We start from the raw sequence: 72,089 nt of genomic DNA on the forward strand, positions 1-72,089 counted from the left end.
GGTGTTTCATTAAGGTGGCCTAAACCTTGTCTTGAAATGTCTAGTTAAAGAACTGCTGCTGAAAAAAGACTAAAGACATCATGCACAAATCACATCAATTGACAATCAAGAACTAGACAAAACTCAGATGTTTGTGGCCACAGAGCAGAAAATATAAAACGTATAATATGGAAAGTAAAATAGTGAAACAGAAATGAACAGAAACACTGACACTGACACAACAAAAGAGAAGAGAGAACTTTTGGCAGCATGTTGTGGAGCAGCAGTGAGCTCAGCTTTTAATGCAAGTACAGATGAACTCAGTTTGTTGTTCTGATAATCTTGTCATTGTGAGCTCAAGTCACATATGATTCATGTGAATTAAATTAAAATACAAGCTGCACCATGACATAACATAACTTTGAAGCATCAAATAAGATCCCAGACAGGTCTTTTATTACATAGGAATAGATGATTTCAATAATTTACATTTAAAATCATTTTCAAGAGGCTTAAGTTATTCATCAGTTAGATTTTGCTACTGCTTGTCTGCACCTCTTGTATTTTTCATAGACGGATTCCTCTGCTTAACTGTTTATGTCACATTTTTAACAAGGAAGACATGGTGAGAATGATATGAGACTGCAGCCACGGGTTAATCATTAGCTTTGTTATGATTGCAGTGTATTTAAAAAGCACATGGAATACTGTGCTGAACTTTAGACTCAAAAAGATACAAGTGCAATAAGTGCAGCCCCTGTCAAGATGCATAAATGTAACATGTTTGCAAGTTGACTATCACTTGTCCCACAACGTTTTCACAGTGCGCCATTTAACAAAACTTGTAATTTAAGTAACATTGGAGAGAACAGTTTCCATTGTAACCTAGATGAGATTTGTTTAAACCACTTGCCTACAGCCATGCTAGCAGCTCTGTGAGACTGTACTTGATATTTCAACAAGAAGATGGCTCCATATAAAAAGTTTGGGATTCACCAAACTGACCAAATTTCATCCTCAGATAGACGTGCATGTCTGTACCTAATTTTATGGCAATCCATCCAGTAGTTGTTGAGACATTTAACTAAAAATCACATATGTCAACCTTACGGTGGCACTAGAGGAGAAGTAATTGGATCATGGTAGTCATTAGGAAACACATTCTAGGCTTGGTTCAAGCAACAACAACGTCAAGAGTCTCGTTTTGATTGAACAAGCAAAGCAATTTATTTACAAACATACACAGGTAGTAAGTGTCGCCCATGAGTCTTTCCTCACAGAGTATTTAGTGTGCATCTTACAGCGAAATCTTTGGGCTTGCAAACAAAAAGAAGCTCAGTAATCCCCCCCACCCACCTTAAAATCAGCACAATCCAAACTTTCATCACTAAAAATTTGGTTTCCTCTTGTGATCATTTCAGCTCAAATATCATCAATACTTGGAGCAGCATTAAATACTATTTTTCAAGAAGGCCTACTGTCTGATTAGGTGCCCTCTCAATACTCTGTGGTATTGCGTGAGACAATTTCAAGGTGATAAAAAAAAAAAAAAATCTAATTGAGATAACATGCCAAATAAATGGAATAATACTTGTTTAATTGGTCACATTGGCACGCTTTTTTTCCCTCAATTTTCAGTGTTTCTTTTTTTTTTAAACATTTCAAATTTCAAATAAACAAATGCTAATTCAAGTTATATGCGAAGTTATAAGCCATCAGGGTCAGTTAAAGAGCAGTGTCCCTTAAGCCTGAAGGGACTCAGTTTCTTGCTCAAGGACACTTCAGCAGGAGGACAATTACTAGCTCAGGGTCTTCTTAACCCAGATCCACCAGGTAAAGGACATTCACTCTCAAAACTAGAGCACGCTGCTGCTACCCTGCTGTTAATCCTTCTCACTGGTTAATAGCATGTTTGCACTCATGAACAACTTCACAGAGCGACCACCTTGACCCCATTATAGCACTGTAAATGTGCGGAGCAATACACTCTAACATAGAGCACAGGAAATTCGACATTGATAAAAGTGGGTCTGGTCTCCATAAGTCCATGGCAAGCATCTGACTGGTAGAAAATGAATGGAATACTTCAGTGAAAATAGGAAGTCCCATCTTGTTTGCAAGTACCTGCGTACAAACAATCATTTCTTGTCATGCGGATAAGTTGTGGCTAGAAAATAGTGAATAAAACACGAGAGAAAAAACAAATCCAAGGTCCATTCAAATGAATTGTGTGCGGTGCTTGTGAACACAGCTTATTTTTCAGGGTTCATTCCCAAGCTCATTAAAAGTCTGGGAAAAAAATGTCCCCGTTCTGCCCACGTCTTGCAATATTCAAAAAGTGCACTTTTAAGACGATGACTTGCGAAAAGATGAGTCACTCTGAGGAATAACAGTCCAGCCAAAACCAGCCACTTAAAGGGCTTTTGTTTAAATTTTATCCAGGCCAGGAGGCAACCAATCATATCAAAGTTTACAAGAAGGAGATTAATGAAAAGAGATGATAAAAAATGTTACAATCATTGGTTGTTTTAACTGAGAAAACAAATTGTTCACCATCAGATTCAAGCAAAAAAAAAAAAAAAAAAAAGAGAAAAAAAGCTCTCTTAAGCAACAAGAGAGATCTAAAGTATACAAAATGAAGATGAAGAGATGTGGAACATGCAAACTAGAAAAACAACTTGTTTGCAGACAGTTGAACCCTTTCTTTCCAAGTCCATGTAGTGATGATGAATGTAGAAGTCAAAAAAATTGAGAAAAGTTTGTTTAAAAACGCGTGTCCCTTTGGCTGATTCCAGGTCTCTGAGATGAAGGAGAGGGTTGTTGGTAATGATGAACGGCGGCGGCTGAGTGACAACCAACGGTACCTTGAAGCAGTGAGACGGCGATGGGGAAGAGAGAGGTGGGAGGATGGATACTGTGGGGAGGAGATCAGGAGGAGAACCTGGTGGTCCTCCTCCTGATGGGTCACTAATGCTAGGAGGTCTGCAGCAGGCGTCTGTAGTGGGGCATGATCTCGTGTTCAGGCAGGTGCAAGTTGAACTCCAGCGCCACCAGGACAGGGAACTCGAAGGCTATCAGCTCTCTGCGGTTCACTCTGAACCTCTCCTCCAGTTTCTGCCAGACAAAAAAAAAAGTAAAGATTAAACAATAGATACGTCTAATGCTGCATTCCTTATTGCTTCTCAATGACTCATAATCGCACCCATTTATTTTCAACCAGCGTTTCATGAGGACTGACCTCATGGCAGACAAGAAAGGTTTCAGTGATGCCTGCTGATGCGATCACCATACGCTGCAAGTCAATTACAATATAAAGGGGGGTATTTGCTACTCTAAAAGCTTTCATTAAAAGGGGCAATTCAGTAAATTGAAGTGCACGTTGATCAAGTTTAGGATTTGAGCAGTGAGGTGGGGAAAGCATGTCCGATTATAAATACCAGACCCTTGACAAAAAATGTCGCCTGTCATTTATGGGATTTGGAAGCCACTCGACTAGCAATATCAGATCCTGTTTTTAGGTAAATACTAGATCTGACTCCTAAGATCAGCTTTCATGATATTGAATGGTTATGGCAGCAGTTCTTTCTCTTATTGTAGCTGACTGTGACTGAAACACACTTTGCTGTCCTAGCCTGCCTAGTATTCTCTATATCTGGTTTTTAACTTCTGAAAACACAGTCATCACAACCATATTTTCCTCATAGTGGTGTCTGGCCATGCTAATAGTTTTGGTTTTTATGTTCTCATGTTTTGATCTACTGCCAACTACAGTGGAATTGTGTTTGTGGTGCTCACAGCAATGAAAACTGTTAGTCAGGCTATTCAAGAGACTTCACTGTGGACACATTTCACTATGTTTAACTTGTTGACTTTACAAGTTGTGGTTTAAAAACATCATAAAGCCACAAAGTTTAGATTTTTGGAAACTTACGTCTATCAGGAGCTTGACTTCATGTTTCTTGAGATCACCACCAATCTTGGCTGCCAGAAGAACACAAGCTCCAGCACAGAGTTTACGATTCTGCTTGTTTAGTTTGCCTTGAAGAACGAGTTTTTCAAAGTAGACGAAAGCCATTGCCACTGTGGGTTCCTCATAACCACACTCGTCCTGGGCCAGCTTTCTTATCTCCCTTTTCAAGCTGCACAGAGTGAAGAAAAAAAAAAAAAAAAAAAAAAAGAAAGACGAAGGGGAAAAAGAGAAAGGGCAAAATTAAGAGAAAGTAGACCGTAAAGAAAATAAATTAAACAGTTCAAGTTAAAGTTTAAAGTTAAATCGTCTTTATTGTAAAACAACAAACAAACTTGCTGACACATTTTTATACATTTTCGTCTGTTTTACCTCCTTATCTTGCTGAGTGTAAGCCTTATGTGGGGGAATTTCTCCTTGAAGGTTTCATTCATGTCCTTCTTGAGGTCAGAGGGTTTGACGTATTCAATGACCGTAGTCTGAAATGAAAACCAGAGGTGGTGTTAGAATGACCACGGCTCTCAGCAGTGAGCTTGGTGACTGGATCCTCACACATTAGTGTTGGATTCCACCGTCTCACAGTGAGGCTTAGCTGAGTACTGGTGTTACTGGGTGATAATTTCCTTCATTACTGTGAACATGGTCACTGTAGTTGGTTTTGTGTGTGGGCTTCGGGCCTGAGTGCCACAGACAGAACAGTGATGTTGAAAAGTACTGAGAGGTAGACATATTTTTGTTTTTGATCTTTTTTTTTTTATATTTTTGTTTTTGATCTTTTTTTTTTTTTTAATGAGATTTGAGACAATGAGAAAAACACAGATTATCACCAGCCTTGCTCTTTAAAAAACCCAGAGGACAGAAAGCATACTCAGTTGTCTACTGAGCTCTCTATGCCGTCTTCAGACTTCTCTTGAACAATCCTTAGAGCTTGTTAGAGCATGTTTTGAGCACCAGGTGGGTGAGTCACATTAGGACAGTTTAATGAGGGGGTGAAATCCCTGTAGAACAAAGTTCATTTCTAGCTCTTGGCTGAATTCACAACTTAAATTTAAGATGTTCTAGAGGCAAAATGAATCTTTGCTGCTAGATATGCAGGATAATTCTGATTTATTACAACATGGAACTTATTTTCATAGATCTGGCCGTCATTCCATAATAATAATAATAATAATAATAATAATAATAATAATAATAATAATAACAACAACATAGTATTGCAAACCTTCAGATTAGCCAGTTATATTAGAATAAACAAATGGAGATGAACACTTGAGTTATGACCAAAAAAGTAAAATAATTACCCAAACAGCCCATCGCAGTTTACAGACCAACTTCATGGTTTAACTGTGAGTCACCATACTTGCCATATCTATGGGTCCAGGATCATTATCAATTGGCTGCACTTACTTTCAGTTTGACCTCTAACACACCTCTAACAAACTAACCAGTTTATCTAAACCACTTTATTTGGCTAGTTTGTTTGTTTTCATTTTTAATTCCTGCTTCCTTTTGTCCTGCTTTCTTTCATTTTTTTGTATGTACACACATGTACACACAGGCTGCCATATCACTATACTGGCAGATCAAAACGCACATTGCACATACACACCCATTTTTTTTATTTTTTTATCTCAACCTAGCTCACACATACCCCTTACTGAGTGAGCGTTACTGCACGCCAATCCAACTGCAGCAATCGTGTTGAACTTCTATACCGCACTGTTTTGTTTGCACTGAAAATACACCACAAGAACTAGAATTACAGATTCAAGATTGTATGCCTCCGCCACTCAGACTAGTTTCAGGTTACATCCTTGTTTATCCAGAATCATATAAAATATTAACCATTTGTGTCAAATTTTGTCATAATTGTTATGTGAATTCTTTAGTTATGGCTAAAAATGGCTTCACAAGAATGGGATGGACAGGCGGACGGACAACCCGAAAAACATAATGCCTCCAGCTCTGACTGGTGCCAGCGTGGACGTATAAAAATAATATAATGTAATCTTAAAAAATTATTGATTCATCTTTTCTGTCATTTTTCTAGTGAAACAATTTCTCAAAAGTGATGGTTCACTGCTTTACTTTGTCATGCTGTCTGTCATGATAACAAATGAAATATCTGTGGGTTTTGGACTGTAGGTCAGACAAAACAAGCAATTTGAAGACGTTACCATTGACTTTAATTATAATGGGTATTTTTTCATTACTTTAGTTTACTTTTCATAGCTGAGAGAAATGGCCAAAAGTGCAAAAAATAAGACTCATGTTGTAAAAACAACAGGGTTATTCCTTTAGTGGTCTACTAAGAATGAGCAATTAAATAAGAGCACACTATGCAGCAGTTCTAAAAATATATCGATGGCCCTCTGTATGCATGTATGGTATTGCAGACAGTGCACAGAGTGTGAATAATGGCGTTAGCCCTCAACATCATGCTACTAATCATGAAGCATGAAGCACGAATGCTTATCTATGGTCGGAGCTCTGAGAAATGAACAGAAAAAAGGACAGCACTGACATCACGACAGAAAGTCTTATCAACTATGACCCTGTTTCAGGCTAACCTATGTCAACACATAAAAACATTTCATTTTTCCATGTTTTTAACGTAAGGGTAATAATTCACAAATCTACAAGCTTCCCTACCACATTTAAAATAATCTAAGTGAGGTTTTCCTCGCTTCATAATCATATTGTAGGTCATACAAGAGTTTCCTCAATTGCGTCTTGAGGATTAAATTCCCTGCATGAACTTGAAAGTTCAGTGAGAGAGTCATGTCTCCCAAACAGACTGTGTTTAAACCCTGAAATGCTGAGAATTTACTGGTTCCATTCCTGTAGCAAACAATAGCCATTGTTGTGAGACGCTGGGTTTTGTAATTGGAGGAAGAGAGGAGGGAAAAAAAGCATAGCCTGGCCTTGACTGAACATTTCAACTATGTCAGTCCTTGTTGTGTATTCTGCCAGTCTCCGTAACAAAAACAGAGCCCAGGAAAGAATGAGGTGGGAGTCTAGTCAGTGTGTTTTTCTTTTTCCTTTTCCGACCACAATAAAATGTTCCTTTTCCGGAAAAGTGAGAGTGATTAGTGCTGAGACATAAACATTAAGCTGTTACACTGGTCAAGTGGCTGTATGTATATTCTTTCAGGCCCCAGAAGGTGGGAGAGAGTCTGGGCCCGGTGACCTTCCTGATTAAAACTGTTAGAAACATCCTCCTGGCTCACTTTCAAAAACAGCTGATAAAATTCACGAGGACTTTTTGAGAGAAAATCTCTTGAGTCAGATAATTCTTTTTGGTGTGTTATTGTTCTTGGTTGTGGTGGGAAATTGAACACAAATGCTCCATAATGATAAAAGTAACAATTACAAAAAAAAGCATTAAGACTGAGATATTGTAGGACATCTCAACGAAAAATGTCAAAACAGAGGCGGATCTATTTCTGCAAATTATGTCCTGGACAAAAACAACTTTTCCATTATACCCTCAAGAGGACAAGGCTGCAGTGGCTGTTGTTGTTATTGCTGATGGCAGTGGTGTTACACGCAGCTAGAGTACTTTCTCACCATGTAGGAGGGGAAGATGAGGACTCTCTTGTGTTTTCCACAAGGCCACTGAGGGTCATCCAGCAGATTCGGATCATACTCGCGAAAGTCGACCAAATCATTCCCTGCCACGAGCACAAACACAACAACAGAGGTTGAGCCAGAAGTTAACATTTGCACAGTTTCTTTTCCAATAAAAATATACTGGATAAAGACAACTGAGGGTGAGGAATAAGTCATGTTATTTGTTGGCAACCAACTAACCTGTGTCTAGGCTGCTCTGGTTGCTGTTGGCTCGGCCCAAACTGAGGCTGCGGTGGCTGGCGTTACGAGATTGAGAGAAGGAAGAGGTGGAGTCGATGGTGTTTCTGCGACCGCCCAGCACATTAGTAGGATACAAGAACTGGGTGTAGGATACAGTCTGCGGACACAGGTAGAAAGTAAAGTTTGTATTTATATCGCACCTGTTAGATTAATGCAACTTTTTACAGCAGCATTTTGTCAAGACGGGAAAAGCACAGGTGGCGCCAATAACATTAGCAATGGCTCAGTTTCATTAAGTGTCCCAGTATACCATACCAAGTAAGCCAGCATGCACATTAACTAACACCTGGGCTGATACTGTTATGAAATGTCAAAATGCTACTTGGAAAGCGGCGTATTGTTCAAATATGCTAAACGTGTGTTGATTTGTGGGAATTAGCTTGCTAAACACCACAAACAATACACACAAGTCTTCAGAGTTTATGTTCTGAATTTATCAAAAACCTCAACCTTATCTTGAATGTCATCAATGTTTGAAGATAAGCAGTTCATCATTTAAAGGAAAGTAATTTGTCAGACTAGCTAGCTTAGTGCCATTCAAGCCTATGTAGCAGCTAGCATCTAACAAGCTAACAGCAAAAACCATGTTTTTTCAATACGCAGCTAAAATGTGAATGGCTCCTTATTTAAAGCAATATTTGTTTAGTTACTGTAATATTTGTTTACAACACTGAATGTGAGTAAATCAAGACCCATGTGCACATAATAATTATACTTACATAATGTTGAAGCAAACATCATCACTGTAACATCCAACTGTACTCACTCACAAACACCAATATCAATACCATTTTCTTTTACTTTGTGTGAGCAGTATTTTTTTTTGAATACTTACACGTACACTTTTCTGCTGATTTCTTACCTTTCCATCTGCTCCCAACTCCACTCCCTCCAGCCCGATCACCATCTCCTTGGCGCTGACGCCTCCTGACGGGTGCCGCTGACGCCCTCCTTCCAGCTTTATATCCCTGATGATGAGCACACAACCTTTGAGGTTTTCATCATACAAATAATACTACTCCTTGTTTAATTCCCATCTCCTCCTGCTGGGGCCTTGTCTAGCACACCTCCACATCACTACCTCACAGATATAGGCCCTGTATTGATCTGCATTCATCGGCCGGCCTAGTTTCTGCAGTTGCCCATGTCTGTGGGTGCATCTCAGGGAAATCAGAAATAAAATACACCCTTGGGAGTAAGGATGGAGGAGAGTTTGGTTTTGCTCTAGCAGGCCAGCCTCCTCAAAAGGCCTCACCAACGCATGAAAACCCATACTGCTGTGGGAGATTTGCAGGAGGTCAGATGGTCTGCTGAAGTAAAAAACAGATGGCTGGAGAGTTAAGTGTGTCAATGGAGCAAACAGTGGAGAGCCCTTGACTGAACACATTTCGTATGTGCCAAATCTTTCTGTATTCCATGTCTGCTGCTGAGAACATACGGCAGACTGGGGCAATCACATGCAAAATTAGATTAAAATGGTTCCCAGATAAATAGAAAGAAATTACACAGTAGGCCCTCACATGACTCTCCCAGTGTTTTGATGACATGTGGGGCCAATCTGTTATAATGAAAACAGTGTTATCTGGCAGACAGGCACATAAGAACACAGTGTTGATAGATGCATCATAGACATGGAGATCCTTAGGCAGCAGACATCTTACAGCACAGTGGAGATTAAATAAAAATGGGGGAAACACAAGAGACAGAAAGCTTTCTAGGAAGAGAGCTTTTCTATGAAGCTTCGGTCTGCTGAGAATAAGGAGAAATGAAAGGAAATTATAAGAAAAGCTGATACTGCCAAGTAACATGCATGAATAGGAATCACTGGCTTCAAACAACGATATGTTAATAGTATTTTAATCAATGCAGCGCTCATTATGTCCTGCCAAATGTTTCTAAATCTAGAACAAGCAACCAAGAAATAAATATTAACATGACTAAAAGAATCTTGACCCCCTGCTGGTTACGTACACTATCAAATACTGTGTGTTGGGTTGACTGGCTTGTAATAATATTCCCCTACAGACTTCACCCATTACACTAAACTTATGAGCATCACTTGGTTATACTTGATTATTCCCTGCTGTGAGGAAGTTTGTCCTTTGCATTTGACCCATCTAACATTTTACCCTGGGAGCCAAGTGCAACTACAGTCCAATGCCAGGACTATTACCTAACATGCATGACTTTTAGGGTCACAAAAACTGAAGTATGTGGAGAAAACCCATGCCAATACAAGGAGAACATGCAAAGTCCACAAAGAAAAGTTACAGCTGACCCTAGAGGGGTTTGAACGCAGGAGTATCTGGCTGTCAAGAGACAGTGTCGGCCCATAAAAAGATGTCCAAGTCCAAGTTAAATTTTTGTCTTTTCCTTAAACGAAAGGTTCGAGAACATTCGCTTTCTTACCAACAGTTAGATGAGAAGATCCATGCCACTTTAATGTCAGTATGTTACATATAAAGGTATCACCAGCAGGCAGTTAGTATAGCTTAGCATAAGGTCAGGAAAGAGCTTGCCTCACTATCTAAATGTTAAAAAAATTTGCCTATCAGCAACTGAAAAACTCAGTAATTATCAAGATAAATTTTGCTCTCATCTAATTATTGGCAAGAAAGTACATAGCAAAAAGCAAATGTTTTAATGTTTGAGTGTAAGTTGTTTGGGATCATACCAGTCTGCTGTGTAAAATTTGATCATTTTTGTTCGTGGGATAGTAGTTATAGTAAATATAAAGACAGAGACAGAAGAAAGAAGAAGAAAGATAGAGAAAATAATACATGCAATCAATCATTTGGGCCCAGCCGTCTAATAAAAGGTTGTTTTACTGTTACAACACTTAACTGAGCCAACCAAAGTCTAACTGTAAACTGTCAATTAGCAGCAATTAGCTGTCAAATGTGTGTATTGGAAAGCCCTGGGGGGGTTTATTAACCCTTGACCTTGCACTGATTGGCTGGCTTAGGAAATTCCACAAATGGATTGAGCCTTTTATGCTCTTCACTAAGCCCTAGTGTGAAGCTTTTCTTTCTGTGCATTGTATTCTCTAGTGTTTATGTGTCCCCTTTCTCTTTCACTTCCTCCAAAACACACCGTTTCATGTGACTGGGGAGGGTGGGAGCATCAGGACAAAGGCCCTACCAGACCTATCCCCACGCAAGCCAGGTGGGTACATTATTACATAGAGCTTTGTGTTGCTTTAAAAAAAAAAAAAAAGAAAAAAAAAGAGGAAACAGGCATCTATAGAGAAGCCAGAGATGTTTTCTCTTGAAATGTAATCTCAAAACCCAGGCATTGAATAAACAAAAATGGTTAATAACAAACTGTCATGACTGTGTACGATCAACAGATATATACCCAGTCTGTCAACATTGTGGATAATTAGACCACTGAACATCACATTCAATTTAAGGGTTAAAATTTCGATATCCAAGGAGAGCAGAAACCCCAGGAAAGGTGAGTCTTAAATGTTACACAGCAAAGCCAGCAACAGACAAAAATGGGTTGACAAAAAAGAAAAAAAGAAAAAAAAAAAAAGATGAGTGCCCAAAAGCCACCAGAGGCATTATGGAAAAAGCAGTACAAGCAACAAGCATTAGGCTACAATGTGGTCTAAGTATATACAAAATTAAGCCTTTAAAGCCCATTTCAGCCCAATGTTTATTTTTTTAGGGTAAAAATGCATCCACCAAAACCAGCCCTTAGCGATGTATGCACCAGTCAGAGGAGAGTACATCCATAGAAAAGAGGGATGAGAAAACAAAAGGAAAGAGGGAGCACAGGCTGGAGTTACAAAGTTCGGCATGCTGTCGGATACATACCCTGCTTGGCTACAATCTCGATAGGGCAGGACAGAAAATACACTATAGAAGGATCTTCTGCCACTGATAAGGACTATCCTATAAAAACAAAAATGGTAAACAAGCTAATCAATGTCTATCTGGACAAGATCCACAGATTAAAGTTGGAAAAAGTGTGCAGTAAAAACTTAGAATAAAAGAGAATGAACTGGAAATTCAGGATAAGTGTGTGTTGTTTTGTAGCATTGTAGCATGTAGTCAGTGGTTTGGAAACAACAAAGATGCATTTTTGCTACAAAATCTTATTTCTTTAAAAACTTCAGTTCAAACGAGCCATTTTTATACTAAACTACAGACATGTTTCCAGGTGACCAGATGTCCACATCACAGAATGTCTTTAAATAAAACCAAAACAACCTCAGAATTACTTCTATTAATAGCTGCAACTCACAGGCACATGATGATGATCACCACTCGGCCAAAAATCATCATCAGGACATACACAGCACGTGAGTCATGAAATGCCTATTGTTTCAGCATCAGTTAATCAACAAGTAGTGGTTAATGGTGTGGAAAATCCAGCTCAGCATTATCCCACATCAGATGTGGATCTGGATATCAGGAAAAACAATTTTACATATCGACTAATTTAACAGGTGGAACTTATCAAGATGGTACAGCGATAGTCTAAACCAGAGGTACTAGCTTTCACATGAGATCTGCTTCTTCGGGACAACCAAACGCTGAACAAGAGCTAGAACTAACAGATTAATAAATACATTAATAAATTAATAGATAGTTTAAAAAAGGATTCAACTTAAAAAAGGATTCTTTACTTAAAAAGATTAGACTATGCATCGCAAAACACCAACAAAAAAAAGTTACAAGTTACTTTCCAAAGCAAAAGGCTGAAAGTCACCAGAGCATTATTGGTCTCCTGGCTTATTTTAAACAACAACCATCGCCCCTTTGGTTACTTTCTGCACACCCAGTAAAACGTCAACATTAACATCACTGAGCCAAAAGTTGTCTGTATTTAGGGATTTGTATGCCGGATACATGTTTGTTAGACTGTGACACAATGGCATGTGATTCAGTAGATTTATTTAGTACTCGAGTAAAGTGATTTTACAGTGTGATTCCGAAATTTGAAAAGTGATCAAAATAAAATATGATATATTCAATATAGACATGATTTATATTATGTTATATTTACAAGTCAGAACAACATGCTGTGAATGGGCCAGGCCTGCTCGCCTGCAATGTGGCTTGTAATGTGAGAAACATCCAAACTGCAGTTCATTGACTGGGGCAGCCTGCCATTATCCACTGAGGACTTGTATTGACTAAGGGATGGCGTTGTTTGCCTTCATACCTTCCATTGCGCATATCATGTTGCCTCATGTTCTTTATGAAGTGGACTTTCTTGAAGCTCTTTGGTCGGGGTGAACCCGATAGGGTTCGGCATCTAAAATGTAAAACAAGAACACAACATCAGTACCCAGAAAAACAGAGAAACTCTGCCAGTGGGATACATTACACTGAGCTGAATGTCTCATTTTACACACACAAAATGTAGTAGCAGACAATGTGAATGAGAAGGGTAATCCTGTGCATTTTACTACCTGCGAAGAGGAGCATTTTCCTCAATGTCCTCTAGCGTTTCAAGCGAAGAGCGCTGAGAGATGAGTCTTCGTCTGAGAAGGCAGACAGAGGGGTTTGAGGTTAGAGGAAATTAAGAAATTATCAACACCAAAATCTTACAGGACCAACTGCCATTCAACAGCTCCTAGATGAACCAACGCTGGCACAATAATAGCAACATTTCTAATCGTGATCTTTTTTTTTTTTTTGCCATAGCAAACACATGGTACTGCAAAGGAATTTGATGAAAAAGCAAAACAGTAAATCAAAGTCTGCTCAACAGCAATACCTGAAATGGAAAAGGTCAGCACCAAAAATCTATAAGGTCATTTTCCACACAAATTGAGGTCAGTCTAGCTTTTAGAATAAAACAAGATATCAGTATTTGCCAAATGTCAAGCCAAATCTCTATTTACCTACTTACTGCAAAGCAATGCATCAATAAGCCACTATGTAGCTCACTATACTTTTACACAACTACAACTACTAAAAACGTTTTTTTGAATTTAACAGAATATGTCAAACTACTGTGCGTTAGTGTCAAATAATCAATTTTGCCGAAAGAAAATACTTTCTGTTTTCTGGTACTTGACGCTCGTTGATCCTTATGTATATTCATGTCAGTGCTCAAAAAGCATTAAGGTTTGATACCCAGCTCTGGAACAAAGTGCATGTGTGGTGACTGGAGGCCTTGACACATGGGTCACACAATGTTAAATTATCACCTGTTTTTGTATGTTCTGTGGTTCATTTACACAAATGAGTCTTGGACGGTCAAGTTATGACTGCCATCAATCAACACCACTGTGTGCCTTAGTGGTCAATGATCACTCCTCAGCCTTGTGTAGATCACAGAGAATTTTCCAGGATCTGAGCTGCTAAGAGGATAACGATCTGGCTCTGAAAGCACTTTGTGTAACACATTTTGTCACAGATGGCCTTTATTTCACACTTTATTGCACGACTCAACAGGCTAATTCTGCTGGACCACTTTTATATGATCGGCTGCCAGTGTCAGAAACAAACCCACATGTGATAGCTAAGTAAGCCTGAGCTGTTCCAAAATTAGGTTGTAATTGCATCTTTAGCACCACAATAATAACATAATCCAACTCATTTGCCTGCCTTACAAAGTGGCCACAATTAAAGTAGTGGAAATTAACACAATAATGGTCAAATAACAAAAACATGACACATTCTCTCAAAGGGTCTATCTGTCATCAAGTCCTAAACAGCTCTGCAGCTGTCTTACTATTCTGCCAGGCTCAAACAAATGGCTGTTCACACCATGCATATTGTATATCCTCTTGGGCTAATTATTTTAACAAATCAAAAAGGTGCTGTAATGCTGTAGACCCTGCAGCATAAAAACAAGCTGATGACACTGATGACCCTCTTTACTGAGCATCTCAGCCAAAGGGAGAGACAGCGGCGCGTAAAGCAGAGTGGCTGGTTAATAAACGACAGAGCATGAGGACAGATTAACAAAAGATGACTCTGTACTTGAGGATCTCCCAGGGTTTAAACCAACACAAGCTGAGTGAACTCTGTATACTGGAGGAGATGGGGTGAGATAAGTGTTTACATCATGAGGAGCCAGACTGTTGAAGCAGACAAGAAACCGAGAGCCATTATTCTGGCTCACCCTCTGCACTGTATATTATGACCCTAATGATCATAAACTGGAGGCAAGAACACCAAGCTCCGATAAAGGACATGAACAGTACAATTCTTAGTCCAAATGATTACCACAGTGTGCAGCTGACATCAACACTGTCTCCGCTACCGTGCACTGAGAGGGTCATAATAAAGGGGCCTGACCTTTAGCTGAAGGTCAGACGAGTGGGGGTCATGTGATTTATGGTTAAGTCTTACATCATCCTCCATTACTGATAACCATGAAAGATGGATTGGCTGAATAAAAAATAAGCGGACAAGCTGACAAGGCTTCTGATTTGCTCAAATGGTGCATAACTTCATTCCTAAAACCACTGCAAAATGAAGCTTTAGAAACGTTTTGATCATAAGAAGAGCTTTCAATGGTGTATTTTGATGTATTTAGAGATGAAATGGGATCCTAGCATGGATAACAGTCTTTAGTTAATGAGAAAGTAAAAATCACCTCATCTTAGTCTTTAATCCAACACTGACTCAAATTAAGGCTTTCTATTCCAAGGCTTAACCTAAAGCTGCACTAATCAATATATTCATGTGAACAATGGGTCGAATGACTATGGGCAACATCAAAGGCTTGTCTAGTAGTATCGAATTCACAGAGAATTATCACCCAACACTGCAGCCCTCTTTAGCTCTATGGAGCGCTTTAGCTTTTTTCAGCTCTTTGTTTTGGCTTTATGGCTCACAAATGTATTGTATTGGTTCGCTCTCATTGCTCTCATCAGCATTGTTTACAGCATCAGCAGGCAGCTGTTTTCAGCAAGCTTTAAAAGCCCACTGTAAACTACCTGCCCAGCATGCAGCAACAGACAACATCAGCATCTAGCTGGTGAACATAGTGGTGCATTTAGTAGCTAAAGAAACAGATATTTTCCTCAGGAGCTGGTGGAGGACAAAACAGAGCTAAAATGGAGAGTGAACATTGGACTCACATTCATTATGTGGCCAGAAACACAAATCCAAATGAATGATAATGTTTTTCCAAGTTTGTTAGTGTCTGCTAAATGTCTAAATAGGAAACTGTTTGCTAACACTTGTAGCATCATACCAAGGTCATATTTGTTGTTAATAGCTTGTTTTGCCTCGCCCCAATTAGCCAAATAAGTCAGTTAATGCAGGTTCATAGAATTATAGTTTGGGATGTTTTCAATTCTTAATATATTTCTCACATACTAATGTGTACACTGAAACAGTCATTATTTTCTATAATCATTACTCCTGTCCATAGTGGCAGTGAAGGGATACATTCCCAGCACGATAAGACGAAGGACCAAATTTACAGTTCTGATTCTATGTAAAAATGTATTATAAAGTTCAGCTGAAGTTAATATGAGCCTTTAGCTGCCTAAGTTAGCCCAATTAAGTGGGTATCCTCCAAACCTAGAACAAACTTCCCCCTGTAATTCCCGAAACAATGTTTTCTTGAAGAGCTAAAAAATGGAATTTCACACACAAGAAAAGGCTTGTTACTTTGGAAGCTGCCCACTTGATTTCACCAACTTAGCCTGCTAAATGCCCATTTTAGCTTCGTGTGAATTTTTGCACAGACTGAGAACTGGACAGGGGAAATGACTACACTGACCAAACACTGTCAACATACATAGGCACGAGAATAGAATAAAACTATAAAGCTACAGTGTCCCCAGTCTATACCTGAGCCTAGGAAGAAATAACCTCTTTTTGTTACCTTGTGTGACATTTAGTCATTTTTCCAATGCAAATCTCTATGAATCGTTACTTTCCTTTTAAATTATTCACCAATTGGCCTAAGGGCCATGTTTCCAGTTCATCAACTGAACAGTGCTTCAGAGGACTTTGATCCAGACAAACTGTACGTTAACAGCTGCAGCAGGATATGTTTTTAATGCAAAAGATGTTTTCCAGGCTGGTACAAATCCTGGAAACAATAACGCAGGCCAAGCCACTCATTCACTTTAGACGTGAACAATACCAACTCGGGTTAGAACAATCAGTTTCTATACAGCTTGACATTAACAAGAGTCTGTCTGAAGCTTCAAAGAAGCCTCAGTTTAAATCAGTGGCAAAGGAGCCACAACAAGCATCCCTCAGTGTCTTTGACACAGTTCCTACTACTGTTGCCTCAAGTAATTTTCTTTAAGCATTTTTCATAAATGCAACCCATTCAGCATTAAGCCATTTCTACTGCAGACACAATAACATCCTCTTGGAATTGAAAATGTCTCGAATAGTTATTGATAATCCTGTCCAGTGGTGCCATGAAATAAAGCTATAAAACTCAAGTGGACTATTTAGATGTGGTGATTAAACAGCTTCACACATACACCCTGTTGGCAGCTTGCCACAGGACATAGTCTTCCATTTTGCTGGGAGAGTCACTGAATGGAAATAAATGTAATGTTCTGGGCTTCTTCACACAAATACAGCCCCACTAAATGGAAATGTGATTATTCTGATATAAAAATATATATATATATATATATATATATAAATCCAGTCAGAGCAGTTCAGGGGGGATAAATGAGATGTATCAGTAGATTTAAAAAATAAAAATCGACAAAAAGGAAGTTGAAGAAAGAGAAACACAAATAAAAAGGTTCTGCTGTGTACAACAGCAATATATGGCACAGTTAAGCTGTTCAAGGTGAAGAAACCGAACAGGTCATAATGTGGAAATTTAACTCTGGGGTCCAACTTGAAATTGCATGAGGTAAAACACATGCTGACCCTTGTTACCCTGTCTTTACTCACTGTGGGATTTTTCATTCAAATCTTATGGGCTTTTCTAAGCATTTGTTGACAGCTCAGGCATTGAGAGACTCTGTGAAGGAAAATGAAGCATGCTTATGTAAGCCTGCGATTATGCCAACCATGACCTCAGCGAACAACGATCAACATCATGACCAGAAGTATGTGACCCAATCGCACAAAAACTCCACAGGACCATTATAACAGCTTGTGCTGCTTGTTTTCCAGCCACAGTTTCTGCTGCCTCATGCTAAAAAAATCTTGTTAAAGTACATGATTCTGCACTTTCTAATGGTGGCGGGAACCTTCGTACGTCTTACTGGGGAAAGGATGAAATTAAAATAGCTCTACACCTTAGGCAGACAAGGCCAGATGGTAATAGGTACTGTATGCTATATTTAAAGCACAGCTCTTGGCATGCTGATTCATGATGGATGAACGCTAAGGAGTGGAAGGAAAGCTGAATATAAAATCACCCATAATTTTCATGCATTAGATTCTGATTAGGATATGGTCTAAAGCGGTTTTGGCCTCAGAGAGTCTATTCTGGCGGCACATCAAAGGCTCTGTGACTTCCTGAATGGGAGCGGGACTGAAGGCCAAAAAGTCTGAGTGGAGAGTGTGTCTCTGATGCCCCTGGGAGAGGAAGTGGAGGACAGAAAATACAGAGCTGAGAGCCAGGCTGCTTCTCAGAAAGCCTGGGCATCCTGCCTCACCCAGCCAGGGACCTCTGGACACGTTTCCACCAGCTGCCCTCAGAAAACAAACCAGGCACTGTGCAGAACGCTTGTCTGTCCGCGCGCCGGTGGAATATGGCCACGCTCCATCAACAGGTTGCTTACCTCTCAACATTAGAATTCATTTTGTGTGGATGTCCTCCAAACACATTCCAAAAGCAGGGTACAGTCAAGGTTAAAGAATTTCATACTGTAGTTACTAGCTCAACAACAACAACAACAGAACTGTGTAGTAGAAAGCAGATGTCAGACATGCAACAGCTGGGCATTGAACCTCAATATTTTTTCGGTTCTGAACTGAAATGTGTTCACAGAACAAAGTACTAAAATCTGCCTGGGAATAATTTAATCTCTGATTTTTATCGTAGTTTTTTTTTTTTTTTTAGCCAGAGCTCTTTTATGACACTTTGTGTTTAACATTTGAAAATTATTGCTTTGATTTTGTGAAATAAAAAAAATTAAAAAAAGTTCTGTAGAAAAACATGTATACATTTCCCAAAGTAAGGTATTGAAAAAAGTATTGTTGCAGTATGGGTAGCCAAACTGTTATTTTGTCAAACGAAGTTCAACCACATGCATGTGCAATTCAGTGCCACCATATATACCCACCTGAGCCAAACTATTTCCACCTTGAGACTGAAAATTTAATCTTGACCTTGGAAACATTAGTTGACAGAACAATCTCACCATAATCTCATTCAGTATTTAATCTGGAGCTTTCTATCATATCACATGATATTCCTCAAGACATGGAGTTTGCCCAGCTGTCATGGGATTGCAGATTTTCACATTTCTATTTTGTCAACTCCTGTTTCCAAGGTCAAGAATGAACTTTAAATCTCTACTTTTAAGACAACATGAACAGGCGGTCCTTAAAGTGATCAGGAAAATGGAAAAATAAACATACAATTGTATATGATCAAAAACTCAAGAACAGCTCCTAATTGGTGGTGAGAATGTTTTGTCAACTAATGTTAACTTTATTATGGGCCTGTGTATCAATTCATCTGTGTCTATTTGAAGCTGTGGTTAATAATGTACTGGATTGTGCATCATTGTTAGGTGTTTCTGTTATGTTCACTCCATGTAAATAGTCTCTCATTTAAAAAAATTATTGATGGCTTCTTGAGTGTTATGCATGTCTCTATCAAAAAGTACAGATTAAGACTTGCGGAAGCCGTTAGTTCAACAGTGCAATTTCCACGAGTTCAAGAAGGGGAACTAGATGCTTACTGAGTGTTTCGCCATGAAGCAGAGCTTCCTGAAAAGTCTGGCAGAGTCACCAGAGGGAGGAGAGGATTTGGGTAAGAGAGGGGGGCTCTGGATGGAGAGCTGAGCAGAAAGGATTTGACAGCAGGTTCTGACAGTGAGAAAGCCATGAGACGACTGTTACTGACAGCTGTCCCACTGTGAGGTGAGACCCTCCAGCCTCTCCTCGTGCCTCCCAGGTGAAGACAAAGCAAACAAAGAGGGCAACTAAAAAGACATCCACATGGAGCAGCAAGCCCCTCTTCTGTTCTATGTGTATTTGAACAGGGGTGTAGAGTTACAGCATGTTTATATCACGCAGAGGAGAAGAAGGAGACAGCAGGTGTGTGCCAGGCTTTGGAATGACATTCACTAAAAATAATTTGAGGTCCAGTAAATTTGACAGAGCATGAGAACATGTACAAAACAGAAACACAGAGAGAAACTGATGAGGTGTGCTGCTGACTTCCCTCTCAGGGGAAACTAGGTTACGCCTCCACAGCTGTTGGACCTGTGATCATACTGAATGTATCTGTCCCTGTGCAGACCAGTGAGTCATAAGGCTACAACCATCTGCATGGAGTAAATATACAAACAGCTGAACTTTCTCCTCCTGCTGTGCATTGTTGTGTCCAGGCAGATTGCATTGCTTGGAACCAAGAGTACCTTTTCAAAACAGAAATGAGAAAAGAAGAAATGTGAAAGAAAACTGTTACAAGACTTCATTCATTCAGGGCTGTGGTCAGTGAGGGAACAAGGAAACACACTTAACCCATTACAAGTTCCAGATACCAATGTGTGAATTAAGTCTTGCACCTTAAATGAATTAACTGATCGATAAAATAAATGGCAACCTGGCTGTGAGTTGGAATTTAAACCAACAGAATAAAATATGATAGGGGGTGTGTCAGTGTAATCTTATTGTAACTATAGCCAAACACACAAGATGACTGACTGCTCCTATGCATGCTTCTTGCAGTGGCACACTGTTGAAATCTTAGTGGTGGGGCATGGCTAAGTTTTTGTTTGCTTGTGATGATATGCAAGCAAACAATGGCCTGACTGCAGAATCCTGCAGACAAGCTTGAATATTTAACATCATCACAACACCAGACACAGTGTACTACATGTCCCCTGCATCAGACAGTTGAGTGGAATTGATGTTCTCACAGTTACCTTGACCTCTGTAGCTCTATGGCAGAGTTGGCTATCTGTCCACCCTCCAGGCAGTAGCTTTGGGAGGACTGTCTGGAGTAGGAGGCAGGAAGGATTCCCTGAGTGTACGTCTGCAGCCTCCCTCTAGTCGAGGCTGGGACCGCGGAGAAGGGAGAGCTGAACGTCGAGGACACGAAAGCGTCGCCCTCCGTGTCTGTACCCGCCGCCGGGGCAGCGGCAGGACCCGTCCCAAAACTGGCCCGACTGCTGGCGAGGAGAGCCTGGTTTGCAAAAGCGAGCGCCTGGGCGGCCGTGGTAGCTGCCGCCGCCGCTGCCGCAGCAGCAGCAGCAGCTCCGGCGCCAGCAGCCCCGTACGCCGAGCGCTCCGGGGAAACCAGGCTCTGTGTAGTCCTAGGTTCAAGTGAGCCTTCCTCTTCGTTTTGATTGTCTGCATCGTCTTGCACGGGTCGTCCATCTAGAGAAATGTTGCTGAGAAAAGACAGCGCCGCTTGCCTCCTCCTCGGGTCTATGCGTTTCCGCGTATGCTCGATACTGGGGTGCTTTATCTGAAGCGTGGCTGTGGATGTGTTGCTGCTCGTGGCAGCCGCCATGGTCCACTTCCACTGATCCGAGTCCCTGCAGCAGCGATCTTACCTTGCTGACATTAATATTGAGTTAATCGTGCTTGTGCTGGTGAATGGTAGTGGCCTGTCTTTTAAGTACATGCGTTTAACTGGGTGAAAACAGGGAGGTCACGTGTGTGCAGTATTGTGGCAGCACAGGGAAAATTTGGACCAATGGGCTGTCAGGAATACGTGTTTTTCTTTTTTTTTTTTTTCAATACCTTTTCCTGACTGCTGAAGCGTCTCTCGCTGCTGTGACAGTGCATGCCAAAATTACATAAACCAGGCACGGCATCTCTAAAACAGTCAGATCTGCAAAATATTGGTCTGTAATCAACACTTTCATTTTTGCCATCAGTCTGCATACAAGGGATTCCTACAAGAAGGCTTTCACATAATGGCATGGAAACTTTCGGAGCAGCTTCCTGCTTTACACGTTTCACTCAGGCATGGCGAAAGCGCTGCTATTGCTGTCTCTTCAATCCGCACAAGGCGCAGTTGTATGCACAATGATCTACAGTCGCTGACAGAATGGGGCCTGGCTCTGTTTGTTTTGAGAAAGTAGATCATTTTCTGAATCGCACCAGTCAGCATCTCTGCTGCAATTGCGCCATCTGTCTGCATGAAATGCATTGCGTCTGCTAGTTTTTGGCCATAACCCAATTAAATATGCCACCTAGTGGTTTTTGGATGGCAGCCACTGTAGCCTACATACAGGAGCATTACCGGCATATTTTGATGAAGAGATCAGGAGAGGCAGGACTGGGGGATTATCTTTGACCATTTAATAGCATTAATGTATTGTATACATTTATATACTGTATTTTCCAAAATATAAGTCTTATGGAAGATATTATGGATATAATTATGGATTATCATTCCCCCAATAAATTACCACTTTGTTTGAAAAGTGAAAAATGGATGTGAAGAAAAGACAAAGGACAAAAGGTGTTTGTTGTTTCCCTATTCTGCCCTCTCAGATCTTGAAATAAAGTGATGTTAAACACTCCCTGCCATGGCAGGATTAAAGTGTCAGGGGGCCTTGGGGAAGCAAAAATTGCTGACCCCTTTTCTGTACCTTGCTGTTTCAGGGAGTTTCACTGTAGGCCCAGAAAACAACCAGTGCTCCCATGCTGAAATTCGTTTTACACACAGGACCACAAGACTCTGTAAGACTGGCTATGTGATGAGGTAACAATGCCCGAGCAGCCAGTCATTTGCAATCAATCAAATTATCATGAACTGACAGACAAATTTGACCAAAATTGGTAGCTACTACCAGAGGAACACATTTAATAGTAGTTCACAGCCAGAGATAAATAATAGTGTAGAATAATCTAATGCAAAGTTCCTCTTAATCTTAACATCCACACGGGAAAATTTATAAAAGCCTCAGTGGCGTTTCTAGATGACCTGAGCTTTGTCAAATGGCACAATATTATTTAGGTACACTGTTTTAAACAGGGATTATTGCCACAGAAAAGTCTCACAGTAACTGGGGACAATAAGACATCATTGGCACAACTGTCACAACACTAGAGCCTGTGTGTGTGTTTGCTTTTTCTTTTTTTTTTCAGACTAACTATATGTACTGTATATATATGTGTGTGTGTGTGTGTGTGTGTGTGTGTGCGTGTGTGTATGTGTGCAGTTTTGCTGTTAGACTGTTAACAGCATAACATTTATTTACCACTCGAGGTCGCTGTTGGACCTCGAATCTGCACTATGCTGCACGTTTCCCCCCAGGGTCTGTATTACACAAAGGATGTTTATTAAGCCTCCAGGTTGGATGTACATCACAATATCAGTGCTAAGTGTATAAGTGCCATGAAACCCCTGGTGTTTTATTTCTGAAACACATGTTTGGTTTGAGGCAGTATGATTTATGATATTGACTCTTCAGTGTTTTTAATCACTTATTCTGTAAGGTTATGGTAATCATACAGACACTCTATTAATGATGATTCCTCACAGATCAGTTTTTGTTTTATATATTAATTTGAATTCACTTCCCAAGTAAGTTTTAATTCTTTCAGTCGAGTACTTATTGTACAAGGAAAGTGTCAACATTCAAAACAAGAATGCTATATACAATATATCTACATTTAACATTTAGCATTGGGTACGAACAGCATACTCTGCAGATCTGTGCTCTGATGTCTTTATGTAGACAGCCTGGGTAACAATAAAGTGTAGGAACTGCAGGTTCTTTGGCCCCAGTTAATCTGAGCGTCCCATCAGCCTCTGCAGCGCCGCAGTACAGACTCTTGCCCTTGGTGAGAAACACTGAGCTTCCTGTGTTTGTGTGAAGTTTCCTACTCATACAGCACTTCAACACCTCATTGTGAGGCTTCATGCACATGACTCTGCTATTACGTTTACAATGATTAAAGACAAACATCATGCCAGCATACATTATTAATTTTTCCCTCGCAGCCACAATTATACTTTAATCTCGTAATGGATATAGTATTGTACGGCAGTGCAATAGTTATGGCCTTAATAAAGACAGGCATTTGAAAGAAAAATGAGATTAAGGTGAGAGGATAGAATGTGGAAGGAAGAGGGCAAAGATCAGAGACAACAATAGGGAACTAAAATTTAGTCATCCAGGTATTTATTGTTTTATTTAAGTCATGGAATTTAGCACTAACTGAGAGAAACTCCATGTCAGTGACATATGATTAATGTTTTTGGTAATCCTACGCCTGGGAAAGGTTTCACCCTTTTGTTTTTTTATACCAATAACATTTTGAGCCATTGCAGGGTAAAGCAATTAAAATGCCTGCCAAGCTATTTCAGGGGTGCTAATGTCGCTGCTTGCCTTAGTTGGTCTTGCCGGGACACACTCTTTACATGCGTCACACAAACAAACCCACACCCACACACACACACACACACACACACACACACACACACACACACACACACACACTGAGCCAGGAAAGCTCAGTATCACCTATAGGGTGCCTTAGCACCTGCTTCAACCAAGCAAGAAAACTAGAGTATACCATACTAAGATACTGCACATGAGGCCAATGCCTCTAATGTAGCAGAGGCTTAAAACTTAATCCTAACTATATTGGGATAATGAAATGGAAACGTTCCTATGTGATTTCTGACAATGAATTCTCCCATATTCCCCAGTCAAGAATCGGATCTATCAACATTAGCAGCCATGGTCAGATTAGGTGTGTGTTGATGAAGGATTAAGATAAGAGCGAGTGTGTGAGGCCAGCGCTGAGCTCTCACACAGGGACGGCTCGTCTTAATGGGACCGGGGTCTTATCAGAGGAATCTAAAGAGCTCCCTGAAGTTCACCTCAGTTTAATCGTAGGCTTTTGGATGACACTTAGATAGCCCCATGATGTACTCTGTGGTGAGCACCATTCACTTTCACAATAGTGAGAATCATGGGAAATAGGTTTAGTGACGTGGAAACGAAAAAAAGAGAGAGAGAATGTTTTCACTTATTCTGGGAGTGATGATGAGTCAACAGTTCATCAAATCTCAGAGGAAGATTATTAAAAACTAATCTCCACTGCATTTAATGGAAATTGATTGATGTTTTTGGGGAATACACTTTCATGACCAGATATACATAAGGAGTTTGGTACCATTCTCATATCTATTCATAAATATGAAACTGAAGCCAGCAGCAGGTTAGCTTAGCTTAGCACAAAGTCTGGACACAGGGGGAAAAAGCTAGCCTGGCCAAAAGGTAACAAAACCAACCTACCAGCACCTCAAAAGCTCACTAATTTAGACGTTAAATTTCTTGTTTGCTTAATCCTCACAAAACAAAGGTGTAAAAATGTTGCACTATTCCTTTACAGAGTACCATTGAATATGTCTTTGTGTCAAAAGCTTGCCGTCTCAAAGTCTGCCTGTTTGTGCCTGACACAGACAGATATGCTTATCCTGGTTGAGTGTTAGTGCTCTGTGGTCAAGAGGGCAGCGCTGGTTGTGGTCGGGTACACGTTCAGAGGAGGGGGGGGGGGGCGGAGGAAAAGGAGGGAGGGGAAAGGAGGCGTGGAGAGGTGGTGGGGTCTTGTGGTTGTGGCCTGGGATTGATGACTCTGTTATAGGTCGCAGAGAAAGAGCCCACCCGCGTGCCGCAGCCCCCCAACATCAAACATGCCGTATTATGTTGATATATGGAGATGGCTGGGCAGCACTTTCAACTGATGCAGGCCAGGTCCATCAAAGGATTTATCTCTTCACAAGATTAAAGGGGGCCAAGGCGTCTGCCAAACAAAGGCTAAAACTTGGGGTCAGCCCAGGTCCTGGACTGAGAGATTTACACTGAGGCAACGTTCACGTCGTAGTAAGAAGAAGAAGACATCTCAGGCTCTGTCATGTCTGCCTTAAATCTGACAGTTAGTAAATTAATTTAGCAGTTAGCTAGCTGATGCTCATATCATGATTGTCGACCGCGATTGATAAATGATCCATTAATGTGATTTTGTAGAAGATACCTGTGTGCATGCGTTGTTGTAAATGTCCAGCAATATCATCCAACACCACAAACACATTAGCACATACTTTGTGTCAGACCGTGAGGCAGGCAGGGTTAAAATGATTCAAAACCTCCTTTATATTTCTGACATGTTCCTGGCATCTTTTGGGATTCCACAGTAATGACGAAATCACTTTTTGGGGAGCATTAGGGCAGTTATTTTTTCATATTTCCTCTTAAATAGTAATCAAGGATCTGTAGTTCGTCTTGTACATGAAAATTTGAGCCACTTTTTACAAATTTGTGTCACTTCCAGTGACTTGTTCCTGTTGCTTTGACCTTTGAACTCCCTCCTATTAGTCACTTTGTAATGTTTTTAGTCCAGGAATGTGGGCCTGTTTCACTGTTGCCCTTATTGTAAAACGCTTTGGTTTAACAGCTAAATGCCAAAAATAAACGTGAATGTGTAGAATTTCAATTCTATTACAATGTGAACATTAATTATTAACCGTGTCTTTTACTGTAAATGGTTTTGACTCTTCCTCATTTTTCCAGCTCCTCTGCAGTTTGCACTTTAGCCAAATGCAGACATGAAAAACAATTTGTCCACAACTTTTTTTTTTGTTGCTACTTTTGTTTTTCTTCTGGAAAAGAATTAGTCAGTGTTTTTGGTAACATACTTTGCTGTTTTCCTTCTGTCTCACAATGAAAACACTCATTTATATTCATTTGGAATTGAGTGGGTGAGAGACATAAAGTGGACTGGTAGCAAGATACGATCAGGCGCTGTAACTAGGGCGACGTGGACTCTCACATGAACATGGAGGTTTTAAACGAGCTGAAACTTGGAGAAGAAACCCTTAAATCAGGGTAAAACATTTGCAGGAATGTACCTTCACATACTTTGCAATTCATTTCACATGGGAATATTTGTCTCACTCACAGAGTCGGTGGTGCAGAGTGTTGGGTGATGTTAATGGAGGAGTGAGATGAAGGGGAAGAAAATACTTTTATTTGAATTCTTCTGTTCTTCTAAAGCAGTCAATCCATAATAACTATAAAGTAAAACATGACCTGTCCCTTTTTTTGTTTTTTACACCTCGTCATCAATAAAGCTTCTACGCTGTTTTGATTGGCAGTCTGCTAGCCACTCTCAGGTTCATAGAGACTGCACCTGAGCCTTTTGCTGCATGCTAAAAGCAACAATGCTGCAGAAATAAATTCCTTCCTGCAACTTCTGAACTTTGAATGTGTTCATGCAGTGAGCAAATATCAGTCTTTATTCTGAGTGTGTGTAGGTGTGTACGTTTGTGTGTGACTATGTCTGTCTGTTGGGCCTGTCAGTGTACACGCCTATCTATGCGTATGCACATATCAGTATTAGCACAGTGTTGCTACGTGCAGCACCACCAAGCCTCGCCCATAGTAGGAGGAGAGTACAGGGCAGGGTCAACAGTGTGTGAGCCAGAAGAGACGCTGTGCCTGGCACCACCACATGCACACACACACACACACACACATACACACACACACACACACACACACACAAGACAGGCAACCTTGTGAATCACAGCCAAAGCAGAACAGAATGTACATTAAGAAGGTCGTCTCTCTCTTCTCTTCTTCTTTCTTTCTCTCCCTTCTCCCTTCATCCACACATAAAAAAAAGTTCCCTAAAATCTCCAAAACTGAAGTTCTAATCGGAGGGTAAATGAAACTCTGCCTCATTAATGTTACTTCCCATTTTCCTCAGAATTCAGTCAGTGAAATCAGACCGGCTTTGCATCTTAAAAAAAGTGCCACACTCAAGTCACACTCACTACCATTTCATCGCAATGTCTTAATATCAAGAGCATTTAAAGGTTGAAAAGCAGTACACTGTAATCAAGCCCTCGCCCTGCTGCTCCCTTCCTCCTTCAGTCACTGTCAAACAGTTTTACGTTGAAGGTCACATGGCTAAACTTTGCCTTGTAAACACCCATCGCAGGGTTTTACCTTTGTGTTAAAGGTCCTGCTTTAACAGTGCACCCAATGAATAGCAGATGAGGGGAGTTGTGTGTGTAAGGTTTATAGGTGTGCATGTGTCAGTGTCAGGTGTGCTGTCATGTAGCACTTGAATCTATTGCAGGTCTTGGCACTTTAGTTCAGTGGGAATAACGCTGTTTTACAGCCATAATGTGAAATGTTATCCTTAAAGCTAGCTGACCCAAAGACCACAGAGGAAACTAAATCTAAAAAAGGTAAATTTTGACTTATCTGATATGTAAGAGAGAATCAAAACAGCTGTTTTCTCCGCTTCAAATTATAATTTTGCTTTATTAAAACTTGGGTCTCATTTCTGTAGTTTTGCTTTCTGTTCCTGTTGGCCATATTAACATTACACCCACCAAAGCCATTGCTGAGAGCTGCCAAAATGGTGACATTGTGGAAAAACAAAGTCATATAGGTCAAGGAATATGATCATAAAAGTAAAAACACCTCCCAGTATCCTGCCAAAGCTGGAAGTAGTATATGGTTGAGGTAGCGATGGAGTTAGCAGCGGTGTGGAGGTGGGTAGAGATGTTCCGATACCATTTTTTCCTTCCCGATACCAACTCCAATACCTGAACTTGTGTATCACACTCACATACTCACCAATACCCAATGCAGTATTTTAGGCAGTATCAATGGCATTTACGATACTAGTATTCGCATTGGAACTCTAGAGGACGGGTTAGTGGGTGGGCATGTAGCCAATCTAACCTTCATGCAGGAGACTGGAGTTCACTTCACATAAATGCCCTGAAATAATATTCTTTTATTAACTTTAACAGTCCAACATTTTGCAAAAAACTGAATGAAACTGAACAAGTTATCCTTTTCTGCCTTTATGGAATACAACATGGTAATTAGTGAGATCTTGAGGTGCTGGTAGGTGGATTCCGTTACTTTCAGACAGAGCCAGGCTAGCTGTTTCCAGTCTCTATGCTAAGCTAAGCTAAGCTAACCATGTCCTGGCTCTAGCTACATATGTAAAGGATAGATATAGGAGTGGTATCAGTCCTCTACAGCTCTCTGTTAGAAAGCAAATAAGTGTATTTCCGAAATATTGAGCTATTCCTGCAACCATATTGTACTCTCCTTGCGCAGATGTTGTAGAGACCAAGATTTTTTAAAGTCTTAGTATTGCACATTTAAAAAAAGAGAGATATAAAAGGTTTGCATGTAACGTGTGATTTTGCTGAACTGTCCAGTATTCTTGTCTGGTGATAGGACTCGGTTTAAAATGAACCATCAGATTAGTTATTTGCAAGAGGAAACTAAGGCAAATCATATAACTGTTGCCCATATTGTATATAAACATCCATCACAAGTTACAGACCAGCTTCTTGGTTTCACTTTGGCCTGGAGGACTTGCTGTAGTTGTGAGCATTCCCTTGCCGGGTTTTTTGCAGATGTTACCGGCAAGCTCGCTTTCAGTTTTACCCCTGGCTACTCTGGCTAAACTGGTGGCTTGTTTACAACTTGTCGTACATGTTTTTTTTTACCCCTAATTTGTTGCACCAATGTTGCAATGTTACCAGATTTCAGTAATTATTTTGTACAATGTTATGATAACCAATAGAAATGAAGGCAAGGAAAAATGAGACCCAAGGTGTATATACCACATAATTTCCAAAATCTCCAGTTTGAATGCTTTGCTACGTGTCATTTCCCTTTCCCTTTTACATCTATACTGTCAAATATCAAAGGCAAAAAATGGAAAAACAATCATTCCAAAAATGCAAATGATGCATCACTGAAAATAAAAATGTTTTTCTGAGAACACAAATTTCACAAATTTGACTCTTTACTCATCATCCTGTCCCAGCAGCACAGAATTGTCAATTACTTCTTCCTGTTACGGATCCCTGCTGCTGTTGATGAGAAAGGGTTGAGGGAGAGAAGAGAAAACACAAGCAACAGATTTCAGGCATTCTACAACGCATTAGGTCATGAGAATTGGAACTGGTGCTGTTTAAATGATGAAATGGCTCACCAAAGGGACCTCGACTGAGGTCCACACAATTGGTCACCAAGAGGTCATCTCCATCCGAGAGAAGAGAAGGAATGACAAATACACTGTGCTCCACACAATTATTAAATTTCTGCGTTCTTTTTTTCTCTCTGCTCAACAGAAAATGAAGTTGTTCTTGAGGGTTGTTTAGGTTTGAACATGAGCTTGGGCTTCGTGTGGGAATTTGAATGTGACAGACATGCAGAGAGCGACGAGGGCCAGAGAACAGAGAGGTCGTAGCCAGACATCAGAGCTATTTTTGTTTGTAGAAATTCAGAAGTGGTCCCGTTACCCTGGAGGCGGCTCGTGTTTTCCATATAGTTCAGCGACTTGGCAGGCCTCTGTAGGGGCAGTTTTCACATTGAGCCCCCGCCCGACTCTGTCTGCCTCATGCTCCTCTCTCCCCTCTACATCTCCCCCACCCTTCTCCCTTCCTCCCTCTATCCTCCCACCATCCTTCTCTCACCCTTAGCAGGAAAACGCTTGTAGCCCGCAATGGAGACAGCCTGACTGCGCAGGCGGCCAGGCAGATGCACTGGAGATAAGTTTGTGTGCGTAAGCTGGGCCGCGACCCTACGCGGCAGGACATTGACCAGATCCTGTCAGTGAGAGGGCAAGAGCCGGCCCAGCACCTCCTCTGCTCATTTGCTTCCATGCTGCCCGCCCCCATCCTACTGTCTCCATGCCTGGCTTCCCCAGCAGCCCAGCAGGGGCCAGAGGGGAGGACAGGCCCCCTGGAGCCAAGACTTTCCTCTGGGATCTGAGGCTCCAGCCCCAGGCTCCCCGGCACCTCCTGTATGCACCATGGAGGTGCCACAAACACACTTACACACACAGTCAAAACTCCACTGAGCACACAATAGGTCCCCGGGATAACTTCCCCTGTCCCAGAGAAAGATAATGGATAGCAGTGTGTAGAAGGCGTTGTGACAGAGACGCTGAACCACTTATGAAAACACCATCCTTCATGCTACATCAGCACTTTTTGGTTTCTTTTGTCCGTGAAATGGTTCTGGAGGAAACAACTAGGCTGGAAATGTGGATGATTTGTCATGTGAAAGCGTAGCTGGTGGCACCAAGTGGTGACTATAAGAGTAAGCTGCAGACGTTTTTGAATAGTCAGGGCTTTTCGCCACCAGGAGCAGTATACAACAGGATTTCTTCTTGTCTCACATCACTTATTCAGAGAGCCAGTGAAGCTGAGAGGAAAGGTACCTCTGACAAAGACATACCACCGAATCATAAAGCACAGAAACAAGGTCTAGCTGAATATATCCTACGGCAAGGATGATTGTTGCTGTATGTTATCCAGTGCTTTGCCAGTCCTCCTACATCTCAGAAAGCCAAGCAGTACCAATGACTTCCTGACTCCATCTAAGTGCTTGGCCCTCAAGGACCATGGGGCAGAGATGAAAGAACTGGCACAACTTGAAATGCCACAGGGAAGTATTGACAATTTGGCTGCTTTGAAGTACAGATAATTGAGCTTTCACTAGTTTTTATCTCCTCCTGAGACTATATTTAAACCAGTGTGTGCACTGGCCAGCGTCATTTAGATCTTGCCAGCAAACTAGTGGCCAGATCTCTGTAAAGACAAATCATGTATAGTGCAATTTGAAACGACAATACCAGTGGGTTTGCATGTTTAAAAAAATTACAGTAGCAGACCAACCAACCTTGAAGAAAGTCTTGGTGTACCACCTTATGCCAAAAACATGTTTCTTCTTCTTGTTATTTTCATTCTAGGGAAATATTTATATATTGCTACTAATTCAATTTTTTTTTGTAATTTTATCATTTTTAATTCAGTCTTACCAATACATATGTAGTCGACCTAGCCTGGAGCTTCATCTTGCCATGAACTCTGCATTGTGTCGGTGTATGTCAAAAGATGTAAACTGGACAGCTGTTGTCTTGCCAGCCATGGGGGAAGATTTATTCTTGCAGGCTGTGGGTAACACAATAATATCAATACAGCAACTTCACGTGACCAGGTTTCTACATGCGTACTTCTCCTCAGCTGAGCCTGACTGCGACAGGGCTCACCGAGTGCAGCTCATACCACTACATTTACTACTTTCTCTTACATCAATAAGCAAAATACATCACGTTTGATCATATAGTTACAGTTTACAATATTCCTCAAAAGATTATCCTCTCACCCACCAGCAGCAATTTTACAAAATGTTTTAAAAACATGAACATGAGCATACATTAAAGTATATACTATATTGTAACTAAACTATCGATCCATATCAAATTTACATAACAAAATAAAATAACAATGGGGGAGCTCACATACCTGTGTGTAACACAATAAAATCAGTACAGCAACTTCTCATGACCAGGTTTCTACATGCACACCTTTAAAAGGCGAAAAGGAGAGAGCGACGAACCGCATGAGAAACCATCTGAACACCATTAGCCTAGCTTCACATCGAGAAACTAGCATGCTGCAAAAAAAATGCTGCACGTGATAAAACTACATAAAAACACCTAGACAACCACTATAACAATAAGGAACAGTGTTTGTGACCTGTACACAGTCTGCTTTTAGCTCCTTTACCCCGTTTTCACACGATATTGACAGGGCCACTCGTATGGTCTTTCCTCTGCTCAGCGCAACCTGACGGCGACTGAGGCGCAAACCGACAGGAAGTGACACGGCCTAAATGTCAAAGGTCACACAACAAAAATACAATCAACAAAATAAAAGCTCCCCAAAAGAAATATAGATAAAAAGAAATATATAAAAGGAAAATAATGAATTCTGCACAGAAACCGATTTAGTATAAACCTACTACATAAATACATGGGTTACACATAGACTCTGAAAATGCGTATCATTATATGTTCAATTATTACCTCCTGATCCTTGATGACATGTCAGTATCAGTATTGCTGAATGTGCAGACTGTTTGGTGGGGAAGTCTGAAGATGCAATCTCCACCAGTAAATTTTTAGGAATTTCTGCAGCGCATATACTCACCTTCTGTTATGTCTTCTATAGCAGCAGGGATATAGTATAATCAATTTGCCAACATAAATGACTGGTGATACATAAATAATACATACTTAACTTTAGGCTAATGTTAAGTTACTTCACAATCTCAAATATGTTGAAAAAAACGAGTTAATACACGTTTAACTTCAAAAAACATTGATGATCAAGTCTCTTTTCCACTTAGATTTAGTAAGACACTCATATTCATTTGAGAATTACACCATTTCTGTTTCCAAATCTAATCCCATTTTCGGGTCACTTATACATCTGTTAGGATGACTAGAGGTGCTTGTGACTCAAATCATAGTATGCTGGAAGAAGCATAAATCCATACCTCCTTCTGCCCGGAATCATAACCTACCACTAAAATTCATCTCTCACCAGACTAGCGACTCCTCCACACAGAGCAATAAGAAGCTGAACTCAGCTCCTCATAGCTGAGAGGTTAAACCTAGTTTGTCATCAGATTCCAGTGGGAGGGAGGGATGGAGACGTTGTGCAAAGAGCAACCAGGCCTGTTCACAGGCAAGATCTGACTCCTACTGACACCTCTTCTAGGAAATCTCATCAGAAATTTCCATTGAAGCCTTCATGTCTTTCGGCACTCTCACTCCTCTTCTGGTTGCTTGGTTTCCAGAAAAAATTGATCGTATGGCAACATTGAATCAGAATATTTTACACTTACTCTTACATACTCTTACTCACTTTCTTGCCAGTTAGATGATCAATACCACTGTCATCTGTCAATAAGAGGCGACCAGCAGGCAGTTAGCTTTACTTAACATAAAATCTGAATGCACATAAACCCATGTAAAAACGGTGATTTTTGGACTTATGGGATATAATGTGTTAATAATGAGGTTTCTGAGGTGCAGATAGGCAGATTTTGATACTTTCCAACAGAGCCAGGCTGGGTGTTGTCCCCGGTTTCTGGTCTTTAAGCTAAGATAAGCTAAGCTAAGGTAATCATCTCCTGGCTCTATCTTAATTTTCAATGGGCAGATAAGAGAGTAGCATCAATATTCTCATCTAACTATTGGCAAGAAAGTGAATAAGTATATTTCCCAAAATGTCAAATTCAAGTCATCCAGAAACCAAATGGACCTTGACCTCATGTTCTTTGTTTCTAGTACAGTGATGACAGAAAACAAAAGAAAAAAAACAAGTGAAAGCAGACCCCTCTTGCTCACGTCTGACTGTGTTGAAAACAAGTATAATCTCCAGAAATTAATAAGAATTGCATTAGAACAAAACAGATGGTCTACACAAGACAGTCCCTTCCAGGTGTGTAATTTCTCAGTGGGGCTTTATTTAATTTTTGTGCAACACTTCACACTGACATCATGAGAGCCTCCCAGCCATCTGAATTTCTGGCTGCATGTTTTTATGGCTCAAAATGAACCACCTACGACCAGCTGGTAAATGGCATCCAACAAAAAAGGATTTAAAGACGTAGTTCACCCCCAAAACAATTGATTTATAAAACCTGTATTTATATCTGTAATGATTCATTGTTGGTGCTGTGAGGTGGAACAGTACAAACTGCCCCTGGCCCCTTTATAGATTGATGTCCAGTTATGATTGGTCAGGGTCCAACATGTAGGCTACCATGTCTTTCAGCCAAGTCACAGTAAGAATTTTTTACTGTGATGAATATTGCAAAAGGATCACAATCCAAGACTGTGAATCCAAAGGTCGTATATTTGTCTGTGAACAAATCTTTTTTTTTTTTAAAGTGACTAATATTTTGATTCATCAAAAAGTAGCATTTTTCATACCATGAGTCATTTCTTTAACAAACATCGCCATCATATCATATGTCAACAACGAAGAAAGAGCTACTTACGGTCACGCAGCCAGATTAGTCCAGCTGAGAGGGCCATGCGGAGGTGACAAAGTCAGTGACATTGCTCATCAGGTGTTGTGGTCCAAAAGTACAGTGACAGACGTAATGTGTGCAGCAACACTCCCCATCCTGTTGCATTGCACCACTTGTGAAAGGCTGTGATTCAAGGTAAATATTTTCACAACATGATTCATCTTCAAATTCTTATGTTCTCTGGTAGTGTTGCGCATCAGAGCATGGCTCTATTCTTTCACTGGGACTCCTGGGTTAAAGCTTTAATTTGTGTGTCTTTTATAGCTTCCCGAGAGGGTATCTACTGTTAGTTTGGTTTGTTTTCTGCCGTCACAAAAATGAATGTTGCTTTTTATTTGAAATTGCCACGCCATAACTCATGCACTTCAGTTTCAATTAGCATGTGAATGACCATGTTCATGAGGGAGTGTCTTGTTACAATTAACGCACCATTCCTTTGCACGGCGCTCATCGGTCCAGGGAATATGTTTTCTGTTCTTATGAGCTTGTCTTTCAGCGGGAGCAAGTTTTTGCAACAAAGCTCAGAGATTGAATGAATATTACAAAAATGTTGGGTCACTTCCCAGATTAGAAGATCAATGATGGTAAAGTTGTTTTTCCCCCCAAAAAAAAACACTGAGAGAGGAACATTAGTGTGACGGATGTGGCGTATTTGTTGTGGTCATGGTTGAGCTGTCCTAGGTTTCACTGAAATACATCTTTGTTTGATTTGGATAAAAGGTTACCATAAATGGTTGATTACCCTAAAACATGCAAAGCTGTGAGGCAGCACAACATGGTAGCTGGAGCCCAAACTTAACCTTATGTGTGCTTTGAAATATTAGTTTCATTGAGACCAGGTGATGGCCAAGAATTTTCTTTTTATGTGTAATTTGAATATAAAACCATAACAAATGCCAAAACAAAAGATATAAACATTAAATGATGTGAGTCAAAGAAAATCTAAATCAAATAACCTTGAATTATATTAATATTATTGAAGAAATGGAACTAGACATCAAAGCTCCCACCACCATTAAGCCGAGCTGTCATACGTTCACATGAGGCACTATCTGTCAGGTCGTCCACTCTAGTTCTTGCACCTGATGCCAACAATCATGAAAAACAATTAGTAATATATTATAGGCCATGTGTATTCTTATACTTCCCTCTGCAGAGCCTGAAATACCCCCCCTATTTTGCCAGTATTTTATAGCTAACTACAGGAAATTCCAGGTCAAAAGTGAAAACAAGGAGAGAGCAAACTGAATACACACAGCCCTGGCGGCCCCCAGCCTTTCAGTCAAAACTCAATATCTAGAAAGAGAGTCGACTGACATCAACATCCGCTGACTAAATGTGGAGTAGGTAAAATATTGTCCTCCGCTGTTTACCTCACACACTGGCTGCCTTTTAATCTCTAATCCCTCTTTTAGCCCTCAGACAACACAAGCCAGAGGATCCATTGTATGGAACTCCACGTTGCTCTCTCAAGGTGTGTGATTAACCCCTACTGTACACATGAGTAAACACCACATCAAAGGCAGCCAGAGAGGGTGTCTGCAGGTAACGGGGTCAGTGGGAGGTGAGGGGTCGGTCGCAGGCTGAGAAACGACAGAGAAAGTAATCCAACAAGAAGAAGAAAAAAGAGAGATGGTTGGATTTTTTTTTTTTTTACCATTCAAACCTCCTCCACCTCAGTTGAAATTAAACTGTTGCCCTCTAAAACCAAATGGTCCCAATGTGCCGGATGAAAAATGTCCCAACACACATTGCCGCCGCTCATTATGCGATAAAGTGGACAAGACATATTCATCAAAGGGCCGGTTGAGTAATCTGCAGGTCTGACATAGGCAGTCACGTTGAGAGGCTGTTCCTGTAACTTATTTGTCTAATGTGCAAAGGGGAAAGAAAGTCCCCACTAAAGTAACTTACACACGTTATATGTAAAGTATGTAAACTAAAGTATGTATCCTATATCAATATAAATTGCCTGTGATTAAAAAAAACATACTAAACTAACAGACATGTACAGTAACAGGTTTTTGTTCCCATAGCTCTCCTGCATGTTTCACACAATCCCAGAGAAGGAATTCCCTGCTTATTTATTCTTAATTCTTTGCTTTGCTGTGGAATGTCTCCAAATTGTCCTTCATTACATTTCCTTTTCATTTTTGTGCCTCATTTTTTGATGCACGTCACATTTCTTTCTTTTTTTTTAATCCAGTTTTACAAAATCTAGATCATAAATGATAATTCCATTTTATTACAACTTGAGTCTTATGTTTACAGCGATCAAGACAGTTCAGTACTCTGCAACTAAAGATAACACCTGAAGACGGACAAAACACAAGCAAATGAAAAATTCGCATTTGGGAAATTAAGATGCAAATAAATGAAACACCAGCACATTAAGAGACACACTCACCAATTTGATAAAGAAATGCAGACACACTGCAAGTTTTTTGGGAAAAAAAAAACTGATGAACTTACTTCCTACTATCAATCCGATTGATAATAATAACGTTTTAGTTTCCAAGTTCAAGAAGTTAAAGAGAACCCGTTTCAAACAAAGCTCCAGACTATAGCCAAACTTCTATGGGAATAGAAAACAAAGGCCTAATGTAAAACTACTTCAAACTGTCAGTTTTAAACATCCATCATAATTACAGACCGACTTCCTGGTTCAACCTTTCCCCACCATACTTGCTACAGTTTTGTGCAGACAGTTGTCCTGCACAATGAGGGATTATTACTGACATTTCAGGTGCACTCATTTTCAATTTTAGTTTTACCTTTAGATAATCTGGACACACCGTCAGGCTTGTTTACGACCTGTCTGATCTTTTGATTGTGAGTGTTTCCTGGCTCTTTAATACAATACAGCTCTGTTCAGACCTTTGAACCCTTTTCTAGTGAAGTCACCGTGTCTCCAGAAATCAGCAATTACTTGGGCACGTACAATGTTTTTATAACCAATAGATATGAGGGACAAAACTAATAAAAGAAGACACAAGTTATATAAAAAAACTCAATTAATCTTTACATCCTTGAAGCTCTGACTTAGTTTGTTTGCTTTGGGTGTTCTGCTAGAGGCATCAGTCCAACGTTAGAGGTCATACACCATGAAAACTCCAAAGATCATGAAATGCAGTTGAAAACTCTGGAACAAGGCAGTAAGTGGCCCTTGAGTTAAGATAATTTGACCAAACATACTGTATGTTTGACAGTATTTCATTTAGTGAATCATTTCTATAAATATTCTTATGGTTTAACTTTCTGACAAAATATTCATGCTGCACTATGTTGATGGGACATTAGACATCTTTTTGAAATTACTTTACAACCATCTTCTCTTTTCAAACATAAACTGTAATTTTTTCTTTTTCAAAAGTACAGTATGTTCCTGTCATGCAAGATGCAGGTGCAGGTATTTTTAATGTCATATTCGGTTGACACTTCAACTCTGCAGGTGTTGGCACCCATGTGGCATAAAGCTGGGCGATGTTACTTTCTATAAACAGTACGGGAGTCAGCACAAACACACAGAAACACACTCACACCTCTTTTCCACCAACAGCGAGTTTGCCACCAGACCACACAAACTGTATTTACACCTTGCATAAACGCTGCTACTATTAATTGAGCTCACGCTGTTTGTATACTTCTCTGTGTTGCTAGTGTGGGCTGTGGGGAACAAAGCGATTTCAGATCCCTCCTCCTCCTTCTCCTCCTCCTCCTGCTGCACTAATTGAGTGATTCAGAACAGGGCTCAGACATGCCGGCCCTGCGACTCTATCTGACTGGGATATTATCGGAGTGGCTGTCAGACCAGGGTCCAGAGCAGCTTGAGAGGAATGCAGCTTACAACTGTGGGCCAACAGACCCTCTAATGCAACTGCAGACCCTCAGTCCCCCCCCCCCCCCCCCCCAACCACCTCAGGCCAATCAGTCAACAGGACCCCAGGGGCCATTTTCAAAAACAATCACTCTCTCTAAGTAGTCAAGAGGTGCCAGGGCTAATTATAAACAAACTATTGATGTTCTAGCAAAGGATTGTGCTAGACTGTGCCAGTGCAGTAAATGTTTGTGTGCACATCTGTGTGTGTGTGTGTGGGCACGTGCATGTGTGTGTGTGTGTGTATGTGTGTGTGTGTGTGTGTGTGAGTTAGGGTCACAGGAAGGTTCTGCTTGACAGAGCATTCAATTGGCCATTTAACAGACCTCACCCGAAGTGAACACTCCATGAAGACAGCCACAGACTCCTAATGACAAGAGCTTGGGTTTCACTGAAATAAACAGCCAGAAACTGTAAATAGGAGTAAATAATTGCTTAAGGCTTGATCTTAATCCATTTTTGCCCATTTTAAGCAAACTGAAAGCAAAGATTTTGAGTTTAACTGCACTCTAAACTAAGTTCATTGAGGCATGAGAATAAGTCTGTGCCATTTTCATCGAGAAATTGAGAAAATAAAAATATTCCAAATATATATATATATATATATATATACAACAGGTATGTTGTTTACCACAATTCAATAATGAGCCATACCAAAGTTAAGGGACCACCAAAGTTACAGCAGTTCATCCTTGAGTGGGGTGTTACTGTCTGTGCCAGATTGAATGGCAAGCCATCCAGTATCTGTGGAGCCATTTCACCAAAACCCACATACATCAACCTCATTGTGGGGCTAGAAGTGGGAGTCAGGAGATCACCAAAGTCGTTAAGCTTTATCCTCAAAGGACAATGAATGTTTATATGTAATTTCATGGCAATCCATCAAATAGTTTTTGAGATATTCCAGTCGTGAAGAAAGTGGTGGACTGACCAATTGACCGACCACCAAGTTGACATTGACATCCATATAAACTAAAAAGCTGTATAAGGATTAAACCAAAAGCTCAATCTCAGGTCATTAACTCCACAGTGACACCCAGTGAATCTGGTCTCACCGCTGAGCCAGCCGACTTTGAAATAATGTATTTAGGTCTAAATCATACGATAAGGCTGCACGCTGCTGGGCCGTACTGTGTGACGGAGACAGAGAGCAGAGTGACAGACGCTCTGCAGAGCCAAAGAGTTCCATCCTCCTCCGGTTAGAACAACAGCCTTTTCATAGGAGCTATCGCACTATGACACATGGTCTGATCCAAGAGAGTCGTATTTATTTTGGTATGGGCTACATTTCTTTCCTTTAAGTAATGAATTAAGAAAACACAGAGCCTGGCGCTGGGATGTGGAGATGTGTGGGAGAGAGCTGCATGCACCATCTCACTGCAAACGGGAAAGGAATGGAGGGGGCTGGGGTGGGTGCGAGGTATCCAAGGATAGAAGCCTTCCCTCATCCTTTCATGCTCTCATCCTTTCGTTTTTTTCTCCTCTCTGCTTAAGTCATGTTTTCAGTCCTTTGTCCAAGAGAGACAGCACAAACTTGGGAGGATTGGATGAAGTGGTTGACAGAGAGAAGTGGAGTTCAAAGGAGTAGGGGGATGTCTTGGGAGCAGTCTAAAACACTTAATAGAAGAGAGAAGACAGCAACTGTGTGTCTACTAATACATGAATCTTCAAGGTCTTTGTTGCATATGTGCGTTTGCGAGCGCGTAGGATATCACTTAAGGTTGGTAACAGGTCAGCCAAAGAGAATCGGTAACAGCTCCCTCCTCTGCACACCCTCTAACAGAACACCTTCTGCAGAGGGGTTAAGCAAATGTTAGTGATGTGATAACCAGCCTGTTTATTGAGGGGCCTCTAGCGGGACAGCTAGTGGGCCTGCCTGGGTTTCCTCTTTGATGATGTCATGCCGCCAGTCCACCAAATCAGGCATGTATTTACTCCCGATCAGCCCTCATACATTGCCAAATTTGGAAGAATCATGTTGAATAAATTTTTTAAAAAGTGTGACATTGTGAGAGCACTCATCGAAAGCAACTTGTTTGGTATTGCACAGATGGTAATGAAAGAAATTGAAATGCAAATATTCTTCAGCTATTCATTATTGCTGTTATTGCTTTTTACAGTTGTGTGTAAAGGGTCCAGTTTTGCAGAAATACGTTGTCACAATTGATGTAAAGTGATTGGAATTCAAATCTTGATTTACTCTGAATTCAAGGCCAGGATCCTTTTAATCTTGCCAAATAAGTCATAAGTTAGTAGGTCTGTTTCCCTTTTGTGTAAATGAACAAATTACAACAGTATGTTTTCACTTTCTTCAGATTCCAAAGAATGACAGGAATTCAGCCACTTGAGGAACAATGTGCAACCAACACATTCTAGCTGTAATATGTTTTGTCTGTGTCATTTCCCATTAAGTACAAACTGGCACTCTGCATTGCATGAACAAGGTACATGGTGTATATATATACGTATATATATATACGTATATATATACATATATATTAATGCTAACTTTGGCTATGTAACAACAGCAAAAACTTACATCGAGCTTCTTTAAAATTTATCTGGGGTGCCCATTTTCTGTGGCCTCACCTTTTTTAAAAGCTGATGTGAGTACAATGTTATGCTAAAAGACATCTACAATAAGATAACATTAGAATTGCCATAACATTGTCAGTACCACCCAGGTTGTAAAAAGAAAGACATATTTTCATTTAGATTTTAGATCATATCTCACAGACAAGAACATTATTTCACGTTCATAAGAAATCATTTAAATCAAATTCCTCATTTACGTTATAAAATGTGTTTGGAGCCACCAATTCCAGCAATGAAGTGTACAGTTTTACAGATTTGATTTTTATAACACTAAAAACTAAATACACGTTAAATTATATAGAAACTGCTTTGATCTTGTATCAGAAAGTAACATATCCCTCTACGCAATTTATGCAAATTTTGTAGATTACAGATTTCCATTCATGTAAATGTGAAAATGATAAGGAATTTATATGTATGTGAGTACACTCGTATCTTGTTAAGATACAATACCATAAACGGTGTAATCTTGGAGCAAATAATGAAATTCTCCTTCTCTATCACTCACAGTCATTTTATACATGCTGCAACTCAATGCCTGTCTTTCAAAAATGTTGAAAATATGTCATGGAGAAGCCTTTAATGTAATGCAGTATAATAATGTAAGTATTGATGTACCCTTGTAATCAAAACGATGAGATTTGGAATATACTAATCTGACTAATCTAAATACTGTTATGAATATTTAATTAATTACACAAATAAACTCTGATGGAGTAAACCTATGAAATTAGTTCCATATATATTCCTCTTGTTAAGTGTTTTGCTGCAAATACTCGCAATAGATCTCTATCCTTATTGATATGACAGAAAAATACCACAGCAGAAAACAATGGATTGTATTCACCTTTTATGGTTTATACAAGAATTTGTCATTTCCCACTATTCTTGAATTAGGGAAATTCTAAGAAGAAATACTCATAAATTCCATCCTTTAAAAAGTTCCAGTTGCGAGTTTGTATCTATGTATGTCACTGTCCTCTCCTTTTTCCTGTTTCCCAGTGAAAATCCCAGAAAGCGAGGCTTGGAGGTGGGTTTCAGTTCAGAGTTTAAAAGGGCACCTCTGAAAAACACTGGCAGGTATTCAACAAGTGTGGTGCATTTGTGATAACAGTCAAGTTGACTTGAGCACTGGCTGTAGATTTAGTGTAACTGAAAAAAAAAGGCAGAGAAAGATATGGAGTGTGTCTGCTGTCAAGGTCAGTTTGTAAGTTTGTGTGCAGACTCCTTCACTGAGCTTACATGGCGATAGCAAAGCTACAGTTGCACCAAACAGCACAATATGTATGCATGCTCTGTGGCCGGCCAGTTGAATTGTGCAGTGTAAGTGAAAGCTTGACCTCATAACTGCTTAGTGTTAATACTGCAGGAATTCACTGGAATTTTGTTTTTACAAATGAGGACAGGAAAGGGGAACAGTGGAGGCATAAATCAGGGATTTTTTTTCTCCCTCCTCAGAATAAGTGAGAGCATGAGTGTAATAATAAACATCTCAGGCAGAGATTGATGTTGGATGGGCCTGACTAAGGGCACGTAGTTGCTAATCCGTGCGCGGGCAGTGCCCATCCCGGGCACCAGCTCTCCTCACAATTCCCACATTATTCGGGGGCGAAGCAGGAAGAAATGACAGACATAATTTCCCTGTGATCAAACATTGTTGGTACGTACATTAACACGACTGATGCAATCTGTACTGGGCACAAAATAATTGAATGTGCTGAAATTGGGAACTATTTTGAGGTATTTCCTCTCTTTAGAGCAGCAGGGCAGATTGGCTTCATTAAGGGGGGAAAAACAGGAAGTTTTAAAGTCACGTCTATAATTAATTGGACGCCTCAGCCGAAGGGTCTGCCTGGTCAAAGGAGCACAAGGAAGCAGCTCTGTTGTTGTGCTCAGTCACTGGGTTCACATCAGACATCAGATTATGCTTCTTATGTTATTTAAAGGAAAACTACAGCATATTACAACGTGGGTGTTATTTTTGTAGCTCCGGTCAATAGTCCTGTTACGTATGATGTCTTCAAACATACAGAATGTAAACAAGTGGACGGTTTTGCCAGAGTGGCTACCAGTTTATTTGAAGGTAGAATTGATAACGTTATAAAGTGAGCATGCACGTAATGCTGCTAAAAATCTGACATTGCACAAGACCAACAACGACAGTCAGAAGCATCTGTAGGCTAGTTGTTGGTAGCCATGCTAGTTTGTCTACTTGTGCTGTAACAAGTACGTTAAGTCCCTGAAGAATCAATGCGCTGTGATTCTTTATTGTTTTACCAGTATTTACTTTTGACAAAACAGTAATTTATCACTGTGAATGTAATCATTGCAAAAATGCTCAAATGTAAAAACAAAGACTTGTATCAAGCCAACTTGCCTCCAAAATATGAATATTGATGCAAACATAACTTCAAGCTAATCACAGTTTGAACATTTTGCTGCATTACACCACTATTCTCAGAAAATTCTCCCTTCATTTCTTCTATGTGCTGGGTTTTGAGCCAACATAAGTCTCTCGCCAACTCCCGTCCAAAACGACTGGCTAGAAGAGCATCAGATAATGAAAAGGAAAACAGCTCCATTTTATTGAAGTAGATAAATAATAATAATTAATGATAATAATTTTCATGCATAAAAATAGCTCACAAAGCCGGCAGTAAAACACGCATGCAGATTAGCTTGCTAGTAGTAGCGCTATAGTTCATTTAACCCTCATTGGTCATGTTGCATTCACCGTGCAGGAAGTAGCAGTCCTTTGAGAGTTTCCTCTAAGTTGTTGTTGATCTTACAACAGACAGTTGTGGTTGCAATTTTTACTGTTCGCCTTTGTTTTCTCTTCAAATTAAATTTGACTAAGCTGACGGTTTGTTTACAACCCGTATGATCGTCTGGCTACTTGCACTTGTTGCCCTGTTGTACCTACTTTTGTCGTCACGTTCAGTGATCTCAGGAATGACTTAAATGGGTACAGTGTAATCGCAATCATGATAGAAGTGATGGCTGAAGCAATGAAAACAAAATGATAACCTGTTGTTTTCACTTAAGTTTTGGTCATTTGTAAAAAAGTGAAAATATGGTTGAAAAAAATGGGTTTAACTAAAAGTTTAACTACAACGGCTGGTGAGATTGTAATGGGCGGCTGTATCTTCTGTTTGGGAGCCTGCCATGCGTCAGCCTGTTATTTATTTTAGATGCTCATTTGCTTATCAGGAGTGTTCATAAGAGGTCTCAGCGGAGGGCTGCCCAATCAGCAGACAAGAGAGGAGTCTCACTTTTCTCTTCCATCTAACTGCTGCATCCTGCAATCTATCCCCTGTCCTCACATACAGCACTGTATGTGGCTCTGCAGCTATCTTGAGCTCTAGATGAAAATTTATTACATTTCAAGACTTCAGTGAGCCAAATGGTGTTTACACAAGCATACCTCATTCTGAGAAAGTGCATGGTCCTGAAGTCTGAGAAGCTGCTGTTGCATTCTGGGTAGGGAGAACTGTGGTAAAATCCCATCAAAATTCATAGCCCACTGCTGACCCAAATGACTAAAGCAATGACTCCGGGTGGATTCTCTAGAAGCCTGGAGACTTTGAGCTCAGTGACTGATACTGGCCAGGAAGGAATGGTTCCCTCCACCCTCTCCATCCAAGTCAAACACAGACACAAAAACACAAACATGCAACATGCTGTGCAAGATTGAGCATGGAAATCACCCCGTATCTGACTCACTATATTGTTTTGTCTGTTTCACACCAGTCCTGAACAATAGAGATACCGACATAGCCCAAATTGTCATGAAAATATTATTATTTTCATGACATTCTGGGCAATGTTGGTATCTTTATTTTAAAATATTATTATCTTAATGACATTTTAGATTTATGCCACTTTTTTTTTTCACAAAATGTGATCAACACAGTATATTACTCATCTATAGAAAAACTGAGACTGAACCCAGTTTTGTCTGTAAGTCCTTTCACAATCATGATTGACTTCTGATCATACATCACTAGGAGAGAATGTGCTCTCCCTGTCGAGACAATGATTAGCATATTGCTTGTTGACATATGTTTAATTGATTAAAACAGGGCCTGCTGTGATTTCACTGTGTTTTGTTTTTAAAGGCCGGGGTTCTGACAGAAATACTCCGGGAAGTATTGCATTTGGCGGTGAGCTTGGGTTCCCATACACGAGCGCGCTGAACTTAATTCAAAACGCCTTGGATCCAAGGCTGACTGTTGGGCTAGTAGGAGAGGAGAGATAGCTGTAACCTTAAAGTGAACTCACAAGAATCTCAGCATACTCTTTGGATCGCCACAGCAGAAAATACTTACACGAGTTACATGATTTAGTGGCTGTGTTTCAAAGCCCAGACTCCTTTAGGCAAGAGGGCCTTGGTAATGAAATAACTTTTCCATTAGAGATTAACAGAACTTTTACCTGACAAAACTGGCAATGCATTGTCTCGGAGCAAGGACTGATTTGATAGTCAAATTGTGCCGGGGCCTGTAACAGATATTACATACGTTTCATTTGTTCCTGCAAACACACACAGAGCATGGAAAGAGCCGTTTCTGTTGTACTAAAGAGTTGACCGGTGACAAGCCCGGAGAAGTAGCAACATGGCTTCATGGCCACAGTGTCAGCCCTTTCTGTGGTGTGACATTAGATATCTTTGTATAATTAGTTTCATTTTTAAACTTTCTTAATCATAGCTGTGTCTCAACCCACATGCCTCTGCCTTCTGCATTTGTCATAATAATAATATTTTCATTACATTTTCATAGGAGCGATTTTTGCCGTTTTATCACCAGCTGATAAACACAGGAACTTGCAAACTGGTGTTTGCGTGCGCCTAAGTGCACGTTTGGCACACTATGCACAGCAGAAAGTTCCCAGCGGCTTGTACCTTAAGGCAGAAACAACAGATTGAACAAACACAAAATATGACCTGCTTTTTTTTTTTTTCACTGGCGGGACAGGGCATTTAATCTCAACACTGCTTTATTTGTCTTGAATGTTTGCATAAAAGCTTTATCTACCTTGCTTACAGTAGCAGACGTATTCAAGTAGAGAGATGTTTTTTTTCATATACACATGTATGTATATATTTCTGTGCAGCATCTAGTTTTAATTGTTTGATGATGAGGGCAAGTGGGCTTCAGAATTTCTATTGTAAGAGAAGAAGAGAAGCCTGCGGGTGAAATGGGGAATGTGCCATTTAGAAGTGGGCAATATGGATGAAATTCTCTCTCACGTGTGGCGTTATCAATATATATGATGATACATTACAGGATCACAGGAATGTCTATGGTTGAGTGTGTACCATAAAGTCTTAGTCTTACAGTAACTGCAGTGGCCTGGTTTAGAGTCCGACCTGTGGCCCTTTGCTGCATGTCATCCCCTCCCTCTCTCGCCCTGACTTACCTTACCTTACTTACCTGTCTCTCACTCACTGTGACTATCCGAACAAAGGCAAAAAAAAAAAAAGCTCATAAAAATTACATGATAAATGGGGACACTGATGTAAAAAACAAGCAAACAAAAAAACAAAACAGAAACAAATAAAATGAGACATTATCATAAGACAGTTTGTTCATTGATTGCATCACTGCCCTCTTGAACTTGTATATTCAGTTATTAAAGGGATAGATACCATGGTATAAGATTTATAATACTATTATTAACAGCTGGATTCTATGAGAACAACATTGAAACATATCAATATGAAAATTTCATTTGAAGCCATTTTTTGAAGTAATTCTGTAGGCCTACATGATGTTTTGAGTTTCACTTCTTTTTCCCAGGTAGTTGAACTGCTGCAGCTTCTGACTAATTTTCAGGTTAAAAGGGTTGGAGATTGTCAGAGATGTTTTCCTTTTTTCGTCATAACACAGCTCTTTTCCCTTTGTCTTTTCCCCTACTTTCAGCTTTCAATATTTCCTCCCATGACAACTTCCTGGCAATCCTCCCTCACACACGTGTATGCACACTCATATGCAGACACACTCATATACACTCAGAGTTGGGCCGAGGACTTGTGTCCCGCCCTGGGATTTTCACTCTTCTATACCAGAAGTGTCATTCGCTCCAACACCCTGCCCTCCCTGAACACACTCCCACTGTTTCTGTAATAAGTAACCCTGACTATAGAGAGCTATATTTAAATGCATAGTTATACTTCATGTGAGTAAAGACTGTGAGAGTTTATGACAGGGGTGGGGGAGGCGCCTTTATTCTTTCCTGTACAGTGAGATGTGTGGATGTGTTTACTAAAGCTAGGTGAGAGAACAAATAGCTTTGAAAGCACAGTTTGGCTTTCTATGAATCTGACAAGGCGAATAAATCACACAATAATAATCCCGAACAATAAGAGGTTTATACACACAAACACACTTTTCCATAAGAGAGCTTTTGATGGCACTCCAAATCTAAAGCGAATCCACAAGCAGCAAAGCTATCATGTTTTTAAGTGTTTTTTTTCTCCCAGAATGTGCCCCCGTGTCTGTCGAGGAAACCCAAAAGGGCTGAGTCAGAGATCCCATCTCTTCCGGAGGCAGGGCCAGCGGTGCTCTCCTTTGAAACGCAACATGGAAAGATCAACAGGCATCTCCTGAGGGAGCCACTGGGCCATACTGTGCTGCTGCCCCATGGCCAAACAGCCCTGGGGCCTATAGTCTGCTGCCGGGTTAGCCTGTACTGTTTACTTTGGGAGGACTTTCAACCCTGCGCAGCCATCAAGATCTCTGCATTCTGTCTCTTTGTGAGTTTACGTCTGCCTCAGCCATCCTATCTCTCTCCCCCTCTTTCTGACCTACACATTCACTTATTTGCAGAGAATCCCCATTTCATATTCCAAAGCTGCAACTCTGTGACACACATCCTTCATGTCCCCCTCCATCACTCTCACAGATAACAACTGTAAGCTCGCAGTTTGCACCACATGGTGGACGATGTGACCCTCAGCTTTGTGAGCATCTATCCAGACGAGAGCGCAGGGAGGATTTCTGCGCTGTTGTGTTTATATTTCCTCCCTCGCAGCACCATGGATACCAGTCAGACAGTGCCAAGGTAGGACCATATCATAAATTAAGAAACCTATAAATATTTGCTCGTGTTTTGAGTTTAACACTAGTTTGCATTTACATATCTGAAGGCGGTTTTGTAATTTATCTGTTTGGAAGCTCGAGGACTTAATGCCTGGTGGTCTCGGTGTACAAATTATGTTTTATATAACACCTAGCACCAAATGACCAGCATGCCAAACATTTCCACACCAAGTAACACTAACATTGAAAAAAAAAAAAGAGAGAGCGTGGGATGAACAATCTTTGGCTGAAACTAATGGCAGGGACTGTACCATTCCAGCCAAATGTCAAAAAGTTTGATCGTCTGCAAAAACAACAGAAGTAAATAAGTGCAATAAAAGTGTTTATGTCCCAACTGTGGATGTGGTTGTTGTGCAGTGTAGCACATTCCTCCACACTCAATAAACCCAGCTAAATCAATATGACAGAGAGCAGACAGATAACTCTAAGCCCAGACATAAATCTTTACCATCTCGAAGAAATCTTTTCATGTGGTATTACTCACAGACCATATTCGCTTAAGTACAGTAAACACTGTGACAGGTACTTTGAGCTGCTGGTTCAAGAGGACACAGGAAAGTGGATTGTGCTTTGAGCCCTCGGGGGCTGGTAGAAAAGAAAAAAAAACTCTTAAGTAAAAAAAAAAAAAAAAAAAAAAAAAAAAAAAAACTGTCAAGAAGAATAAAGACTCGCTTTAATGAAACATAAGCAGAATGTGGAAGCAAACCACCCAGAAAACACTGAAAACGTTTGTTTTGAGATGTCATCTTTTGAAACATTTAGGTGGGAGGTGTGTCTTTCTGAAAATGAAGCATGGATTTTATTTTTTGTTGCACAGCCTTTCCCAGGAAATGCTTGCCTTGCATTAGCTGATCTTGATTTTTTATTTTTTTTCCCCATGCATGAAAAAGTCTGAGAAGCTGCTCAGTTTTTTCTTTAGCCTGGGAGACATGGGGTGTTAAAGCATTGCTGCGATTGCCTCATACAAAAGAATGCCTGAGTAATATTAAAATTATGCAAGAACATGGTTCTTTCCACAACTTCAAAACACTGATGCTCTTTCTTTAAAACACAGGGTGACTGTAAATTCATTTGCATCACCAGAACAATTTATTGGACTGAATTTAAATAAAAATAATTTCTTATAATGTTCCAAAAAAACAAAACAAAAAAAAACCCAAAAACATTATATTTCAAAAAATAAATAACTCCAGAAGAATGAATAACATGCCCATTTTTGGGTGAAGCAAGTTGTGAAAGAAAAAAAAAAGAAAGTGAAAGTATGAAATACCCCTCTTTATGCCAAGGTTCACATCTAACTCATCATATTTCCTTCAGGTTTGAATCCCCTCGTGGTTGTTTTGTGGCCTGAAATAGTTTTTCGAGACTCCGCCCACACAATAGCTGGGGGACATGCAGACATGGAAGGTGCAGAATCAAACATACCTCAAATTTTGATTCTGCATGCCACCCATTCTACTGTGAGTTCAAATATTTGACCACAATAAAGGCACATTTTAAAGAAAATATTATAATGATGTAATATGAAGTGTTTGCTTCTGTATTTGTTTTTCTCATTGACCACTTTAACGCCTCATCATGTTAATCTGGGCCGTCACTCTCCTCTTAAATCCTCACAGGGATTAGTCAAAGTCATCGAAGACACATGAATTTGTTCAGAGATGACCTCACACTCCACTTTGGTCTAATTTTGGTATAAAAATGATGCAACAGTACATGCTTGCATGGTGAAAGGTATACAGTTTATAGTGAGTCACGTAGTGCAGCCAACAGTCTTCTTTTGCAGTTTATGATTTGTAACATGAAGGTCAGTAGGCTCACAGCTAGTCTGGGTGTGCTTTGTTCAAACAAGCCACGAGCTGCTTCACGTGTAAAACAGTTTTTTGTAGCTCCGCTTTAAGAGAAGTACCTTAATGCTACCCAACAGCTGACAAGGTTTCAGTATCAAAAATTAGTCTGAAGGAGTTGATTATTTGCAAATTTTTTTTAGTAAATAATTAAACAAAAACACTAGACGACATACCCTGTTTAAACCAGTATCTAGTATCAGTCAAATACAGTAAGAGCTTTCAGTGGAAAACATGTGCAGATTCAACACTACTGTACTACTAACAACCACTTACAGAGAAAACAAAAATTAGAAAAAGAAGACATCAGAATGGTTTAACTTCTACTCTATATTGATATCTTTATTAACAATCATAGCCATGTTTTCAACAATGGAAGATTTATAAATATTTTTTTTTCTTTTGATTCATAAAAGTTGTCTTGGCACTTGTGGCATGATTCCAGTTGTGGAAAGAAAAAGAAAATCTAAACGTCCTTAAAGAGTATGGCGCTTTGGGAAGCGCTGGTATCCAATCAACAGCTTTTTCTTCAGAGAGGAAATCCATTATGTACATGATGGCCTTCTTTGAAGAACCCAGATCTGGTTCTTCTGTGCCATGGATGGGAGAGATATCGAGTGCACGGCAGGTCCAGAAACCATCCACATCAGGCCTTCTGATTGATCATCTGGCCTGTCGTTTCCCTTTTGTCATTTCTTTTTTTTTTTTTTTTTTTTGTTTTTTTTTTTTTTGTTTTAAGGCAACAAGATCCCCACACCAATCTGGAAACAAATCCCAGATATTCCAATCTCGGTTCAAGCTTGCAGCATGACCTAAGGCGGTTTCACCCTTCTTTTCCCCCCAGTCTGACTCTTCTTGCATCAGCTGCGAGGAAGGAAACAAACATTGCCCCCGAATACTTCCACATTACATAGCATCCAGGCAGAAGGGGCCAGAGACTGCTGTCCTCCCAAAAGATTTAAATGTTCAAGCTAAAGCCATGGGGCACCAGGGTTCACCCCTCACTGAAGCTACATCTGATGGCTGGGTCAGGCCCACGCTGGTGTACAGGCCGTCCTGTGCCGGGTACTTCACCGCTGAGCCCGAGCCTGTTCCCTCCCCGGAGCTGGACAGCACAGATGAACTGACCTACAACATCACAGCCAATAGAATAAAATAAAAAAACGCATTAAAAACTTGACTGTATTTAAAAAGCTGCCATTTCTTGTATAAAATATGCAACTGCCTCAATTTGGAGTGTGACTCATTTTTGGTTTTGTATTACACAAGTGGGAGAAAAAGCATCAGATCCTGAGAAATGTGAAGCTCATTTTACTGTAATATAATGGTGACACATTTATGAGCAGCAGTCATCACCACAAAGCATCGGTCAAGCCTGCATGTGACTATTTTACCTTAACACCTGCTGTAGCAAAGGCTGCAATGCTTTCATTACAAAAATATTCACCCCTGAGGATGCATCATAGACAAAGTTTGACATTTAAAATAATTGTAAGGATGATATTTTCAAATTATTCATTTCATTTCAGGTTTTATTAAAAAACAAAGATAAGACTCTATAATTTTTGTGATGCCTTGAATTTAAATGAAACAGAGGACTTTTGAATATTTAGAAAAATAAAATAAAAGTCTTACCCCGGAGACCTGTCCAGAGGGAGAGCTGGTTTTTGAGCAGTCTTCAGAATTGGATGAAGAAGTGGATGTGGGAGTCATAGAGATAGAGTTGTTATTTCCTGTAAAAACATAGAGTATGTTGTTGAGATCGTATTTTAAAAAGCAAGAGCTGATAATATTTATGCACAAGAAGAGCAGTAAGAATGATCAGTAACTCACCAGAGGATCCCTTTGTTTTATTCAATGTTTTCGGTTTTCTTTTTCTTGTCTGAATTCCCTCTTTCTTCATGGCGAGCGGCCGAGGTACCTGCAGGTTGGATCATTTATTATTTTTGACTCGCTGAGGCACTGATTAATAAAAGTGTGTATTAAATTAAAAATAAATGTGAAATCAATTCTCCACTCACCCCGTGTAGTTTTGTGTAGAGCCCACATGCGTTACACACCGGCTCTCCCTCGGCGTTTCTGCGCCACAAAGTGGTCGTGCTGGTTTGACAGTTGGCGCAGGACAGGCCGATTCTTCTGGACGTTGACTGGTGATAGAAACACAACATTAAGTTACTTCAGTTACTGTAATAAGATTTGAGCATTTCAAAGAAAAAAAAATTAAATTTGCGGATTTGTCAAGCCAAAAAATAATTTGGGAGCATTTGCCACAAGTAAAAAAAAAAAAGTTTTTTTAAAAAGCCACACTCCACCAATTGAATTACGATTCGGCCATTCACATCCTATTTCCTAACAATAATACAGCTCCTATTATGATCGCCATGTAAATGGCTTTTACGCACGGCTTTTTACAGGATGTTGATTATCAAGGAGTCCATACGTGACATTTGATTTCCTTGTTAAAAAAAAAAACTGTGCGTAATGCTGCGCGTAATGGCACCAGGAAAAGATCTGCCCCCGTGTCGACTGCTTAGATTAAATTAGCCAGAAGCACTGAATAGGCTGAGTGACAGATTAAGTGCCTGATTAATTACGCTAACAAATGTCCTCACTGTATGAGTGGCTTTGATCCAATTAAATCAGTGCCCCTGACTCTGTTAAAGCCAAATAATGAGAAATTTAGCACTAGACCTATAAGCCTTCATTCCAGTCCTGCATGAGCTTCATTTATGATTATTGGCCGAAAAATTAATATCATTGGTTAATGTGTTAAATGATATCATCAACTTGCTCACTCCATGTCAAATTTATGTGTTGTGTAATATAGCCTATTTTACAGACCGATTTCTGCCGATTTTACACGATGAATCACGGACAAAATGGAACAAATTAGTTGGATTAAAATCAAATCTAAAAGGCTTGATATGTTATAGTTAAAGCATTATAGATACTGTGAATATCACCATGGGCCCGATGACCTCAAGCCATTGTTTGAATCAATTAGGCAGGAAATTGAGCGGATAAGTGGTCCCCTGTGCTTACCGTCCGTTTCTGTGGTTTAATTAATGGCCTGCTCAGCCCATTCATTTTGCTGTACAGGCCACAGGCGTTGCAGAGAAAGTGGCCCGTGCCGTCGCGCCTCCAGAGCGGCGTGGAGATGGAGCCGCAGTTGACGCACTCTCTGCTCTCGCCCATGTCGTCCAGAATATCTGAAACTATAAAAACACACTTACATCAACGGAAAGCCCCATTTTTACACTTTTGTTGTTATTTTCCTTAGAGTTCGGGCTTCTCGTACAAATATCAGGTTAAGTAAATTAAATCACATCCACAGATTTCACAATTATCATTTAAATGGCCCACAATGTTTCATTATATTAAAAAGTAGACTTCTAAATCTGACACGCTTTCAGTATTGTTATACTGTTGTGAAAATGTTGCTTGGATACCTTTGGGATTTTGTTTTCATAATTTATGGTTCTACATATTTTGGCCAGTTGTAGTACTGCGCACAGATATAGGGCCTAATTTTTCTTGCAGGAATGACACAGCCATGGTCCCTTAAGACAAAAACCAGCACAATTTTTAACATTGGAAGAACATATTTGTGGTCCTTTAAACATAGTTTGGGCGAATTATTTTTAATATTTTGAGCTGGAATTTCAGTGCCTTGCGTAAAGACACTGCAGTGGTTACATGCCTGATTAAAAGGATTTTTTCTTTAATCTTTTTTTTTTTCATCCCAGACAGTAAGAATGAAAACTATTGCATCACTATGCCCACCTTCTCTGTACTTAGCATTTTTTCTTACCTCCGTTTGGTCCTCGGATCAAGGGCGCGCCTCTGCTCTGCAAGGTGTGCAGCATCGTGTTATCGAAATGTCCCCCGGTCCAAGGTGAGGGCAGCTGGGAGAGCTGCGGTGCAACATAAGGAGAGTATGGACTCGGGTAGGTCCCGCTGAGGGGCCGAGAAAGTCCGTACTGGTCTCTGTTGCTCACATTCAGTGTGTTACTGTAGCCGCTGTCTCTCGGCGTCCCGTTATTCATGGGCGGACTTGGAGGATAGTGGAACCGGCTGGAGGTGTGCGGGCTCCCGGTGCTGTATGAAGGGCTCTCCGGGGTGGACTGAGACCAGACCGAGTGGCTGGAGACGGCGTGGCTGGGCTGTGCAGAGCCGCTGGCCTGCAGATAAGACAGGCTGGGTATCATGGGGCCTACCCGGGAGCTAGGCACGTACACGGGAGAGTTGGGATTGGAGTGCATATAACCACCAGAGGAGGAATCATATCCAGTCTGGCTCTGGGCTGCGGCGATGGCGATTGTTTGGTACATGTCGGCCGGGTCCACCAGCAAGCTCGCCTTGTGCGCTCCGCTGGAGAAGACGAGTTTGCTGCCTTGGTCTAAATCCGTAAACAGCGGGATGTCCTCGGTAGTGGTCAGGGTGTTGTTATGGTGTCCGAAGTGAACGTAGGAGTGTAATGATCTGCCGTCGGAGCGGCGGTGCCCCAGTGCGTCAAGCTCGCTCGGAGGTGTCCTCAGCTCATCCGAGGTGGGACCGTCCCTCCTGCTGTCACCGGGCAGGTAGGTCTGCTCAGCCGGCGACCCTGGGCTGCTGGATACTTCTCGCTTGACCATGGACCAGCTGTTTTCGCCCAGGTCCATCCAGGAGCACTTTCCATACACCGTAGGGGTTAATAAAAATGGTCAGGGAGTAGTCCACCCTGTGAAGAAAAAAAAATGAGAAAAAAATGAGTGGGAACCGTTAGGAAATCAGGGAAACTACACTCGTGGGAAGTTGTGGGCAACTGAGTTCAAAAAGTACCCCAAAAACATCTGGATAAAAAACTCGCAAATATTCTGGAAAAGCGCAAATCCACCTCTGATCCTTCACTTCACCGTGTGTCATCCTTAAAACAGCTGCCACAATACAAACCGAATAAACTGAATATTAATTCACACCATGTTAACTAACACTGTATCATCTCTAACTCCAGTAAAGCACGTCAGTTCACAGTGATTGCCATACTCCCATCAAGAGCTTTTAAGAGGCATGGATCCATCCGTGTCAAATCTCTGTCCTCCCACACACACACACTTACACACACACACACACACACACACACACATACACACATACACACACACAAGTAAACACACACACACACATAACAGATAGGAAACAAAACGCAATATGTCTTCACAGCAAAAGAGATAACCGTTTGATAAGACCCAAAACAGATAAGGGCCGAGAGGCAGGCAGGAGCGATAAAACGATACCCCGAAATGAGTTAGTTCCAGCTGCACTCAAACCAGCTGTTCGACCCAGCTGTTTGCCGCACAACAGAAAAGACAGTATAGGTTAAGAGGGTAAAAGAGGAGACATTAGTCGCTTTTCACCACATACCTGCTAGTTGTGTGCCATAAGTTGCAGTCAAAGTTCCTAATAGTGAGCCGCTGCTTCTCCTGGAAGTACTGGGAAACGTTACTGCGGTCTGACGAGGTTTATGAGAGGAGGCGCTTCTGGTGGCTGCGGCTGCGGGAGGCGGACCAATCATGTGGAGTGTGAGCCGCAGCAAACACGATGGGGGTGCCAGCCTGTGAACTCCTCCAATCAATCACACGGACAAAACAGAAAGAAAGAGAGGGAGAGGGAGAGAGAGAGAGAGAGAGAGAGAGAGAGAGATACTTGATCACGTCTGAACCTTCGAATAACCTGCAAATGCAATCATGCTCCCGACAGTTTTCCACAGCTCATGTTTTTAGACACAGATGGAGCTCCGCGTCTTCTCAGCCGCTTTTCTTTTTGACTTATCAAATGTAATTCCCATTAATAACAGTTCTCCCGAGTTTAAATACGTGCGCTGTATAATAGTCAGACATACATTTTTAACATCTTTTTAATTTCATTTTTTCTACCATTGTTTTGATTTATAGATTTGGTTAAAAATGTTACTAATAAAACCTGTTGATATAGTGGTGTAAGACATTTATTAATAAAGCCTCGGCCCACTACAATTTTACTTTGAGGTACATACTTCAATTTTTTGCCAATTTATTTCTATAGGGAAATGTATTTCTTTCTTCAGATCATTTATATGCAGGTACAACTGAGAACTGACATTTAAAAAAAGACAATGCAGACAATGTTTTACTTAAACTGTAGATAAAATTAGCTCCAGCTCAGCAGTGCAGTGCTAATTCCACGTTAATGTATCATTAACAATAATCCAGTGATACAGGCTAATATATGTTTGTTTACATTTTGCTGGTAATAGCCCGCCCCATATTTTGGATGCAGGACTTTTTTTTTTTACAAGTTAGATTTTTACACTGATGTATTGTTACTTTTATTTTGGTAAAATATCTGAATACTTCCTCCACCGCTGGCTGATAATTACAGCTAATGATGGACTGTTCAAACTAAATTTAATGTCTAAAAGAATTGAGATTATTTTGATTTTGGGTATGTATTTGTTATAGACTTCATTAATTTTTAGACCGTTTAAGAATATTAATGAACTAATAGGCCTACAACATATTTTCTCAATGCAAAAACAATGTAGGCTTTGTTGGTATTTATTGAAGGCCCCGGGACACAGTCTTGATTCTTCCTTTGTTTATTCTCTACACACGGCGCAGTGATCGATAAATCTCTTCCTAATCAGTTTATTTAAGTCAGACGCTTTCATTCAGGATTAAATGGCTTCATCTGTGCAGCAGCACAAACTCACAGCACGTCTCTGCTGCCGCTGTGAACAGCCTCACTTTGAAGCGCGATGATTCGCTCAGCCTGAATATACATGGAGCTGAGTGAAGTGATCAAAAGTGGCCAAGGTGTCAATTGAATCATTCACTCATTTACAGGTCTTCTCGTGCGTGTTCACAGAGGTTAACAAACAGTTCCCGGTTCATCACAGTCACAACCATTCAGCAGGGATTTGTGTCTGTTTACATTTTGTCTGGATGGGAGATAGCTGAGCACTAAAGACTGAATTGCAGAGGACACCACCATTTACGACTAATATTACTACTACTGCAACTGCTGCTGCTACTGCACATGCAGCAGACTGGAGGCTGCAGGGACCTACCTCTAACATTTATACTGCTGCTACTAAAAGGTCACTACAACTCAGACTGAACTGAAGGGAGTGCACTATTTAGGACTTATATTTCTAAGTATAATTACTACTAGCCTATTACTACTGCCACTGTTTAACCCTTCTATTAACACTACTACAAGCCTAATACCACAGTCAGTACAGGAAGCTGCAGAGACCTGTGCTCCCTCACTTTACTGCAAATTTACCACCTGCAATGCTAATTATTATATTACTAAATTACTAATATTACTACTACCACTACTACTACTACTAATAGCTTATATATATAGGATACTATATTCCAAAAATTGTTATATTAGCCTAAGCTATATGCTTTTATTATAACAACTATTATTATTATCATTATCATTATAGCTACAGCCACTTTGTGTAGCCACAGTTCCTACTACTAATCTGCTACTACTAGTATTATAGCTAGAGATAGGCTACTATCACACTGTTACTCTACCGCTACTACAAATATTACTGCACCTAACTGCTGCTTAGTACCTATAATATAAATATTAACATTTAGGCTACTTAGGCTACTACTTTCTTTTTGGCATATACATGGAACTATGTTAATTTATCTTTTTGTTGAGCCAATGTTGAATGTGTAAATTTAAGTAGAAAACCACAGGATTAACACGCGGAGCCCTTTAGGCTTCACAGTACAGCTGCAGTAGCAGCTGATAGGACAGTACACAGTTAGGCCCACTGCTGTTATTATCACTGCTGCTGCTGCTACTAAAACTCGACCAGGCTACAATACAGTTGCCACTATTAAAAAAGTATTGCTGCTGCTCTGTACGCCTAACTTTAGATATCGTGGCTGTATTAGTGTTTAGGTTATAGGCATATGTGTCTATCAGGATATGTTCTGCTTCAGGTTCAAATTCCCATTTAGAACTCCGCTCATATGGATTCATATTTTGGGTCATATTATGTTTACGCACGCAGACACAATGTGTTGTCTTGTAACTCTTACGTCTTCTTCTGCTCAGTTGTTACAGGATCAACCCCGATATGCAATCTAACCGCCAGAGAAAAGGTCTGGGGGTGTTTTTTTTTTTTATCAGAGGGAGTAAGTAAACCATGCGCTACTGTCTCCCATCCCATCGTCTCAGTGAGCAGTTGTCAGGGAGGTGCGAGAATACAAAATCCTGTTGTGCGCCCCCCCCCCCCCCCCTGCACTCCTTACTCACTGGCTGCGGAGCCTCGCGTTGATGAATGAGGTGTTTTCGCAGTAATGTCAAAGTGTGCTGCTCTGACACACGGAGCCTGTGAGGAGAAGTGGCAGGACGCCGCCCTGTCTCCACATTTATCCACACACGGTCAAACACCGTGGGCCTGCATCACTGTCAGCCACGGTAAATCTAATTATCTTTATCATCATTTTAACTGGAAAACACCATTTAAATATTAACTTACATTTAATTGCATTCAGAGTATGATAAACATTATTTAAATTCTAAATTGATTCTTGGGTCCTACTTCCACTCATATTAAAAATATATATTATAATATTAATATACAATATTAATAATATAATACGCTGTTAGTTTCGTTAGAATGAAACTAAACTAAATAATAACAATAATAATAATAACAACAAATCTATATTAATTTCAAATTTGACAGCTTGTACATATTAATTTGTTTTTACACCCGGACCGTGGCTCCAATTTTATCTGAATAATGTTTGTTTCTTTCAGGAGGTGTACAGGCTAATGGCCGACCCTCTTCAGGTGTCAGTGGCTTATGTACCGACTTGATAATGATTATCTCCAGTACTCCAGCTCTTGTTATAGAGCCTGCTCCTGATTAGCCAATACTGCTGCAATATGCATGATGTTATTGAGATAACAAGGAGCAGGAAGAGCGCTTCTTCACTGAAACATGGACTAATATCACATTACTACTTGAGTGTGATTCATTATTCATGTCGGTGAGTGTACAACGTGGTGATTATTGCGTGGCTTTTTTAAATTTTTTATTGACATGTTGGTTGCGACAGTTTTTTTGTGACTCAACGGAAAACCGTCGACAGGTCTCGAATATGATGAAGGAGAAGTGACTGAAGTTACTGTAGCTACACATAAAAAAAAATAAAAAAAATCAAAGGAAGAGACTTTATCCGTTGTATTCGTTGCCTTTTTCACATATTGGCTAATGTGTAGTTTTAAGTAAAGCAATGTGGATCATAATAGGCTTTTAATTATGGAGTAAGAATAATAGTTAAAACTTGATTTTTTCATTTAAACCTTATTGAGATACGTTTGCACTATAATGCTACAAAGAAACAAAATGGCCTTATCTTTTAGTAGCTTAAATATCCACTAAAAAGGCCATTTTCGATCAGTTTACACTGTAATGAGCTACTTAACACTGCAACTGAATTTAATACCTAAATGGAGACAGGCGGGTTTTTATGGACATTAGATATATGGCTTCAGTCTGGTATCACACAGCGGCGAACCAATAACTCCAGTTTCTTAAGCCATTTTGCGCGTTATCACTACGTAGTTTTTGCTTTTCGCGTGTCATGTCACACTACGTAATTTCTCTACTGACAACCCCCCGATTATACATTACACAACCATTGCCCCTAAACCTATCTCAAACAGCGTTATACGACGTTTACAATGCGTATAGGACGCACGAAAAAACCCTAAAAGTGGTGTCATACGCCATCCCATCATGCCCCGACTGTAGATAAATAGATGGTGCATATTTTGAGATTTTTGCATGATGGTGTTAGTGATTTTTTTGTTTGTCTTTTATTTTATAAACTAATCCAGTCAAATACTTCACTTACTTAACAGAGCTATAAAGACACATACATTTTTGTGAAAACTCTACAAATATTAAAAGGATATTTTAAGGTCTAATGATTATTTTCTAAAAGAAAGAAAGACATTGAAACACTAAGTTTCAAAATAAAATACTGATTAAATATAAATAAAGAGTCTGCTGACATGAACATTAGACTCTTTAGGGATCATGAATTTGAAGGTTTCTCCTAAAGTGAAAGTAATTATCAAATACAACTTTTTTAATGTGGCATAAATTTTTTAAATATTCCAGAATCTGTTGTTAATTAACAATCATCAGCTTACACATAACAATCACAAATATCCATATATATCCACCTAAATATACATACACATACACCTCAAAGAAAATCAGATACAGATTTGAACTTTTGTTTGTACAGCTCAAACAAAAACGTTTTGTCCCCATGAAACTGAAAAAAAAAAAACTACTCAATTTATGAATAAAGCAACAAGGTTACAGCACCATAAATGTGTGAATCCATACAAGAGGCATCACATTAATTCAATCAAGATCAGTTTATGAGGAAAAGCCCTGAATTTGTCCTATAAAGTTAAATCAGCCACAGCACCAGTGGACGCTGTTTCCTGTATCTATTACCTCCAAGTCCTGCTGCTAGAGCCTCTAAAACATTGACCTATTTGTTTTTATTTTATGGAAGACACAGTTAAGTTTTATACCTGCACAGGTCTGTTTCTCCTGGCCCTCTACTGAATGGTGGCTTGTCCAGAGCTGCTGGAGCAAAGGCTGCTGGGAGGCCCGAGAGCATCAGACTCTCCTGTTTGAAGTGGTAGATGATTAAACGGGCCCTGACAGGTGTAAAAGCAACCTTTGTCATTTTGGACATGCACCGTCCTTGCTTCCTCGGCTCGCCCACAATGGAACGCCCTGCTCTCACCTGCCTGCATTTACTGACTGTGTGTGTGTTTGTGTGCGTGTGTTTAAGTCAGCGTTGGAAGAAGATTTTCAGGAGGTGACAGAAGGCTGCTGACAATCCTGCACCATCATGTGATGAATGACTGACGAATACATTCCTCCTCATTTGAGAGGTTTGTTCGCTTTTGTGGTCTTGGCTCTGTGGTGTAAAGAACAAGAACATGAGTTACCTCAGATGAAGATACACACTCCAGGGGAACAGATGCAAGCTTTTCTGCGCCTTGAAAAAGATGGAGGCACATTATTTGTATCTCCAGCAGCTCCAGTTTATCACTCCAGTGTCATGATGTCATATCAGCCTGACACTGGATTCAGGGTCCATTTGACCTATTCTTTTAAGTATGGCTCCATCCATGAATCAGCTGTAGCTTTATGTTATTGTATGATGAACTGCTTTTATCACTTGTGATGCTCTTGTCTTGGATATGTCTTCTCTTGGAAAGAAGCCTTGATATCAGTGGGAATACGCCAGTTAAACAAAGATACAAAATTTAAACTTCTGTTGTAAGCATAGATACAGTATTTCATTTTAAGATTTGAATTAAGACACACGAGTTTGTCCTGATATCATATGGAGTCAAAATTCAAACACAGCTTTGATAGGGCAAACTGAGGCAAAGCACATTGCTCTGTAATATGAGGGATTAGGTGGATTAGTAGAGCAAAGCCTTTCTGCATGTAATTATAATATTAATTTGCACATTTTTCAGGTTGGGTTTATTCATATTGGAAGTGGGATTAAGTGGATCAGGAGCAGGATCTCTTATGGAATAATCAAATGGGTTTGTACACTTTTCAAGCTGCGCTTAATTTAATCTGCGCCAAAGTTCATTTACTATTTTTAGGTATCCTACGCTATGAATGGATGACAGGGAGTTCCACTGATGCTTTTATTTTTGGTTATGGAAAAGTGAAACCTTTAATGACACACATATGAATCAGGGTTTCCTGCATTTCTGAATGCAAGTAGAACAGGCCAGGAGGGTTCGAGAGAAAAATATTCTGCACTTAACTCCGTATCTTAGTTCATTTTAATTTCCATGCCAGGTGCTGACGCAGAGCAGGAATCTCCCAGTATTTTAGGGTTTTAAGGAAGCTGTGATAACTTCTGCCACTTTAGGTCCCACGTCAAAGGAACCCCGTCTGGAAAGAACCAGTAGTTAGATAAGGCAACCATCCATCACCTATAAAACTTAAGTGTTTAAAAAGCTATTAAAACAAGATAAGGCAGAGGTGTACAATTCAACACACGTAGCCACTAATTCCATTTAAAGTGTGATCATTTCAGTGCAACTGTATTAAGAGACATGTTAAGGTTAAAAATAATCTCCCTCAGTTGAAAAAAAATCATCACTGTTCCTAGAAAGATGTGAGTACCAGTGGTTCAAAACCTGGGGTTTGAGACCCCTACAATAGGTCACAAAGCTCTCGTGTCTGTATTCTAAGTATGAAACTGCAACCAGGAGTGCATTGGGTTAGCTTTGCATAGAGACTGGAAGGGGGGGGGGGGCAGGGGGGGGGGGGCAGCTAGCATGGCCTCTATCTGGGGGGGGGGGGCAGCTAGCATGGCTCTATCTGGATTAAACAAACTACAACATGCTAATTGATGCGCTTTAGAGGTGCTGCTAGGCCAATTTGTTGCCTTTGTATAGATTCAGGCTAGCTGTTTCCCTTAGCTGTCTCCAGTCTTTGTACTAAGCAGAGCTAATTGAGATACCTATCTCCTGGATGATGCATCATATTTAGCTTAACTATTGGCAAGAATACAAATTGGTGTATTTCCAAAAACTACTTTTTTGAAAGAAAAAAATATTGATACTCCACAAAATTCTGTTCGTTTTTTTTCTAAATGTTTTGGTTCTTGTAAATTTTAGACTGTTTTAGTTATTTGGGACTTTAAAAAAATATTCAAATCAAATAAATTGAAAAGGGAAAATCCCTCTTCTATTGGACTGTCGATGAGCTGAGATCAAAGAAGGATCGAGTGTGAACGCCAAGTTTCATCAACTCAAAAACGCCTGGCCGACCGGCTTTCTGTGTTCGTCTCTGGAAAACCGTGCCTCATCTTTTGAGTAGATTCAGAGGCCGTGTTATTGTTTCCACGCCAGCGTCTCCATCCTGTGGAGCCAGCCCCTCTCTCTGTGTTTTGTCTCAGGAGAGAAGGTCAGGTCTCCAGTACACTTTGTGACTTTTCCCTGAATCAGCTGTTTGGAGCCGCAACCCGAGAGAAAACAGCCTTGGGCCATGGTGACGTCACTGATAGCAAAACAGAGACAAGTTTGGAGGTGAGTTGGTGGTGGTGGTGGGGGTTGGACACTTGGGCCGGGCACTGTAGTATAGTATGGACCGAGCCGCTGTGTAGACCTTACAGGCACACTCATGCCTCCAAGGTCGAAGGAGTCTCAGCTGCTTATGAGAAGAGTGAGTGGTGGAAATGAAACAATCACCAATTGTTTCCACCAACTGATTCCATCAATTGAGGAATCACAGAAGCCATTTTGACAAGTCCCAGTAAGAAAAGAACATTTTGCAGCTTCAGTTTCAGGATCTTGGTATTGTACATGTTGGCTCCCTCTTATACTGTCCGATAGATTGTTAATGCTTCTATATGACAAGTCAAAATGTTGGTTGTGAAAAAGGGCAGTTTGTTCAGAACCAGAACTCATTTCCAGCTTATTTCTTATTTCTCATTTATAAATGTCAGTGCTCCCCTATTGTGCAAATACATTTTTTCTCACTTATCTCTGGTGTCTTTCATTGAGCAGATAGTTTTGTTTTTATTTGTTCAGTTTTAGGGATATCCATCTCAGATTACTGCCTTCAGTGTTTTTACCGGTTTTAATCACCTGGTTAGTTTGTTTTGGAGAAGAGGAGACCGCTGCGGATATTTCGGCTCCTGGTAATGTAAAAACCTCCTGAATGACTGACACTGAAGGAATCCTAACTGAGAGAAGATTAGCTGACTGCAATGACGGCTAAAACGTTGCAAATAAATTGAAAATTGCTTTCCAATGAAATAACTTTATTTATTTATGAATGTTGTGTGATTACAATTTATTAGTAACTTGAACTTCATGCACAGATGCTGTTGGACTTTTACCTTCACTTACTGCTGCAGTATATATATGAAGTTTTAACATGCCATGACTTTCGGCTGAAATTTATGGATTTTGTTTCACTTGCGGTTTAAGTGTTTCTGGGCTCATGTTTGCTGGTTTACTCTCTATATGTCCATGAGAGCGTAGGTACCCATGTCGCCATTATCTGTCATTTAGTAAAAGTCTGGTCATGTCATCTGATCTATCTTACATAAGGGAAGGGTGGTGGCATGTGGTGGCAGGAAATTCTGGCCCAGAATGTGACTAGAACTGGGTCTCAGTCAAGTATTTGTGGTGTACCTCTGGGTTGGACTGCACTTCAGTCATATCCCTCATCCCAGACTCCGTCCAGAACTATCAGTCCGTGCTGCAGACATACCTCGTGGCTGAGACTGCAGATTCCTACTTCTGACTTCAGAGCCGAGCGTGGACGGGTGCAGTTTTGCTAGCTGGGAGGGTCACTGCAAAGGGAGGGGATCCACGGTTAGAAGAGCTACAAAAATGTAAATGACTGATAAGAATTCTGAACAAGAAAAATATTAATTGGGGAACAGGCAAACACAGAAACCGGTCTCATACCTGCGTTCATTTCCATGGTAGGGTGAAGAGGAAACGGGCTAGCTCGGCAGCATGAGCGAAACAGCAAAAACATGGCTACCTTTGTTTATAGACTGCCCACATAGCTGAGTGGTTAGCGGTTTTTACTTTATATGTACCTTCCCTCATCCTCTCTGTGCTCACATATACAGTATCCAAATAAAGCCGAATTCCCAATAAAGCAGTTCTCATTTACATGTTTATATTGTCAGAAAACTGAACAAGTGTAAGACTATATGTTACCAGCAGTAACTTCCAAGCCATTTCCAAGCTGTTGCTCTGCTGCTGCTAAAATCCTGATTTTTATAACCGTAACGAGGTCTGACAACATCACTCAAACATAAGTTGAAGACAAAGACTTCGCTGTTTTCTCGGCTATATTTACTTGTTAGATGGGAACTCAGAGAGAAAGTTAAAAGTGGTAATATATTTCCGTTTTGCTTCTCGCTAGTGCACAGCCTCCTAAATGTTTTCAACTACTGTATTTCTTCGATTAGTGACCGGGGTCTTGATATTGGTCATAACGTATTTCACTAAAGCCTCTTTTTCATTTGCTGTGTTAATGTTACTGCATTGCGTGTTAATACAAACCCAACACTTGCTGAAACCGTTTCCAGTGGCCAGAAACCCTTTATTTCTTAACGGGGCGCCATTGCTGCGCTGACGTGCTGCAGAAAGCGTATCATTTCCTGTTTGCTGGCGTTTCTGTTGTTTACGTGCTACTGAGATGTGCTAGTTTTTCTAGCTTAGCAGTTTCCGATGGCTTCTCTCTCCCTCCCACTCTCTTGCTCTCTCTGCCCAGTGTGTCTTCTGTTTTGCCTCCTTTAGTAGTAAAGAAACATGTAATGACAGTAGTTTATTTTCCGAGGGTCATTGACTTACTTCTCCGTTTCCCTGCAGCTCCCGAACAGCCGGGAAACCAGGGCGGCTGGGTGACAGCCCTCGTAATAAGAGGTGTAGCCTTAAGCCCACGGTTTGCACCGATACATGGCCCAACCATATAGGCAATGCCTATAAGTCTCCAAATCTAGCAACAAATCCACTAAGTTGGCAACATCACAGAACCTGTTTGTGCCAATTAATTTCGAAAGGGCAATGGCCAATGAGAAAGCTCTAACTCAGTCACGTGGCATTCGTCTGACCAATGGAATTATGATCTGTCAGACGGTCAGGGATATTCGCGATCATTGGATTGGCTCCGCAGGTGTGGTCCAGCAAGGAAGTGTGCATGTGCAGAAGAGATTTGTATTGGTTAAAAACTGTGAACCAGAACTATAAAAAAATGAAATCACTGGTGAGGTTACACAAAGACTGTGAAAGAGGAAGTGCTTTTGTGAACATCTGTGTACAGAAGGCCTACCAAGCAGAAAATTGTAAAACAGTGCTCAAGGTTCCCACACAGTGTATGACACTAAAGTTACATGTAGAAATTTGACCATGTTTTTTGACATGTGAATCAGGACAATGACACCTTACCTTAATGTCTGCTGCACATCTGAAAGGTGTCATAGATTTTCAAGCTGCCATCCATCTTGAAAATCTACAAAAACTTTCTGCTAGCTTGTGGTTTTTGTTTTTTTCATTATGGTTTATAACACTTCATGATCCCAGTGGACCAGACCATCGTGAATGGCATTGTTCACAATTTTGACAATGCCTTTGTACTGATGTTTACAACATACTACTGTATCAACATCAGTTATCCACCAGAACTGGGAGAAATTGTTGCACAGGTAACTTTCATGGTATTGTACTAAACTAAAAGTTCTGTGTGCAAGCTGTTTCCATTGTGATTCAACTGAACAATGAAAAATGTTATGTTAACTTGACTTCCATCCATTCCAATATATAATGTTGTTTTTACATACAGTTATGACACATAATTTTGTTTGTGTTGATTAAATAGGCCTATGAAAAAATAAACATTCAGCAACCCAGCAATTGTATGTTGTGTAACGTATTCCCTGTTAATATTACATTAAATTGAATGCTCAAAAAAACAAACTATTTTGTTGTGATTTTTAAAATAAAAGTTAAGTTGAATTAACATAAGTTTCCAGTCAGACAAGGGTCATGTGTGCTATTTTGAGTCTGGTGTACTCATACTCATTTCATATTACTGTCCTGTTATAAACTAATGTTTTGTATGCAAGTAGTTTTCACTAAACTAAAGGTTTTACAATGTATGGAGCCAATGCATGTGCGCACTGAAAAGTTATTTTTTCTGGCTTCTTTGCCTTTGTTGTAGTGAGAGATAGAGACAGGGAAGTTGGGGAGAGACAGAGGGGATGTCATGCAGCGAAGGGACACAGGGCGGAATCGAACCTGAGTCGTTGTGGGAAGGACTAAGCCTAAATGGTACGTGCTCCACCACTTGAGTCGCTGGGGTGTTCCCACACGTGTGCACTGTAGATGAGAAAAATACCTTTACTGTAAACTCTTGTACTCACTAATGAGATGCAGTTAACCATATCATAGTCGCTCTATATTACTTCTGTATCTACTGTTGTGCTATCAACAGATCAAGTTTGATTCATTCTTATGCATTAATTTAAAACCTATGCTGTAACTGTATATAGCATGTCTCCTTGTGTCAAGTATAAATCTAGCTTTAATGTAGTTCATTTACAGAAACAACTATCACTTTTCAATGGTAGAAAGCAGGTCCTATAAAAACTATTCTGTGTTGGAGGCAGAAATCTCATGTGTCAGACATCTACAAACCCCTGGGCAGATACAACCAACACTTTCTGCATATCTACCTATGGCTAGATAATCACTTGAGGTAAGAGTGATTTTTTTTTTTTTTTGACTGACCCTCTGAACGCTTCTAGAGCGTAACAAAATGTTAAACAATGTTTCAAAATAACTGTTTCTCCAAGTAGGAAGTGCTAAAGTTTGGCCTTGACCTTCTGTAAATACAGTTAAACTTTCTTTCCAGAGGGAAAATGTGTTCAAATGTGTCTATAGCTTTTCAGTCAGAAGAACAAATAAGCCCTCTGAGATCTGATAAGATTTTTGCTTCACTCAAAGGGGTCTGGAGCTCCACTAGACATGGCCGACTTTGCACGGCACTTGTCCTTCCATGACCGTACAACCTCGCCTCGTCTCAGCCACTCACACTTAACACACATGCATACAAGCGCACGCTCACACGGCTCCCCTTCTGCACACATTAAACACACTCTCAGTCTGACTTGGAGGTTTCTGTCGCCCTCTCCTTCACTTTAGTCAGTTGCCAGACAATGAAAACATTGAGAGGCAGTTTCTATGGCGTGACCAGGGCTTTTGTTTGCCTGAAAAACATATGCATTCTACATGCTCCAATTATGGTTTTATCAGATCGCTGTCAAACACACCAATCATGCGCCTTCCTTTGTGCCCTCTCTAACGGTGTGTACTGTACCATGCGGAGCAGTGGCTCGCTGTGTTTGCATGTTTGCCCATGGTGGGAGTATAATATCTCAGACTGGTTTGTGTCCCTGTTGGCAGAAAACACGCGGCTTAGTCGAAAAACAATGTGTCACAATCCCTTCTACTTCACAGTAACAGATTGGTTTCGAATGCAGAACTTCCTTGTGTGAATATTACCACAAAATTAAACATGAGCAGCGCTGGCCTTCTACTGGTATCTAACAAACATGTCCAGTTTCAGCCCTGACCACAACACTGGGTCTCCTATTTGAAAAAAGGGAGGCCATATCAGGGTGATCTGCAGCACGTACAGTTAAATCCCTTATTGTGACTTGTACTGTACGCTTCAACAAAAGAGGCCAAGAAAGACATGGCTGATCTGACTTACCATTGGCTCAGTTCTCGACTGGCATGACTTCCATTCAGTGTCAGAGTCACGTCCACAAGGCCAGTTATTTCACAAGAATGCTGTTATCGCAACCGAAGTTGTATAACCATATTAAATATATAAAGACTGTATGGCACACCTGTAACTGGAAAAATGTCAGTTGATAATTTTCTGAATATTTAAACTGTCTTAAAAAATCAAATTTGATTCTGTTCCCAAACTAAGATGCAATCAAATCCTTTCCTGAACTTCAAAATAAGACGGACTCTGGCCCGACTCCAGCCATTATCCCCACTGACACAAAGACAAACCTTGGCCAGTGAGTGTGGTTTGTTTTGATAGAAGCCGGTCAGCAGCTTAGGTGCTTAGGCTCCACTAAGCCCAGTGTTTACAGATCTGCTAGGACGCAGCCTTGTAGCCTCAAGATGTTGCATCCAGGCAGCCAGACATCACTGAGGTTTGAGGTCTGGACTGGGAGATACAGTATTATCCACCCAACGTGATTAATGCAATGTGATAAAGGTGGCGGATCAAGGCGAGGATGGAGTGGTTGTTGAGCTGGTATCTTGAGCATGACTCCATGACATTATATGACTGTTAAAACAAAAAACTGCAGAGCAATGGTGATGATGGAGATGATCTACATTCAACTGCTGTGAGAACCTACTGCCTTGGTTTTGAAATCTGTCCCTGCTTTCTTTCCATACAGTGGAGGTGAATGTGATTTCATTCACTTTATCACAATTTAAGAAAGGCAGTTTAAAAAAATTTGACTGCAATTGGTGCTCCACATATTATTGTGAAATAGTTTACAGACAGATACTGTCAAGAGTTTTGACAGGTACTATTTCTTTGGTAGAAAATGCTAACTGTAATTTTTAATTTATGCAAAAAATATTCTTTGCAAATCTATTTTTTTTAAATATAATTTTTAATCTGACATACATCAAAAAAGTCAAGTGCAGAACCATCTCTTTTTTTTCCAGTTGACTGAGGCTTTAAACGTTAATGTGAATTTTTGTGGTGTCGACTGAATTGACAAATTACAGGAATAGTTAAACATTTTGGGGAAAATGCTTATTTGTTAAATATGGAACCAGAGCCAGGAGGCAATAAGTCCAAAGTAAAAAAAATGTACCTTAAAAATATATTTTAAAAAATATGCAAAACTTCTAAAGTGTACAACTTAATGTTATATATGTACAAACACTTAAATGTAAAAATGACAATATGTGTTTTTAGGGGAGGTACATAGTATAAGGATGGATAAATGTAATTCCCATTATAAAGCACAGGTTAAGCAAACAAGATAAAACGTGTTAATTAGTGAGTTTAGCAGGTGTTGGTAGACACAGTTCTAGACTAAGCAGAGGCTAGATGTTTCCCTCTGTTTCCCTCTGTTCCCAGTCTTTATGCTAAGGTAAGCTAATCGCCTCCTGGCTCGAGCTCTAAACTTAACGATGGTATCAGTCTTTTCATTTAGCTCTCGAACTGAATTAGATCAACATTGTGTGAAATACACTATTTCTTTAAAGAGACACATTTTCTGTGGCATCTCAAAGATGGGAACAACTGCAGTTTTAAAATCAGTGTCTCATTGTAGAGCTTTGGTGATGTTTTCTTTGACTAAAGAATTATTTATAAATTGCTAAAGAGAGTCGATATCTTCCTGCGCTAAGCTGAAAATATAACAGTGTATGGCAGCATAAGCAGAGCTCCTGTAACAAAACGTGTTTATAATGCAGTACAACACCTTGACGTTTCCTCATCTCACGGCAGCATGCGTTGCTGTACATGTGCTGTGAGTCATTCATCAGTGTCCTCTACACCTTAGACTTTTGCCCCAGAGTAAAGTACCTGGAGCACAACATGTCAAAGATGGTTCCTCTCAACTTTGTACAAGACATCTTTACCTCTCTGCGTTTTATGGCAGGAAGGATAAAGGTCATCACGAAGGTCGTTGAAAAGATTCAGGGAGGGAGAGGACTAAACTGTGCGAACAGCTCTGCGTAGGAGAGAAGGAAGCAAAGAGGGATGAATAGAGGGAGGGAGAGGAAGAAGAGGAAGAAAGAATTATGACTGGGAGGGAGGCTACTTTCTAACACCGCATGGTGAAGGCTGGTGTGTGAAGGCCACACTGTAGCAGCATGCACAGACAAATACACACCTTAGCGGGATTCCTACCTGTGACTCAGGTCAGTGGGAGTCTCAAGAGCGAGAGGCGGTAATCAGTAACAGTATTATATGGCTGTGTTAATAGTTAACGTGGCCCCTAGACACTGTGCCCCTGGCCCAAGCACCTGCAGCCCCTTTTACAGGCATCATCCACGGAAAGAACAAATAGTCTGAATGCTTGTTGGGCACATCAGCTTTACATGAACCATCGCATCTGACATGCCAGCAGGTGTCTGGCGAAATATTCCCCCCAAAAAAGTTAGATCTTTGGTTTACAAGGTTAATAACTGAAGTTCGAACTTTGTTATTAGCTCCATAAAGCCTTGGCATGCTCTGTACAAGTTTATTGCCCAGTTTTTCTCTTCTCTTCTCTTCTCTTCTCTTCTCCTGCATTCTGTCGGCCCTCTGGCTTCACACAGACAAATATATCTTTGATTAATACTTTTGTTAAAATCTTGTTGATGTTTCATAATTACCCCCCTGATTTCCACCGGCTCTTTCCCTGCACAAAGACACACATACGAGCATGCACTGGCAGGCACATATCTGTACGAAGAAAAAAAAAAAACCCACACACAAAAACACATGCCTCCCTAGGCTCTTGATAAATACAGGCAAGCTCAGGTCAGGATAACCTCATTGTGACCCACCGGCTCCATCTCCTGTAGTGACTTCTCTCACCACCTGCTAAGCCTGGCCTGTTTGGCCCATCCCTGCTGCCAGGCCAACCACACATACACGCCAACGCTTGTGCGTAAAGGCACAAAAGCAACCAGTACTCCCTGAAACTTTACAGCTTTCAGTATTCCATGTCCGAGCGGCATTGATCAAGTCTCAAAGTCCAAGAGCTTGATGCGAACGTAATGGCAGTGACATCAAGAGAGCACTAAGGCAATGTTAATGCTTCTCTCTCCGGGCAGATGGAGGTGTGTGTGCACAGTGCAAACAGACCCTTGTACTGAGGAGACTAAGCTGGAGCACTCGGCAGTGTAAAAAAATCTGGGCTAATGTCTGTTTCTCTCACTAAATTGTTTTTTGATAAGGGAATATCAGGAGATAAGTGTTGTCACTATCCTATCTGAAAACCGGAAGCCAGTTCGATAAATCTCCTCTGTAATCTAATAGGAGTCATGGGCAGTTGCTGCGATCGAGGGAATATTGCCTTCTGCGCAAGTGAAGACTTGACTCTGATTAAAGAAGAGGGGAGACGTTAGCCAACACTGTCAACTTGTAAAAATTGATAACATCTTTACATTAAACAAACGACTATCGCTGCTCATTCAGAATTACTTTGGATTTGTTGACATATTGAAGTAA

The 72,089-nt window shown here is 40.4% G+C and overlaps 2 protein-coding genes and 1 long non-coding RNA gene across 6 annotated transcripts; all 3 read right to left on the reverse strand.

Moving 5' to 3' along the window:
• Positions 1–250: 250 nt before the first annotated feature.
• Positions 251–21,622, reverse strand: cables1 (Cdk5 and Abl enzyme substrate 1). Of its 2 annotated transcripts, XM_056391796.1 has the most exons (10): positions 20,829–21,622; positions 13,245–13,316; positions 12,995–13,087; positions 11,641–11,718; positions 8,682–8,787; positions 7,760–7,916; positions 7,517–7,620; positions 4,319–4,425; positions 3,911–4,118; positions 251–3,093 (listed from the first exon to the last, which is right to left on the reverse strand). In XM_056391796.1, exons 1-10 carry the CDS (start codon positions 21,416–21,418, stop codon positions 2,953–2,955), a joined length of 1,656 nt encoding a protein of 551 aa, XP_056247771.1. In that variant the 5' UTR covers positions 21,419–21,622; the 3' UTR covers positions 251–2,952. The 2 variants fall into 2 exon arrangements, with proteins under 2 accessions (XP_056247771.1, XP_056247772.1); XM_056391797.1 differs by lacking the exon at positions 11,641–11,718 and having other exon boundaries at positions 20,829–21,591.
• Positions 21,623–49,039: 27,417 nt separating this feature from the next.
• gata6 (GATA binding protein 6) lies at positions 49,040–55,738 on the reverse strand. Of its 3 annotated transcripts, none has more exons than XM_056392132.1 (7): positions 55,634–55,738; positions 54,042–54,950; positions 53,273–53,445; positions 52,252–52,377; positions 52,064–52,151; positions 51,866–51,963; positions 49,040–51,358 (listed from the first exon to the last, which is right to left on the reverse strand). In XM_056392132.1, the coding sequence occupies exons 2-7, from the start codon at positions 54,889–54,891 to the stop codon at positions 51,197–51,199; spliced, it is 1,497 nt and encodes a 498-aa protein (XP_056248107.1). In that variant the 5' UTR covers positions 54,892–54,950; positions 55,634–55,738; the 3' UTR covers positions 49,040–51,196. The 3 variants fall into 3 exon arrangements, with proteins under 3 accessions (XP_056248107.1, XP_056248109.1, XP_056248108.1); XM_056392134.1 differs by lacking the exon at positions 55,634–55,738 and adding an exon at positions 55,107–55,243; XM_056392133.1 differs by lacking the exon at positions 55,634–55,738 and adding an exon at positions 55,052–55,243.
• Positions 55,739–59,733: 3,995 nt separating this feature from the next.
• Positions 59,734–65,861, reverse strand: LOC130179261 (uncharacterized). Its single transcript, XR_008829267.1, has 3 exons — positions 65,678–65,861; positions 64,578–64,659; positions 59,734–61,239 (listed from the first exon to the last, which is right to left on the reverse strand). It is a non-coding gene; the product is annotated as an uncharacterized LOC130179261 (long non-coding RNA).
• Positions 65,862–72,089: the final 6,228 nt, after the last annotated feature.

The sequence above is a fragment of the Seriola aureovittata genome, chromosome 12 (genome assembly GCF_021018895.1).
Source record: "Seriola aureovittata isolate HTS-2021-v1 ecotype China chromosome 12, ASM2101889v1, whole genome shotgun sequence".
In the NCBI taxonomy this organism is placed as follows: domain Eukaryota; kingdom Metazoa; phylum Chordata; class Actinopteri; order Carangiformes; family Carangidae; genus Seriola; species Seriola aureovittata.

Bases quoted from the DNA above. Each gene is read 5' to 3' on its own strand.
- gata6 (XM_056392132.1), bottom strand. From the start codon at position 54,891: ATGGACCTGGGCGAAAACAGCTGGTCCATGGTCAAGCGAGAAGTATCC. The intron at 52,152-52,251 runs GTGAGTGGAGAA...TCCAACCTGCAG, and splicing joins TCTACACAAAACTACACGGG to GTACCTCGGCCGCTCGCCAT. The intron at 51,359-51,865 runs GTAAGACTTTTA...GTGATGTTGTAG, and splicing joins CCTCTGGACAGGTCTCCGGG to GTCAGTTCATCTGTGCTGTC.
- cables1 (XM_056391796.1), bottom strand. From the start codon at position 21,418: ATGGCGGCTGCCACGAGCAGCAACACATCCACAGCCACGCTTCAGATA. The intron at 4,426-7,516 runs GTGAGAAAGTAC...TTTTCATTTCAG, and splicing joins TCATCTTCCCCTCCTACATG to ACTACGGTCATTGAATACGT. The intron at 3,094-3,910 runs GTAAGTTTCCAA...TTTGTCTGGCAG, and splicing joins AAGTCAAGCTCCTGATAGAC to AAACTGGAGGAGAGGTTCAG.